Raw genomic sequence first — 71926 nt, 5'->3', positions numbered from 1 at the left:
AGTGAAAGCTTTGTTCACATGATCAGATTTGCTATAGGAGAGACATCGTAGTCACTTATGCCAAAGCCCATCTGAAACCGCTGCTATGTTTGTTGAACTAGAACTAGATACCCAGGGGTGGAGGAGGGGGGGTGCAGTGGAGGCGGGCCACCCTGGGTGTCACCACTGAGGGGGGTGGCAAAATGCCAGGCGGCACTCACCACGGGGCCTGCAGTGTGCCAGAGCCACGCATCTCTCCTGGGAGCGACGCGGTGGTTTGGGTGCCTGCAGGCTCCGTGCTGCCCCAAACAGTCAGTCCACCGCCTCCCCCTCAGCTGTAGGGCGGCTGAGTGGGAGGAGGCAGGCAGACTCCTTGGAGGCCCCACGAAGCATCCTAGGTACAGGTCATGCAATGCCCCAGACGCCCCATCTGCTTGCTCTGCCACCACCCCCTGGGAACACTGGAATGATCCAGGGGGCTGGTAGTAGCCTTGGGTGCAGATGGGGGGGGGCACTGAATAAAAACAAGGGGTAGTGGAAGCATAAAGAAAGAAGAGAAGAAAAATTTGAAAAATCATTCATACATGTTTCATCTGTTGTGTAATGACACTTACTGGTGTAACTTTGCGTTAAAGTTGTAGTGATTGTTTTCCAAATAAGCACACAAAATGCAAGATATAGGACGTAGGTAGAAATATAGATACAGTCATACCTCATGCTATGGCCGCTTCAGGTTACATGTTTTTGGGATGCAGACCGGGGGAAACCCGGAAGTATCGGAACGGGTTACTTCTGGGTTTTGCTGCTCGTGCATGCGCAGAAGTGCCAAATTGTGCTGGTGCCTGCACAGACATCCCACTTCAGGATGCCAAGGCTGCGGGTTGCGGACCTGTCTCTGTCACAGATTATGTCCGCAACCCGAGGTTCCACTGTACATGAAAGAACACAAATTTGCCTCTGCATCTTTCTGCTTGCTTGCTTAAAGAAGGTAGATTTTCAGGGGGTTGCTGAGCTTTTTCTTTTTCCTGAGAAAGGGTGGTAGGCCCAATAAATTTGGGGGCCCCTGGACTAAAGGGTATCTTTAGTTATAGGCGAAGGGGATCGAGATACGGATATGCTCGTACCCCTTCCAATCTGCGCCCCATCCCGAGAGGCGAGGGTAGGGTGAGCAAGGATTACTCACCTCCGTCACTGGTGCTGTGCAATGCCAGGTCTATAGGCAACAAAACCGCTACCCTGCGAGATTTCTTTATCTCACAGGGAGTCGACCTGGCTTGTGTGACGGAGACCTGGGTGCGCGAAGGGGTAACTGTTACCTTACGAGAGATGGCGCCCCCGGGTTTCTCCGTCCTCCACCAGTCACGGACTGTGGGCCGGGGGGGAGGGGTGGCAGTATTAATCCGGGAAGATTGTTCTTTCAGGGCTCTACCATCGCCATCGATCCCCGGCATTGAATGTGTTGGCCTAGTGTGGGGCTCCGAGGAGAGCTTGGCTGTCTGGCTGGTGTACCGGCCACCTAGCGCACCAGCAGCCACCCTGTCAGGCCTGCTGGAGGCGGTGGCCGGCTGGGCCTTGGAGTTCCCTAACCTATTGGTATTGGGAGACTTCAACTTCCATGCTGATGCCACTCCCTCCTCACAGGCTCTGGACCTGGTGTCTTCCATGGCGACACTAGGGCTCTCCCAGTTTGTTTCGGGCCCCACACATCAAGCAGGCCACACGCTGGATTTGATCTTTGGCGCCGGTATAGATGTGATCATGTCTCCTTCAATGAAGGTGCCATGGTCTGATCACTACGCTCTGAAAGCCAGGATTGACTCTCCACCCCCACCCTGCTTAGGTGGCGAGCCGATTTGGGCTCGCCCGCAGAGGCTGATGGACCCGGATAGATTCCGTCAAGCCTTGCGGGACCTTACTCCCCCTGGCGACTCATTGACTGAGCTTGTTGAGGGCTGGAATACCCAGCTCCTGGCAGCCATCGATGAGATCGCACCTAAGCGCCCTCTGCGACCCCGCATAAACCGGGCTCCCTGGTTTACCGAGGAGCTTCGGAAAATGAAGCGGGACCTCAGACGGCTAGAGCGAGTATGGCGGGGTGCCCGTGACGGAGCCTCAAGAACATCTTATAGGGTTTTTATGAAAACCTATGAGATGGCAGTGAAGGCCGCTAAGAAGTCTTACTTCTCGGCCTCCATTGCATCCGCTAGCTCTCGCCCGGCACAATTATTTAGTATAATTCGGTCTTTAACGTCCCTTGAAGGACAGCCAAATTTAAATAACAATTTGACACACAGCTGTGAGGCATTTGCGAGCTTTTTTGCGGAGAAGGTCCTGTTGCTCCGCCATGACCTCCCTGCCAATTTGGATACAATAAAGGAACTGGAGGCCCCTCGACTGTCCTCAGGTCCAGTATTGGACCACTTTGACCGGATATCTCCAGCCGATGTGGACAGATTCCTCCAAGCTGGAAAGCCCACCACCTGTCCTCTTGACCCGTGCCTGTCATGGCTGATTAGAGCGTGTCCAGACGAGGTGCGGGGCCCCCTGGGGGATATCATCAATTTGTCCCTTGGCACCGGGATATTCCCAGGGGAACTGAAGGAGGCGGTGGTGCGTCCGCTCTTAAAGAAAACATCATTAGATCCCTCAGATCTATCCAATTACCGCCCGGTCTCGAATCTTCCATTCCTGGGTAAGGTGATTGAGAGAGCGGTTGCTGAACAGCTTGGTAGGTTTCTGGATGAAACATCTGCTCTGGATCCATTCCAGTCCGGCTTCCGCGCTGGTCATGGGACCGAGACGGCTCTGGTCGCCCTAACAGATGATCTCCGCAGGCAGCTGGATCGAGGCGGGTCGGGGCTGCTGATTCTTCTAGATCTGTCAGCAGCCTTTGACATGGTCGATCACGAACTCCTGGACCACCGCCTTGCCGACGTGGGGATCCAGGGCACAGTCCTTCAATGGCTGCGCTCGTTTCTCTCTGGTCGGGGACAGAGGGTGGCGCTTGGGGGGGAATTGTCATCACGCCACTCCTTGGTGTGTGGAGTGCCTCAGGGTGCAATTCTCTCCCCGATGCTTTTTAACATCTTTATGCGCCCCCTCGCCCAGCTTGTCAGGAGTTTTGGGCTGGGTTGCCATCAGTATGCTGATGACACCCAACTCTATCTGTTGATGGATGGCCATCCTGACTCGGCCCCAGACACACTGACCAGATGTCTGGAAGCTGTGGCTGGATGGTTACGTGGGAGCCGGTTGAAGTTAAATCCTTCGAAGACGGAGGTCCTCTGGCTGGGGCGGGACGATATGGGATCGAGGGGGCAACTCCCATCTCTTGCGGGGGTGCAATTAGTGCCAGCACCGGCCGTTAAGAGTTTGGGTGTAATCTTCGATACCTCCCTCTCTATGGAGGCGCAGATTACAGCTATAACAAAGGCGGCATTTTTTCATCTCCGCCAAGCTAAGCAGTTGGCCCCTTATCTCTCTCGTCCTGACCTAGCCACTGTGATCCATGCGACGGTCACCTCCAGACTGGATTATTGTAACTCGCTCTACGTGGGGCTGCCCTTGAGACTGACCCAGAAACTCCAGCGGGTGCAGAATGCCGCGGCGAGACTCCTTATGGGGTCTTCGCTGCGAGAGCACATTCACCCAGTATTATACCAGCTGCACTGGCTCCCGGTGGAGTACAGGATCAGGTTTAAGGTGCTGGTTTTAACCTTTAAAGCCCTATACGGCCTAGGACCCTCGTACCTACGGGACCGCCTCTCCTGGTATGCCCCACAGAGAAACCTACGGTCAGCAAATAATAACATCCTCAAGGTCCCAGGCCTCAGAGAGGTTAGGCTGGCCTCAACTAGAGCCAGGGCCTTCTCGGCTGCGGCTCCAATCTGGTGGAATGCTCTGTCACAAGAGACTAGGGCCCTGCGGGACCTGACATCTTTCCGCAGGGCCTGCAAGACAGAGTTGTTCCGCCAGGCCTTTGGTCAGGGCGCAGCCTGACTCCCTCCTCTGGCAACCTGCACAGAATTTTGCTTAATTGGTTGCCATCAATTTGATTTAATTAATTTTTATAATGAAATATTTTTAGATTGTGTGATTATTGGACTGATTATTTGATTGTTGTTAGCCGCCCTGAGCCCGGCTTCGGCTGGGGAGGGCGGGATATAAATAAAATTTATTATTATTATTATTATTATTATTATTATTATTATTATTATTATTATTTTCAGAGCTACAGAAGCAGGCTGCTTGTGACAGTCTGCTTGTGATGTGGAGATTGCCATGGGTTCATAGAGGGACGGACTGTAACACCTGTTTTCCATGTAGAAAGTCCCAGTTTCTGTCCCTGGAATCTGAAGAAGGGGGTGTGTGGAATTGGTGCTTCTACCTGAAACACTGGAGAACATCTGCTCAAGAGGGTTGAGGGAACCTAGAACAGATTTAGCAGGTATTTATATCATGATAAAAGTGCCATGAGTGATAGCACATAATGGCTGCTATGGGCAGCAAACGAAAGAGGTGTCATGCCACAACCCCCCCCCCACAATATATAGTGCAGGTGAACTGACCCAACCACAGCAGCTATGTCATGGTCACCACAGACCCTCCAAGTGTCCCTTGGACAGTCCCAGATTTACAGAAGCCATCCCGGTTTCTAATTTGATCCTGGAATGTCACTCTTTTCCTTAGAAGGGTTTCATCACAGAAATGTTGGAGGGTATGGAGTTAGGTGACCACCCCCTCCCCAAGCCAAGGAGATAAGAAACTATACAACCTTTAGAAGACTTCTAAAGGCAGGGCTGTTTTTAAATGTTGAATTTTTTAAATGTTAAATGTTGTATTATATTTTTAAATATGTTGGAAGCTGTTCGGTGTGGCTGGGGCAACCCAGTCAGATGGGTAGGACAGAAGAAGAAGAAGAAGAAGAAGAAGAAGAAGAAGAAGAAGAAGAAGAAGGGAATAGGACATCCCTATTTTCATTGGAGAAATGTTGGTGGGTATGCCACTAGTGTGGAAGGAACATAGTGGGATGTACATACAGGAAAAAGTGATATTCCTGATAGTGTGGAAAACCAACTGCAATGCCACATGTAGCTTATAGAGGAAGAAGTGGAGCCATGGAATATTAGGCGACCCCCAACCAGATTATTCTTCTTTTGCCACATCCAGAGCTGCACTGATTCTCTCATTTTCATTTGCTTATTTATAGGTTCTGGTATACCGTATATTTATTTTTATTTAGCATCTTTACATCTCTTCATAATTCACTCTCAATATATTTGCATTCCTGTTCTTATTTACTGAAGCATCTATTGTAGACCTAGAATTTTTTTACTCTGAATGTATTGCGTCTTCCAACTTCTTGGAATATTAAGTAACCTCCAGCTGAAAATCTTTTCCTTCTGTCTTGCCTGTCAAGTGGAACTGAACCTAAAATGGAAGAGAGTGACAGATTTCTACCCCAGATCCATGATACAATTTCGCAGATGGTGAGATGCGCAACCTGAGCGCATCCCCACAGGCAGTAAGTCAACATGCACCTCCTAATGGTCATATGGACTGACCCTAAAGGGCAATAGAGGAAGAAGCTAGATTGGACAGCAGGGACTGTGAGAGCAGGAAGAGGGGAGATAATTCCCGAGGCCCTCTTCTACATGGGACTGAATTCACATTCCTTGGCGGGGGAGGGGAGCTTTTGCATTCTTTCCCAATCTGTGTGGTTTCTCCAACCCCAAATTCCTCTTTGATTTGAAACTCATCTGTCTCCCACCTTTAAAATGAAACCATATTGCGAGGCAGCTCACAATGAAACCTGGAAAATATATAGGACAGTCAATGAGAACCACAACTAAACCAAACGCGAAGATACTAAACAGAAGCAATCAAATCTAGGTCACTGGTTGCCTACCTGAATAATAATAATAAAACATTTCACTTTTCTTTTGGTTTTCTCAACTGCTCTGGCTGGAAAGACTCTGTCCTGTGCCCAGATGGTTCGTGGATGGAATCTGCAGCAGGGGCCACATGCTGGTTTGTATAAGGGTCCCAGGTTTCCCAGATGTATACATACCATACAACAAAAATGTGTGTGGGCAGAAATCCCACAAAGAGGACACCAATAGCCTTCAGGGCAAGGAAGAGCAGCAAAGCTAGGGGTTTAGAAGAACACAGAGGTCCAGGGAGTGATTTCATCTGTTTGTTTTGCTGGAGAAAACCTGAGAGTCAATATGATCTTAAAAACTCCCCGAGTGATTCATGCCAAAGCAAACAGTCTACCTCGCATCCTTCCTCCATCGTGCTTAAAACCGTGTATGCCACGTTTGCACGTGACTTGTCCAATTTTCTTTTGCAGCCCCAGCACAAAATTGCATACGCTCCAACATTTCTCCAATGAAAATAGGAACGTCCCATTCCATAATCATAATTTTTAATTTTTACCATGTATACCCCACACATCTTTACTGGGTTGCCCCAGCCACCCTGGGTGGCTTCCAACATATATAAAAACATAATAAAACAGTAAACATTTTTTAAAAGACTTCCCTATACAGTCATACCTCGGGTTACAGAAGCTTCAGGTTGTGTGATTTCGGGTTGCACACCACGCTGAACCCAGAAGTACCAGAACGGGTTACTTCTGGGTTTTGGCGCTTGTGCATGCACAGAAGTGCTAAATCGTGCTTTGCGCATGTGCAGAAGCGCCGAAGCGCAACCCACGCATGCGCAGACGCAGTGCTGTGGGTTGTGAATGTGCTTCCTGCATGGATTACATTCGCAACCCTAGCATCCACTGTACAGGATTGCCTTCAGACGGCTCAGGGATCGGATAATTCCATACCCTTCAACATTTGTCCGATGAAAATCGGGACGTCCTAAGGAAAAGTGTGACATTCTGGGATCAAATCAGAAATGGGAATGGCTTCCCCAAATCAGGGACGTCCCTGGAAAATAGGGACACTTGGAGGGACTACAATTAGCTATGCATAAACCCATTTAAATCAATGGACAGAGGCTGTCTTAAATTAGAGTTTCAATGTCTGCAAGAAACTTCCTTCCATGCCTGGTCTGATTCCTCATCCCCACATGAGCCTTATGAAGCAAGTCTCATTTTTACAGATGTGATCAGAGGCTGCCAGACTATGATCTGCCTAAAACCACAAAATGGTTTCTTCATGGAGCTTTAAGTGGAATCTAGGACCCCCCCCCAAGGCCCAAGTCTATCCATAGGACCACTGTGGTGGTGGTCTGTCATAATGTCTGATTCTATATTTTTAGTGTACTAGTTGTATTTTGATTCTAACTTTGGGGAGCTGTCCCCCTTTCCTTCTATTCTTAATCTGTTGTAGGAAGATTACATCTGAAGATGTGTATGAAAAGGCTACCTCTAAATAAAATGCAAATGTGTGCAAAAATTTCCCTACAGCTTAAAATAAAAGTTTTTTAAAAAAACTTTTTAAAAAATCAATGTATTGTTTTATTGCTTTTTTGTAGACTTTCCTAGGCGTTTTGGGGGAAGAAAAGGCAGGATATACATTGAATGGGGAGGAGAGAAAAGAGTGAGACTTGTCAGGAAAGGTTTGGAGTGCATTTCATTTTGTGCACTGTACCCCATTCTGTTATGATGAAGGGCTGGCTGGAAATATCCTAAATGAATAAAACAAGCCCTCTCCACGATTGCTGCTTTCCCCATTCAAATTCTCCATTTACCCAAAGGTGCTTTTCCCTAAGGGCATGTGTGAATGGTGCACAATTTCTTTCATGGGTTATCTACAAATGGTGCAAAACTATGTTTGAAATTTCAAGGTGGTACCTTTGGGGAGGGTCTGGCATTTGCATACATTGTGTGACCAGGGTGGGGTGCGGGGGGACAACACACAAAGCCAGTCCATTCACCCTCCGTCGGTCCCTTGACTTGTGCTGGGAATCAGTCTGATATAGGCAATGGCAGTCAGAGATGACTTGTTATTCCTATGGTTTTCCATTTCAGGGTCTGGAAACTTCTCCACTAAAGAATAATCTCAGAAGCAGCCCAAGTATCAGTGGAGATACTGGAAATGTGAAGTAGTGAAAATTCCTGGGTGGGTTGGTAATTATGAAATGGTGCCTCTCTTCCTTAATCTGTTTGCAGAGCTGTATGCAATACTTCTTTTCAGCAGGAATGCAGTTGTGGCACCTTTTGGGTGGGTACCATTGCAGGCCACACAGCAGGGGGGAGGAGAGGATGGTGAATTCTTGCACCTTTTTCCCCTAGAAAAAATAGCCCTGAGCACATATACCATCATTACCTCTATGCGAGACATGCATTAATATATCCATTTAAAGAGTATGCTGAGTGGGCCACAAGGTTCCTGTCAGAACTGGATACAGTTTGGGAACTGGGGAGGGCAGATCCATTGGGTCAGTGACAGGTATGTTTTGATCTAATAGTTAAAGCTATGGTTTTCCCAGTAGTGATGTATGGAAGTGAGAGCTGGACCATAAAGAAGGCTGATCGCCGAAAAATTGATGCTTTTGAATTATGGTGCTGGAGGAGACTCTTGAGAGTCCCATGGACTGCAAGAAGATCAAACCGATCCATTCTAAAGGAAATCAGTCCTGAGTGCTCACTGGAAGGACAGATCCTGAAGCTAAGGCGCCAATACTTTGGCCACCTCCTGAGAAGAGAAGACTCCCTGGAAAAGACCCTGATGTTGGGAAAGATTGAGGGCACAAGGAGAAGGGGACGACAGAGGACGAGATGGCTGGACAGTGTTCTCGAAGCTACCAGCATGAGTTTGACCAAACTGCGGGAGGCAGTGGAAGACAGGAGTGCCTGGCGTGCTCTGGTCCATGGGGTCACGAAGATTCAGACATGACTAAACGACTAAACAACAACAACAAAAATTCATTGGTCATTTTTATATTAAAAAAGGAGGTAACATTGCTTCAGTTATGGATACGGCAGTTAAACAAGGTCCACTTCATTTAAAGTTTAATAAAACGTATATTTATTGCAAACAATAATATACAAAAAGGTAAGTTGTACAGAGAACCAAAAGGGATTTGCAAACAAAACGACCAAAACGGAAACCCAACCTTACCTAAAACTGATTTTTTTAAAAAGGAAAGATTGTTTTTAAGTTACAGAAATACTTTAGAAATATCTGCTTTTTTAATATAGAAGTAGAAAAGATACCATATTATAAGAGTGCTTTAAGATTTTCTTCTACTGTATTCCCTACAAAACATTAACAAATATAACTTTTTTTAAATAAAAAAGTTGGCTATCTTTTTTTTTAAAAAAGCAATCCTTAACTGTTCAGCCACCGCTTCACCAAAGGTCAGTTCCTTGCCCTAAATATCCTCTCAAATCACACAGTGTGAAGAGGTGGAAGATGAGCTGTACACTTTGGCAGCTACCAGTCCAGAACCGCTGCTCCGCAACTGTCGTTCATTTCCATCGAGCTTTCAAGGGGCAAATATGAGCCCCATGGAAATGTGCAAGCCCCATGGAAAAGAAGAGGGCTTCCAAAGCAGCAGGGATTGGTGGCTGCACCCACTGTTGCTTTGCTTCTCTTGAACAGACCAAGGCCTGCCCTACAACACCCATAGAAGGTGGTGGAATCTGGAGGTAGTAGAGTGGATTGTACCACTTTGGTTTGCAAGTTGGGCGGTATCGTTTCTTGCGAATGCTTCCCCTCACCCCCTGTAAAAGAACTCCCTGCAATTATAAACAACAACAATGGAGGGTTTAAATATAAAAATCCCATGGGGGAAGCATTAAAAATGGCAGCCCCAGCAGTAGCATCAAAGCTTAAGTGGTACAGTCCATTCTACTACCTTAACTCTGCTGGCCTGTGTACTCCCAGGCGCAATATGTAAATCTGGAAGAGCTGAGGCAGAAAATAAGGCAAATGACTCAGTGATACACTACATTTGCAATCTTTTGTGTCTACAATGAAAAATAACAACAACATATTTTTTCCAGTTTATCCTCAAATAGGAGGGAAAAGAAGAAGAAAGGGAGAACAGAAGAGAAGCAGACATACTTGTAAAAACCTAAGACACATTCTGAAGGAATAATAATAATATAAAGTACCAAAAAAATGGGAATGAGAGGGATAAATAAAATAAAGGGGTTATTGATTTAGACCATAATTTAACGATTAGGCACCATATACCAACTCTGGAATTTCTGTTTACATTACAAGAACTTCTAATGCGGAAGGGGGAAATGGAGGAAAATCTCTTGATTAAAAAACTCTCCCCACCCCCGCCACAAAATAAATATATATACTTTTTTAAAAAAGAAAAGAAAAGAAAGAAAAACACACACACCAGTGCTGTCATCCATGACCTTTGTTAAAGTCGATATCCCTGCCCTGCCCTGCAAATTGGGTTCATAATGGATTTTGCAGGGGGGCTGTTTTCTATGGACTGGTCAGCATCTGTTTCGCACATGGGGAGGGGGCAGTGCCAGAAGCTGAAGAAGGCAAGTCATGGTAGGATTTGTGGCATTATAATCTGGTGCTGCTGGTTGCATTAAAAAAGAGAGAGAGAGAGAGCTTCAGACCTTAAAAACTGAACTGTCTTCCTCTGAAGCCTCGTATTTCCCCTTGGCAGTGAGAGAAAGAATTACGCAAGCTCTCTTGGAAGGTATTGCAGGGTTGCTGTTAAGGCTTTTCAATAGTGTTTCTTTAAGGCTTAAGGTGTAGATCTTCTTTTTCTTTCAAACCTCCCTCCCCGCAAAAAACCCTTTTACTTCCCAGCTGGAAAAATAAAGTCTCTTTCCAAATCCACAACATCACATTGAGTAACTGATCACTGGTTTGCTTTTCCTTTATCCACATTTTTTTTTTTGCTGCCTACAAGCAGAAGACCATTAACTATACAAAAATACCTCTGGCTAAGGCATGCCATTTTGCTAAGTGTTGTTTAGCTGTCAAAATAAGGAGCATTAAAAAAAAAAGTTTCTCTAAAAACAAGAAGTACAATTAACATATAAAATCCCCTCAAATTGGTAACGATTCATACACAGTACATACTAAACGAAACGAAACAAAATACTTAGAATAGAGCATATTCCTCACAGAGGAATACTTTTGAGTTTTGTAATAATAAAAAAATTATTCGCTTTTCATTTTTAGTTATTGTTAAAAAATAATCACCAAGTCCATACCTAGGCGAACTAAGCTGGCTGTTTTGGGAATGGAAATCGCCTCCAAAGCAAAGGTTCTAAGTCCACCATGGAATGTTTGTTTATGGAGCAGGATTCTCCAGCTGATTTCGGAAGGATGCTGTAGTACACAAAGCATTCTGGGATTTTCCTTTCTCTTACTTGTTTAGCTTGCTGCTGCTTCTTTCTTTTTTTTTTAAAAAAAGAAACTTTCACCAAAGTCTGAAGACGCTTTTTGCTGTCCGTCAAAAACCTTACGGCCTGGTGAGCTGTGTGTAGACAGGCTGCTCCCAGTGTTGTGGGCTGTGGGTCTGAGGAATGGAAGGCACCCCGGCAGTGTCTGCAATGGGCGTGTACATCGGCCTCTGGGCGGGGTTCATGTACGTGAAGGTAGAGTAGAGGCTGGAGCTCTGGCCGGCAGCGTGGCTGTAGTAAGAGTTGGAGCTCTGGTGGTCTGTGTAGTCGTACTGCGAGCGGGTGATGGTGGGGTAGGAGGAGCTGTAGTGCTGCAGGTTGAAGGAGCTGTAGCTGATCTGCTGGGGCGAGTGCTGCTGCTGCTCGCTGTAATGGCTGGGGCTCAGCTGCTCCGTCTTGATGTGTGTCCTCTGCTGGGCCTGCCCTGGCTCGCTGCTCAGCGTGGTCAAGGTGTGCTGGGGTTGCTGCGGGGCCTGCTGCGGCGCTTGGGACGGCTGTGGCTGAGACGGCGGCTGCGGCTGCTGCGGCTGCTTGGACATCCAGACATGCCCCGTGCCGGCTGGAGTGGCTGCCGTGCTGCTGATTCCGTAGCTGCCGGTATAGGTGACTTGGCCGGGCTGGCCATGGGTGGCCGGGACCCCGGGGTGGCCGTTGGGTGGGAGATACTGGTCAAACTCGTTGACGTCAAAGGTCTCAATGTTGGAGATGACGTCGCTGCTGAGCTCACCAATGTCCACGTCTCGGAAGTCAATGTGGGGCGGCTGCCTTCCTCCTTCCTGCAGGGGGCGCCCTTCCCGTTTCAGGTCCTGCTTACCGGGCTGCACATCTGTTTTAGGGGTAGTGGGAGGGGTCGGTGGCCCTTGAGACTGTCCTGCAGGAAACACAAGAGAAACGGCATCTGTCAGAGTCAGCATGCTACTTTCCCCTCCACCCCTTTGAAGTCAAAACTGGGCCTATCTTCCTACTGATAAGGGGTCCAGACAGAGTGCCATAAAGCGCTGGAAATCTAACAGCAGCCATTTTTTTAATATATATAAGCAGGAGGTGTTGTATTACGATGATAATTCCATTAATGGTTAACTCTGTCTGGAGGTGAGTGAAAGGAGAGGGTGGTGGTACGGTGACCAGTAATAAGGAACTGCCACTGAAGATAGCTGCATGGCTCCTTAGATCAGTTGTTTTGTACAGCCAAAGAAATTTGTACCTGTGAGACTGTGCTCTGCTGAAAAAGAGGACAGTTTATAGAGCTGGTTTGCAAAGGTGCGAACTGGATTGGGACGTTTTGCTGGCAGAAGCAATGGCCTTATGCAAAGAGAAAGCCCTTTTGAATGTGTGCAAATGATGCTGTGTGCTGTTGTCCGTGAGACGTACTTACTGACAGTGGTGGCCAATGACCTGTCACCTAAAGAGGACACACACACCTGCACGTGCTTTGCCCCTATCGCACCTGTTATCCTGTTCTATAGAGGTGCTTCAGGATGCAGAAGGGCAATAGATCGCTAAGTGCGCTCTTTTTCTGCATCCACCTGAATGGGAGCAGCCTAATTCATTAAAAGAATAATAGACAGCTCAGTGTGGTGCTGGTAATGCCAAGGTTTCAGGTTCAATCCCCATATGGGACAACGGCATATTCCTGCCTTGCAGGGGGTTGGACTAGATGACCCCTAACAACTCTACAATTCTATTATTTCTATGAGCAAAACCACAGCACACGGCACACTTACCAGAATGTTCTCCAGGGGAATGCACTTCGCTCATGCTGGATGAAGACTGGGGAGAATCAGCCTGCAGGGCCTTGAAGATGGCATTCGGGGAGATGTGAGTTTGCTCAGATCCTTCCTCTTGCTCAGCCTGCCCATTCTTGACCGACTTTCTCCTTCGCGGCTGGTACTTATAGTCTGGATGGTCTTTTTTATGCTGCACCCTGAGCCTTTCCGCCTCCTCCACAAATGGGCGCTTCTCACTCTCGTTCAATAACCTGGGCGAGACAGAAAGGGCCTTGTGGTTACTTACAATGGTGTCAACTGCAGAGATTTCCAGAATGTAGCACTTAGGTCATATTTCACTTTGCAAAAAATTAAATAAATATCAGCCTGTCTGCAAGAGCACTGTCCCAGGCAGCTGTTGAAGGCTGCAAAGTTGTGCAAAATGGGCTTCTGGTCATACCAAGGTCACGATCCAGATATATGTGAACATAGAATATTATGCCAAAATGTCCTAGCGGCACAGCAAAGCTGGCAAGGAAAGCAGTTTTTAGACATCCTGCTATCTGAGCATTCTCTTTCTCTCTCTCTCTCTCTCTCTCTCTCTCTCTCTCCCCCCCCCCTTTTTAGGAGCAGACTAGAAACTTTCTCTGGGACCTCTGAGCACTGTCAGGAAAAGGACTTGGTTGTCCAGTACTGCTAAGTTTGCCTCTGCCTGTTCCTTTTCTACATCATCTTAGGGTTCCTTTTGAGAACTCTGCTCCTCTTGCAAGAAATTAGCAGAGTGTTTTGGCTACTTTCAAAAAAGACATAACAAAAATTGAGCCACTACAGGGACTCTGCTCTGGCCCCTTACTTGGAATTTGGTTGGAGCCATCACTCAATTCCCACCCACCCCCACCAACTAACCCAGGACACACTCACACAAATACAGATTAGGAGCCAACACTTTGGGTGCCTCCAGGCACCAGCACAAACTGCCCACCATTTTTTTTTATAGCTAAACTCAACAACAACAACAACATAAAACTTTCATTTGCAAATACCATTGATCTCTCTCTCTCTCTTTTTCTTGTGGAAAGTCACAAGCTTATGTTTCAATCAGTTGACTCACTTTCTCTTAACTCCCTGCTTCCTCCCTCTCCCCCTCCCTCCTGTTGCAAGTCATCTTTCCGACTCAACCTCCTATTGGTCCACGCTTGCCAACTTACACCAACAATCATCACATACCCAAACGTGTGCCATTCATGTTTTGTCTTGAGAACAGGGCTTGAGTTGTCAGAGCTCAACCTTGTAATGTGTTTGTTTTTTAATGGGCAGGTGTGTACAAAATAAATTATTTCTGGGCATGTGCAGAGTGCCTTTCAGAGTAACCACAGCATATATATTTTTTAATGGGACAGCTCTCTCCTAGACATAATCTCAAAGCCACTTTAAAAATAAGGGGTTTAACACTGCCTCATCATTTAGTTGCTGTTATAGTGCAATCCTATGCAGGTCTACTTTGCTGTGAGCCCCTTTGAGTTTATTAGGACTTCCTCCTGGGGAAGTATACATTATAGCCTTATTTTCTGGTGTTGGCATCTCATTGAACACAGCAATGCTGCCGAACCAGAGCATGGCCTTCCCTTCCCTAAGCTAAAACAGGACCTCAAATATGGACACATACAGTGGTGCCAACTTGAATAAAATATTGGGGGGGGCAGGTAAGCCCTGCCCTGCATAATTGATCACATGACACGGCACGCACACACTATTTGAATGGCAGTGCCCATTAACTTTTTTGGGGGTCCTGGCCCCCTCTAGGAGTTAGCTCCTATGAACATATATGCCCACAAACCAAGGTACAAACGACATTTTGATCCAGAACTTCTCTTGCAGAACCCGATCGGATTGCACTCAGAAGTAGCTCCCACCCAGTCCAAATGCCCGGTTTGCCACCTGCATGTGAAGTTCAATGGACACACTCTCCAAGAGCTGCGCGTTAGTTGGGCTCTCTTCACGCTACCTCTGCGGAGGAGGAGGAGGAGCTCAGCATGGGATCTCCAAGCCCCAGATTCCCACCAACCACCCCTTTGGAAACGTCTGTCCCTGTTAACATACATTCTCTCCCTCCCTCCCTCCCTCTCTCTCTCTCTCTCTCTCTCGTGCGCGCACCCAACCCACGCGTGCAATTTCTCCCTTCTGGCCCTGCTCCTGCAGAGCAGGGAGGCAAACTTGAATAAAATAGTGTGTGTGTGTGTGTGTGGTTTCCAGATAAGCCCCACCCCACATTATCGATCTCAAGACGTGGCACACAAACACCATTTCAATGGCAATGGCCATTAACTGGGGGGGTGGGGGGGGGTGGGCGCAACTTTGGGACCTCGGCCCCTAGGACTGTCTCCTACGCTGCACAGACAGACCCCGAGTGGCGGAAAGTAGACTTTGCCAAGGCGTTGTGATGCAAAACAAAGCACAGGAGCCAACTTCTAGGGGCTGAGGTTCCTTCGCACCCCTCATAAAATATTTGAGGGGGCCGACCCCCCCAAAAAAAGTTGACGGGCATTGCCATTTAAATTATGTGCGTACACCATGTCTTTTGATCTGTTAAGTTATTTATTGAATATTTTATTCAAGTTGGCACCCCTGAAGCTAAACAATCAAACCATGGAGACCCTCCCCGTCTAACTAACTATGGGCTGCGATCCTCTGCACGCTTCCTCCGGAGCAAGCGTGCCAGCGCCCCTTTGGCAACCCGCTTCCTTCCCCCCCGTTGCGCCCATCCCCAGCGCTTACCTCCAGAGTTTGCCCAGCGTCTTGCTCAGCTCGGCATTGTGCAGGTGCGGATACTGGTCTGCGAGCTTCCTGCGCGCGGCCTGCGCCCACACCATGAAGGCGTTCATGGGGCGCTTGACGTGGGGCTTGTTCTTGCTGGATCCGTTCACGCGCACGGGCATGGGCACGAGCGTCCAGTCGTAGCCCTTCAAGACCTGGCTGACGGCTTCTCGGATGCACACGGGGAACTTGTCCTCGTCGCTCTCTTTCTTCAGGTCCGGGTCGCTTTTGGGGAAGGTGTTCTCTTGGGGACGCGTGTTCTCGGTGTCCGATCCGGAGCCCGACGGGCAAGGGGAGCCGGCCGAATCGTCCGACATGGTGGGGCTGGGGGCGCCGGACAGGCACTTCTCCTGCTCCTCGGTCATCTTCAGGAAAGGGTCGAGGAGATTCATGCGAGAAAGCGACCCGGGGGAGGATATCGGTGGAAATGAAAAAAGCGAGCAAGAGGGGGTGGGAAGAGGGGGTGGGTGGGGGGAGGAAGAGGAGGGTGGGGAGGGGTGAAAAAGCGAAAGTGGCAGGGTCTCTTAAAACTGCATGAAAAGAGGCGAGCCCAGCGGCAACGACAAGGAAAAGTTCGCAAGGGGCACCAAAAATGTCCCGCCTGGGTTGCAGAAACTGGAAAGAAGACCTCGGATCTCGGACGCTTTTGCAAAATCGCTGCTGCTGCTGCTGCTGCTGCAGATATTTGCTCTCAAGCAACGGACATGTGGGCAGCTTTTTCGTGGATAGTCAATGAGGGGCTGTCGGAAGAATATATATTAAAATATATATTCCACCCCTTTCAAAAAAGAAGGAGAAAAAGTTCCTCGGAGTTTGGAAGGTAGAGAAGGAGAAAAAAGAATATATATATATATGTGTATATGTATATATATATATATATATATATATATATATATATATATATATAGGCTCCCAAAATCACCTAGTCGGCTTCAAGCTCAGCTCTACTAACTTTCTCTCTGGGTCTCTTTAATAAATACTCTCCTCTGCTATTTCACCTTAGAAACTTTCAGCCAATGGCAGGCCTGCCCCTGGAGGGCTGGCACACAGCTGATTGGCTGAAAAGTTTTTTCTCTCTCCCCCTCCTTCCTCGCCGCTCTCTGAAGGGAGGGGAGAAATGAGCGCAGATCTCAGAGAGGAAAATTAGGGGGGGGGGAGAGGGAGGGAGGAGGGAGGAGGGAAAGAGAAAGTTTGTCGCGCGCTGCAGTTGAGCCTTTGTACTTCCCAACTCTTGCGCTATATATTCCTCCGAGTAAACTCTTCTCCTTTCTTTTTCTACTTCTTGATCTGGGCAGATTTCTGCTGAAGAAAAGGCACGAAATCTTCCCTAGCAGATACGTCATCGCTCGGGTAAAACTGCAGAACAAATGCTTGCTCGCTCGCTCTCTCACTCGGAAAGAGCTTTAGAGATCCTCTGTATGACTCTCTGTCTGTCTGTCTGTCTATCTGTCTCCCCCCTAGCTTTGAATCCAGTGATTTTTCTGACTCACCTCTCCTATGGGAGGGTTTGTTGTTTTTTTGTTTGCTCATCCTAATGCTTTATCCATACTTAAAAGTTTCAGGAAGAGGCGGCGAGGGTGACTTCCTCAGCGCTGCACTGCAATTCACGGCGTGAGAATCTGACCCAGAGGTTTAGTTTTAAATACCACCACCCGTTCTACGCTATATACTTAGGCTAGGACGACTCCTTTTAAAAATGGTTATCTTTAATATCCCTAACTCTGGTCTTACACTGTGCAAAGTAGAGTTAGTGGTGTGTGTGTGTGTGTGTGTGTGTGTGTGTGTGTGTGAATGACAGTAACACCCTCCTCCAAAATACCACGCTGAGAGTGATCTGCTGCTGTGTAGGAACATAACATGACCAAATTTCTATTTCAAGCAGATAAGACTTTCCACCGTAAAAGTCAACAGGTACAAGCTACTATCCAACCCAGGGACTTAACTAGGGAGTAAGCGCCACGGAAAGCAGCGAGACTTACTTTCAAGTAAACCTGCACATGGGCTACGCATCTTTTTTAGAAAGGGTTGATCTTATGGGAATGATCATCAGCTACACGTCCTGCCGGGAGGGATCTAATATATTTTAAATCCCTATAATTCAGGATTTTCTTCCTCAAGCGTGATCCTTCATCGTAAAGACAGTACTTGGATTTACTTGTTAGGCTCGCTGACATCCTCTCTTCCAAGGCCAGACGCAAAGCAGGCGCAAGGGGATGCATTATGCCTCGAAATTTATCCCCATCGCTCCCCGCCCCGCTGCTCAAACCACGGAGAAAGAGAAAGAAGTTTTCTTCTTCGTTTCATATATATATTCGGATGGATCTCGTTTCAGAGACGTCTGTTGTGAAATGTTTTTGATTTTTTTTTTTAATCAGATGCTATGCCTACTAACCTCAGGTCTTCTCTATATATACACACGCACATACATATAAATACCTATTGGCTTTGCAATGTTTCCACAATATTTCCTTAAAAGTAGGTGACACAGCAGGAGGAAAAAGTTTTCCGACGGATATAAAGAAAGCACAGCACGGGGATGCGCTCTGGCACAGCCGAAAAGCTTGGCTGCGCCAGAGAAACGGCTAAGGAGAGAAAGTGGGCGCAGTTTGCGATTGATTCGCCTTTTGATAATCCATCTGTCGAGACGTCATGTGCGCATCCCACATCCCACTGTCTCGCTTAGCAATTCGACAGCCCGTCAGTTGTGGGCGCTTCCCGCATTGCAAACTCTTTAAATCATTAGCTGTCATGTTGCCTTCCCTAGGACAGACGCCATTCCATTGCCTTTTTGCTTTGCTTTCCGTGCACTTTTTCCACTCTCCTTTCAAACTTCTCTTGGAACTTTTACAGTGACTTACATATATAAACAAATCACCTTTGCTGCAGATCAAGTGTCCTTCTCCTTTCCATCCAGAGGGGGCACCATAGGCTCAGAAAAGTAACCCCGACGTTTTCAAGGCTGCTAGACGCTCCTCCAAGGTGGCACACGCGCGCGCGCGCACACACACACACACAGAGAGAGAGAGAGAGAGAGAGAGAGAGAGAGAGAGAGAGAGAGAGCGCACTGCACCTCCTGAAGAGCACGCGCACACACTCACACAGATTAGTCTCTGGCGATTTGATATATCAGGGCTCGACTCCCCCTTGCCACCCTTACACCATACAATTGTAAATATGTAGCCAGCCTCTCCGGGTGACACGGCTTCGGAGTCAAGGAAACTGATAAAGATATCAAAAGTTTCAGAGACAGTTCATTTTAAAACAAGCAAACTGCTTGGGATAACGGGGGTGGGTGGGCGCAGATCGTCACCTTACACGTCTCTTCTTTATCTCCGCACCCGCAAAATTTCCCCATGACAATCCCTTTATTTGCCTATTGCATTTGTGCCCCCCTTCAAAAAATACCGATTGCTCTCGAAGACCCCTGACTATATCGACTTTTCCTGCCCCCTCCAACCTAGAAAAACTAAGTTATAAAGGGGAGGGGGATTAAAAGATGCAACCCTGTGTACAATTTCCAATTGCGAACGTATGTGTAATAAACCCCTATTGCTCCAAGCACAATAAACTCCATTACGCACAAGCCAACTTCTAAGCCAGCATGTCTAGGATCTACTGCAGCGATTCACACGTACACGACGTGTTCCACTATGGCTGAAACTTATCTCAGTGTGTCTTACCTCCCAGTTTAAGTGGTACCAAGAGAAGGAAAAAGGGAGCCACCCTCCAGTTGCTGCCTCTTCTCCTTGTTGGATTCAAGCGATAACTTAAATATTTTTTCCCACATCCTAGTTTCCCCTCATGTGTTTCCACTCTCAGGGTACATGGATAGGATCGGGCTGCAGGTATGTGTTTTGAGGTCCGGGGTGAAAGGACTCTATGCATCCCCCTCCCCAAGAGAGGACTTGATCGAGGGGCAATTGCATTGTTGCCTCGAGGCAAGGTGGGCGCATGTGTTTGCACATAGTTGCACACGGAGAAGATGGCTGAGCCCCTAGGCAACCTAGGCAGGGCTTCTTTTAAGGGCGGGGGGGGAGTCGCACAGGGGGGTGCCCTAGATGGTCGAAAGGACTGTCGTGGAAAGGATCAGGCGGAGAGTTGCCCGACGTCGCTTGCCAGCCACGGCGCCCCCGCCGTCAGTTTGGGAGGACGCGTCTTTTCCAGATTAAAGAAGGCGCATTGTTATTATTTTTTTTAAGCAAACAAACCCGAAACACACCACGGGTTTCTGCCTCGGCTGCTTTTGGACTTGTGTCCTGCGATCAGGGAAGGGTAAAATCCTGCGAGGACTCGAGGAGTCAATCTAGCTTGGATCCCACTTAAGGGACCCAAATCTTCTTTTCCTTCCACCACCGAGGTAGGCAGCTTCCTGCAGTTGTCACGGGCCTGGTGGCGAGGAAGCCACATGCTGCCCCTTCCTGAATGGCACTTTTTCCTGGTGGAAAACCCTCGTTTCTACCCTTCCCTTCCCTTCCCGCTCCCCCCCCCGGCTCTTGTGCTGCCCAGCTATTCTGCCAGGGCACCCCTGGTCTGCGAGAATCTGCGCCTTTTATCTTGTAAAGTATGCCTTTAATACGGCATTAGGACGATGCAGAAACAGAAGAAAATTAAGGGTATAATTGTGAGATCCATTTCCCTTTTGCTGTCTTCACAATAAAACAGTTATCTCCCCCAAAACTGCGTAGTTAACACTGGAAGAGTTGAAAGATAAATGGGCTTTGAAAACATGGTTTGGGAGGGGGGGGGGGAAACCTTTGACAAAAATAACTCGAAGGGGGAAAGCTCACGTTTTCCAGAGTACAATGTAATCTTCTTATCCCTTGCAACGCTTAGAGTAACTTTTCACTCCCCTGGAGAGAGAAACAAATGATTTCGTTTTGCACAATATGTACCATGAGTTTTTCCTTTCCTTTCCCCCCTTTTAAACCTAGATTCAAATTTTGAGCAGCAACCGGAAAAGGCTTTTAATTTATTTATTTATTACAAAATATATACATGACTTTGCGACAAGGTCTTTTTCTTTCGTCGAGAAGGTGGCTTTGTTGCATTGATTTTCTGTGCTAAAAAGCAGAATATTTCAGCAAAATCGCAGCGAAAGATTACTATTCACCCGGCCCCCCTTGCTCGAAAAGAAAAGAAACATACGGACTCGGTTGAAAACTGAGTAGACATACGGTCGGTCTGGTGATGCTTGATGGGCGATTGGCAGAACTAAACCAAAAGAACAATAGTTTTGTTCGGTTGAAAAAAAATGATCATGAAAACTACAGCCTATTTAAACAAGTTTTCATTCAAGAATAGAAGCTCTTCAATATTCTTCCCTCGATATTTTTTTTTTTCAAGGAAGCGAAATATTCTAAGATAAATACATTAGCATAATAACCATGATACAAATTAATGATAATCCGAGATCCAGAGATCCGTCTTAAACTCGCTGGTCATCGATTCTTCCTATCCATACACAGACAGGAATCTCAACCACCTTCCTCGTTTCACGTTAGACCTCCCCTCTTTTCAAAACCCAAAACCTAAAAACACCCCAGCAGACCTTGAAACGATGTACTAATAAGAGTCGCTTTTAAGAGGCGTTTTATTTTTCAAAAGGAGCGTGCTTTTTCTTCCAAAAGGGGGCCAGACAGCGTTTATAGCGTTAATTTCGAGGGCTTCCCTGTTGTGCTAATTCAGGTCAGTGTGGGATTCTCGTGTGTGTGTGTGTGTGTGTGTGTGTGTGTGTGTGGTGGGGTGCAAACTCTGTTTTTCAACCCACTGAGCGAGGAAATGAATTCCAGAGAGATGGCTGTCTCGCAAAACAACGGCAACCTTCGAGCGGTCCGCTTCCCCCCGGGCGCTCCAGCGGCTCGACTTTTGCGCTCTAGGCGCATCTCTGCGAGGGGCAGAATCTCGCAACCTAAAGGCGCGCGCAAAATATCTCCTCCTCCGCCTCCTCTCCCCCTCCCCTCCTTTCCCCCTGCAAACTTTAGGGATTTCTAAAGCCCCTTTGTAACGGATCCTCCTTTTCCTCCCCTCAGCCCGCTGGAGCATTCAACGCGCTGAAATCTCAGGCACAAGAGCCGCAGTTGGCAAAGTGTGATGTCACCCACAGATGCTGGTGACGGAAGCTTTGAGCAGACGAAAGTGGGTGGCGGCGGCAGCGGCAGCGGCGCCGGGGCGGTGGGGGGGGGGCGGGAGAAAGCCGGGGGGGGGGAGATGCAGACTGTTTTGTATCTGCAGGGTTGAGGGGGAAAGGAAGGGTAGGCAGCCGAGATGATGCTCTCCCGGCCCGAAACTGCCTAAGAATGGACACTTATTTGGAGGAATAAAACGCAGCGGAGTTAGCCACGGTGCGCCAACACACCCCGCTATGTTCTGGAGGCGCACGAGAAGCCTGTTTTTTAAACACATGCACGCACAGAACCAGAGGCTAATGGAAAAAAAGGACCCTGGGTTTTGCTTTATGCAAATTGCTCTTAAACTAATGCATTCCACAAACGCAGAGATCACCGATAAGATTAGATGCCGTTTTATACACCCCGCTCCCCAGTATTTCCTAGGCATGCAAATATCCAAAGTTAAATAAAGTATATTTTAGGGACCTTTCCTTTTTTAAAAAAGTTCCCCTTGAAGCCTTTCTCTTGCTTTTTAAGAAGGGTTACTCATCTCATATCTCCGAATAATATTTTATGTCTTCCTAAACCTCCCCCCCCACCTACGTTCCAGGGTAGGAGCTGGAATAAAATATGCTAGATATATATCCAAGTGGCATTCATTTAGTTTTTAGAATAAAACAAAAATGTTTTCATGGAGGATATAATATTTCTGTTTTGGTTGTTCTAATTCTGATAAACGGATGTGTTGGATGCTGTATATTTCAAGGATACTTAACCTGCTCTCTCACTTAATAAATGAAAAGAGATAGACCATCTCTTAAAAGTGGCTTGCAACCCCTTCTATGAAAGTGAAAAGTAAAGTCAGATTTATTTATTTTTATCTGTAAAGGCTGAAGAACATCAGTGTGGCTGTCCTATAGTAGGAGAGATACTATATATAATATGTATTATACTATATACTTTACTGTACTAAATAAAGCATTATTATAGTGTGGCAGCTTTAGTGACTAAAGGTTGTAGCTGTAGAAGTGTTTCTCTTTATGAAAGACTGGTAATGTCTTGTTAAGGGGAGCAAAGCTTAGCCACTCAATAAGTCTAAATTCTACCAGTCTGGTTGTGGATTTGCTCTGCAAGTGCTTGAAAGTCTCATTATCCCCTTTGTTTTACCACCACCAAGAATACAGCAAGGGGTGTTGATGAGGAGGGTTAATTTACATTTTGGTGCTAATGTGTGGATGAATATGATGCCTTGTTTTTGTTTTTGCTTTGCATATATTAAAGAATTAAAGGATACTATCTCAAAGCTGCCTTGAAAGTTTTCTAAAGATGCAACGTACAATTATAAAATAAGTAAATAACATAACTTAGAACTCTGGTGCAAGAAGGGTCCTCTTAAATCAAGTCATTCTCCAATATATACTATTTGTCAAAAGAAAACTTTAAAAGTCCATTAGTCTAAATTGCCTCCTACATGTAATGACCCAATTCAGCTGAAATGAAGGTCTTTTTAAAATCCTGCTGGTTTCAGTCTGAGATAATTTAGCAAGTGCTTAAACACTTTTTTCCTGCAAGCAATGGGATCTAAAAGTGCTGTAACTCTTGAGGAAGTAGAGGATGGCGAAAACAACAATAACAGCATTCCTGCTTTTATGTTTAAATTAAAGTTCAAATGCTGTAATTGGTTATATATTGTTACATTTAGTAATTTAGTCAAACAATATGCTTTCTCTCCATTCCCAACATCACAATCAGAGTGTCAGGGTTCATTCTTGTATCCAGAAAAGGATCATATTGATACATTTAAAGAAAATAAAACTTCTTTTAAAAAGTCACACTGCTTATTAGAAAGTAGGATAAACTGTTGCATTGAAAGCAACACATCTAGGTAGAGGGCAAGTCTGCAGCCCTGTACTTACCTACCTGGGAGCAAGCCACTTTGAAGTAAACAGGGACTTGTTTCCGAGTAGACATGTGTAGGCTTGCTTGCATTGTGAATCATGCTATTAATTTGTAATTGGGGAGGTCAGTTTGATGCATGCATGCTCTGCAGAATAGTAAAAGGAGAGCAAGCGAGGGATTATTCACTTCCCTACTTCAAAGTAGATCAGAAATCCCACAACACCAAGATGTTAACTCAAAGTCATAACATCAGATTGATTGTATCATGTCACTTGTTTCCACAAGGCGCTCCAAATTCAGAACTTTTGAAGAGCTATTTTGCCTTGCTGTCAAACTCTAGAAGGGGTTTTGGTTATCTGAATGGCTTAGTCAATGTCTAAAGCAGTAAAATAATCAGAAGTTCAGATAAGAGTATGTTTTTCATAGAGTTTTTGTTTTTCCATGTGGCAGAGGCACACACGGAATCAAATAATTTTGAATAATTATGATATAAAGCTTCAGGTTAAATTTCCATAACTCTGGCTATTGGTTTATCTGATTTTCTGCTTCTTTCATGCTTACAAAAACCTGTCAGCCATTTTCAATTTGTGTTTTTTTTTGTGTATAATTTTTATATATAAACAACAATGGCAAAGTGGTTTTGGGTTTTTTTTTGGGGGGGGTGGAAGCTAATGGAAACAGTCCCAGCATGGGCTAGCAGAGCTTGTGCCATAAAACACTTAAATGACTAAATGGAATAAGTGTAATCAGTTCTTTGATCAGAATTGATTTCTGAATCAATAAAATTGCATTGTTTATCATAACAGATTCCTCTCGGATGTAATATTTATTTCTCCCTGTGTATTCACATTCCAAGAGTTGCTCAAAGAAAGCTTAAGTTGAAAAACTGGACTGTTTCCCCAAATGAGAACTTTTGCAGATTTATCCATAAAAGTGCCCATTTTCTCCTTTGAAACCCTGCTGAAATATCAGACCCACTTGATCCTGCTGGTGTGGACAGCTGGATCCTTCTCCTCCTTCAACCCACTGGAGGAGTTCTCGACAAACCCCACTCTGAGACTGCTTTTTGCAGACCATAAAGGGATTTTGAAGAGGCACTGATCTAATAATATCTGCTCATTATCCATCTCACATGATTTCTGTTGTTGGAACAGAGTTTTGCTAGAGAGGAAATAATCTCCCAGAATCACTTACTAAAGAGCACTTACTAGAGAGGCATCAATTGTATCTGTACTTGTATGTTTGTATAATTTAATGTCGACTAGCTTTTGTACTATGCTTTTGATTTGCTTTTAATGGAGTGCCTTTGTTGTTGCTTGCCTTGGGGCTGTCAAGAGAGGCAGGGCTGGGGCATCACCATCGCCATTAAAAATGCAAATGATCAGCTTGGATAGATCAGTTGGTTAGAGCGTGGTGTTGATAACGCCAAGGTGGCAGGTTTGATCCCTGCATGGGACAGCTGCCTATTCCTGCACTGAAGGGGATTGGACTAGATGATTCTCAGGGTCCCTTCCAATTCTACAATTCCATGATCATGCTTTTAATCACACAGCCAATCAAAATAACCCTTTACAATATCTAAATATACACAATACTCAAATAATTCTGATGGCGGTTTCTGGATTCATCGCATCCAAGATGGTAGCTAACAAAATAGGAGACTCTCTTTGACAAACAAACATATGGCTGTTGCTATTGAGAACCAGCCAGCCATTATTAGACACATTTTGTTCCCATGTATTTTAATGAGGTCTGCAGAATATAAAACTGCTCAGATGTGGTTAAGATTGTGCCTACCAATACTACTACTTCTATAGCATTAGAAGTCCTGCCATGTGACAAACTAGTGTTTGTTTGTTTGCTTTTTTGCACATGAGGCTATATGTGCCCATGAAGAGCCCAAATTGTGTCGGAGGGTCCTCATTCACAAGGTGTGCAAACCTGGTTGCTTTACTTCATAAACACAGAATCTTGATTCCATGGGAGCTTCCTACAATTTCTGGAAGATCTGATACACTCTGGTTTGAGAGCACCAAAGACATCGGCGTACTTCCTCTTTTTGGGTGTTTTCCAGGACCCAGTAGATTGCACCCCTGCCTGAATAAAAAGATATAAATCATTGATAGCTAAGCTATCAGTAGGATTGACTCTTCCCAGACATGCAGTCCGCTAAATATTAGCATTTATTTCATTCTGAATGTTTATAGTCTAAGGCTGCACAGTTAGGCTATTTAAATCTTTTTGACCTCGATCCATCCCAAGGAAGTTTAATCATGCCTTAAGTTCTGTTGCAGTCAGTAGGAGCAAGCTAGCTGTAACAACCTTAATGCCACAAATTTCAATGTGCTGTAGGTACTACTAACTTTTGTTGGTTTCGGGTCATTGACTCCAGTGATATTTAATCATTCTAACTGTATGCAGGATTGCAGCCTAAACCATTAATGCTTTCAGCCAATATAAAGTCATTAGTATTTTTTAGTAAATTAGTCACATACAGCAAGGACATAATGGTAACATTGAAGCTATAATTCCTGTTCCCTAATTCTTTAAGTTTTCTGTTGCTTTAACTTTTTTACTAGTTCAATTCACTTTACAGTTTTAGGATAAGCCCCTTTATTGGCTTTTAGCATGTGTTCCTTTGTGAATGTACTGTACAGATCGCAGTATTTTTCAGCGACATTCATGCATGAAAACATACATACAGTGAGTGATCTGAGTCTCTCAATACAATACAATTTTATACAGGACAAGAACTTGCTAGCTTTAAAAATGTTAAATTGTGTCAGAATGTTGTAAACAATTTGATTTTACTTATCTCCATATTCATAATCTATTCTTTTTATTTTCATTATTATTGCTGCTCCTGTTGGATTTTTCTCATTTAAAAATCCATATTTTGGCAAGCGGCTATTTAATTATGACATGTACGTCAAAGCTAACATGCTGTGAAAATTATACACGATGTTTCATACAGATAAATAAATGACAGTAAGTTAAAGCTAGCCGTATTCTATTTAGGAACCAGACTAGTTTTAAATTACTGCCAATGAATAGTTCAAATTACATGGCCAAGCGACGGCTTACGAGAAATCCATCAGAATTGGAGGAGAGAATAGAACAACCATTCTCTCTACCTGTTTGTGTAGCTCCTTGCTAATGCAGGACAAGCCAGATTGTTTATTTGGAGAAGTAAAGTTGTGGAAATATACTTGCAGGGTGTAATGTGGACAGCACGTGTTCCTATGAGCTACCTGAAGTCTGTGTCCTAATAGTTTGCAGATGTCCTTGGGTCATTGATTTCCTATGGGCCAAAGAGCACAGCCCCTCGTTTCCCTCCCCTCCCAGCTCTTCAAATTAAAAAAGAGAGCGAGAGAGGAGAGGGAAGGGGGATCAGGGAAGTATTCACTTCTGGAACTTGTAAAATTGTTTGTTTGAGTTGTTTCCAACACTGCCCCAAATATTGAATCATTTGGAAATTCTAACTGCCAGGCCCATGCTCATTTAAAGCAATGATTTATTTGAAAAATAGAGAAATCTGCTCTGCGATTGCTTGAAGTTTGCTCAAGGTGGGGAGTTTATTTACACTGGGGGAATTTATTTTAAAAATCTCAGTTTTGCTCTACTGCATAATAAACAGGGATTCTCAAACATGTGGCTATATATGTGCATGCACACACAGACGGGGATCTGTGCTTAGGAGTGTGTGTTGCACACGCATTTCGCGCGCACACATTTATTTAGATGTAATAACGCTCTGTATTCCCATTGGTTGACCTCCGCCACTGCACAAAGATTAGGGTACTTTGTGTGCATATGCACAGACATGCACAAAGATGGTTGGGCTTCCTTTAATGAATGAGTGACTTATAGTAGGAATAAAAGAGAACTAGACAAAGTAAAGTTAGTACGCATGTAGTCTTAGACACTGATTCCTGGAGGTGTCAATAAACGAGATGCTTATAGGTCTCTTATCTAAAACAACACCAGCTTCAACATATTGTACTCCAGTCAGCAACAAGTTGGCTCACATGAAAGTGCCCCTTTTTTCCATATATCTCAGCAGTTATTCCTACATTGCCTCTTAATCCCATTCTTCCACCAAGGAGTGCAGGGGAGCATGCTTGGTTTCCCCCCACCCCCACCCACTTTCTTTTTATAACTAGGGATGGACAAACACGACAATTTCAACTTGTTTCAGTTTCTCATTTTCCAATCTTAACTTCAGTTTTCCACATCAGCTTGTGATTTTATTTTGTGAGAAAAAGTTCACCAGCACCTTAGTGCAAATTTCTCCCAATAGATGCAGTTTTGCATGCAGTTTCCCCAAAGGATTAGATTTTTTTTAACAAAGCAGTTTCCCACAATATAATGCCTTTCTGCATGTTATTCTCACCAAAGTATGCATTTATACGCAAGCTTTACCCAGGTATATGCTCTTTTTTTTTTTTTTGGTACACATTACTTGGCTAGACAACTTTATTGCAAAATTCAGAGAAGTGCAAATTTCAAGAGATGGATGTGTCTTGGTTTGGATATTGTTTTGGAAACAGGGAACGTGGTAACTTTGCCTTTAAACACAAACAGAATTGAATTTCTACCCCACCCCTACTTACAGCAAATCTGAGCAGCTGAAGCTGCTGAAGGATGAGAGGATGACGGACCGAGGTTCACCTGCTGAGTGATGATTTGAACTTAGGCCTTGCTGATCGTAGTTTGACACCCTAAATACTGCACCACACTGATAATTCTTGGATCAGGGATGTGGAGTTTCCAGTGACCACCAGAAACTTACCTATACTTGGAAAATACAGGAACTAGCATTTACTTGCTAATGTGAAATGGATGTCTTTATGCGTACTCTGTGACACTCCAGGCTCGATCCAGTCCTGCTATGTGAGCAGAATCCACATATACTGCGGGATTCCCAAAGAACACAATAGTGACTTGTTGTCCCTCATGCTTCTTGTGGCGCATGCAAGTGGTCACTAAGTGTCCTAGGTTGTTGTGGCAATACGGGAAGGGCCCATAGGTCTCCCTCCTCCAGAATGGTTTGGTATGGTAAAGGTAAAGGGACCCTTGACATTTAAGTCCAGTCACGAATGACTCTGGGGTTTGCGGGGCTCATCTCACTTTACAGGCCGAGGGAGCTGGTGTTTGCCCGCTTCCGCAGGCAGTTTATCCGGGTCATGTGGCCAGCATGACTAAGCCGCTTCTGGCGAAGCCAGAGCAGCGCGCGGAAACACTGTTTACCTTCCCGCCAGAGTGGTACCTATTTATCTACTTGCACTGTGTGCTTTCGAACTGCTAGGTTGGCAGGAGCTGGGACCGAACAACGGGAGCTCACCCCGTCACAGGGCCTCAAACTGCCGACCTTCCGATCGGCAAGTCCAAGCGGCACAGTGGTTTAAACCACAGCACCACCCGCGTCCCTGGTTTGGTATGGTACCCACCCATATACAACAAGCTAACTAGGGGAGAAGAAGGACACAGGAACACAAGAAGCTGCTTTATGGATCCTTGGTCCATCTAGGTCAGTATTGTACGTACTAACTGGCAGCGCTCTTCAGGATTGCAGACCAAGGACATTCCCAGCCTACCTGGAGTTACCATGGATTTAACCTGTGAATAGCAGATGCTCTGCCACTAAGCTGTGATCCTTCCTCAAATACGGAACTGCACACTCAGTATTTTAGAAGAAACAAAGGCAAACCCATGCCACTGATCCGAAAACCTGGAAGAAGTATCCACTGGAAATACCATTCTAACCCAAAATCACTTTAAGTCTGAATCATGGTGTTTTCTAACCTTCTCTCCACTTTGGCAGCCTTTACAATTACAGTTGCAGAGACCCATAGAGACGTACTTAGGAGTAGGAGCACAATTGTATCTGTACACGAGTATAATTAGATAATTGCATTTGTACACGAGTGTGTGTGAATGGAAAGTGTACGAGTACATGTTCGTGTCTGCTCACGTCTCCCCCTCCAGCTGTTTTGCATTTTGCTAGGGAGAGGACTTTCTCTCAAAGAAAACATTCGAAACAGCAGCAGCAGCAGCAACTACCAATCCAAACCGTACATCAAAGGATTTCATTGCATCTTGTATTGAAAGGACTTTGCTTTTTACAAATCCTTTGCAGGAGAGAACACAGTTATCCAAATGGCTTGGGAGACATCCAGAATACTAGGATCACTGGGCATTGGCAACATGGGATTATATTAACGTGAGTCTGCATAGTGAAGTTTAAATAAACAGTAATTTGACAAGAATGAAATTGGGATCATGGAGGATTATTACTCATTATTATGTATGTGTATCATGTACACTTACCCTTTTAAAAAAATCACTCCTCACTGCAATATTATTACAATATGAAAACAATATTAACGCAGCCATGGAAGTTGCTACATGCTCCCATACCAGATGAACCACGATGATGGTGATAGTTACATTTATATAGTGCATTACTACAAACATTTACTTGGAAGCAAATAAGTCCAGTGAGGTTTACTTCCAGTTAAATGGGAATAGTATTGCAGCATTAGAACATTCAAAACAGTTTACACACCTTATCTCAGTAATCTGTACAACAACTTTATATGGTAGGCCGCTATTTTTATGTCTCTATTACAGGTGGGTGGTGGAAGAACATAGAATAGCTGTTTGCCCAAGGCCATCTAGTGAACTTGTGGCTCTGAATCAGGTCTTCACAGTTCACAGCGCAATACTTTTATCTATGACGTGACACCAGCCCAAGTTCACTGCACATTTTCTCTAGCTGAAAAGTGCCACGGTAGGACTGTTCCATTTCCCAAACATGTGCTGAAAACCCCTTTTAAACTTCCCCTTAGGTATGGACTAAAGGAAAAGAACCCCCCCACCACCACCACCATAAATAGCATTTCTCTGAAATGATGTATGAAACGAAAGCAGAAAATGTACCTGGGAAAGGTGAAAACATACCTTAATGGAGAAGGGCTTTCGGCTTTTCTCTTGCTATTTGGAAAAGGGTTGCTGCCTTTCCCCCTTTTTGCAAAGGGTTGTTTGACAGGAAGACTGTGGTGGAAGAGTTCTGAAATGCAGTGTTTCAAAACATGCTTCAAAACTAGCTGCGATTATCCCCTCTCAAAGCTGTCCCCAGGTAGTTAACATTCACCAAAATATTGATGGCAGTCACCTTTCCTGCCAGAGCTTATCTGAGAGGGCTTGAGAAGGAGTTTGGCACAGCCTGAAAGGACCTATTGTATTACCTTGATTTTTTAGAAGAGAGAGATGGGTGAGGGGAGGGGAGGAAACCTGGAGCACAGGTTAGCAACAAAGGAAGAATTTGGATACTTTCTCCCTATGACAGGCTTGTGATGACATTCCTTGACAATGGCTTATCCTCGGAGATTGCCTGGCAGTGTCCAATGTTGCTCTGACACGGCCCGAAAACAGCATCTTTGATCATGGCTCCAGCAACTGGTGGTTCTATAGTTAGGAGAAAAAGGCCCAGCCTTACAATTGTGGACTGCTGAGGGGAAAGTTGCCTGGACAGTGGAGAGAGTTCTAGGAGGTGAATTGTGTAACCTGTTGCTGAATCTGTATCAATCCTGTGTCAGAGGTTGGATTCAGGTTTTACAATCCCTCGAACAGAAATACAGCGGTACCTTAGAAGTCAAACAGAATCCGTTCTGGAAGTCCATTCGACTTCCAAAACATTTGGAAACCAGGGCACGCCTTCCGATTGGCTGCAGGAAGCTCCTGCAACCAATCAAAGCTGTGGAACCCACGTCAGACATTCGGGTTCCAAAGAACGTTCACAAACCGGAGCACTCACTTCTGGGGTTGCGGCGTTTGGGAGCCAAACCGTTTGACTCGCAAGGCATTCAGGATCCAAGATATGCATATGCTTCATCAGAAGTAGTTGCATAAATATGCCATGTGCTTGACTGTGTGGGTGTGTGTGAAGGGAAGGGGTTCAAGTTCACATGTGCTTGCTCATGTCTCCACCTCTTGCAAGGGTGCCAATTCCATGGGGTTGATACCTCGACAGTCCCCCAATGTCTGGTGGGGTGGGGCTCAGCCCCCCCATCTTGAGGGGGCTAAGGAGGCCTGGCAGTAAGTTGACTGGCTCAGGGGTCTCATAACTCCGTACCCTCCATCATTTCTCTGATGAAAATAGAAATGTCCTTAGGAAAAGCGGGACATTCCAGGATCAAATCAGAAACCGGGATGGCTTCTGTAAATCCAGGGCTGTCCCTGGAAAATAGGGACACTTGGAGAGTCTGCATTTTAAGAATAGGAGTACAAGAGGGTACAAAAGCACAAAGTCCTGTTTCGCTGAAGAGGAGCTGGCCTTATCTAGTGCCCAACCAGATTCCTCACTGTCATTCCCCAGATGCTGGTTAATTTCAGGCATCTTGTGCCTGACTTAGTGATCTAAGATCATTGACTCAGAAAACAGGAAAGGTCAGGTTGACTAACATCCAGCCCAGAGGCATTAGGCCTCACAGCCAAAATAAACAGACGTTGCAGAGGATGCAGCCTCCCGGAATATGATTCTTATGTCGCAAGAGAGAAAGAGGCAGATTCGGAAGGAGAGAGGGAGAGAGAGAGAGGGAGGGAGAGAGAGAGAGAGAGAGAGAGAGAGAGAGAGAAGACAAGCAAGAGGATATGATGTGATTTGTCAAGCACGTTCCTGCCATCATGAAGGAAAAATGAAGTTATCCATCTTGAGTGACTTCTCTGGGAAACAGATGGTGGTGGTAGCTGGGTGGATCAAATTGGGAGCTGGAAGAAGACAGGGCTGAACAGAAAATTAAGAGGATATGGCACAGGGATTGCTTTTGTTAATTAAGAGAAAAACACACAGTAATCCTTAAGAGATCCAAGACAAATAAAGCATCTTTGTTTGGGGCAAAAGACGTTGGCTTTTAATCCTCGTTGAGCAACCTGGGCCAACACCCTCCTCCTCCTGTGCTTCTAAAGGAATGTTGGCCATCCCAGCAGAGCAGGTGGGAGGCACCCCAGACAGATCTGTAGAGAGGAACAATTCCCAGGGCTTTTAGAGCATGACTATCATGTTCTGTTTGTGCAGACAAAAGGGAATGCAGGTGTTTTCCTAAGTGGAAATGCTGCTTCTGAGTCATTAGCTGCCTAGTAGAGAGAAAAGAGGTGCTGGAGTTCCGGTAGAATCTGGTCATCATCTCGGGCAAAACAATGTGGATCATCATTTTCAGATGCACAATTGTTGCACACACTTGTTGAGTATTTTACAACCCTGATTTCATTTGTCAACATATCTCTTCAGTGAAGTAGTTTATATTTTTTTAGAGATGGAGCACAGAGGCAGAATAATCACGGCTTGCCCCAGGCAACTTGAAGAGTTGGAACAGCAACCCTGGCTTCAGTTTCACAGAACCCACCCTTAATCTTTCTGAAAGCACCTGGGCTGTTTTGTGGGTCCGCCTCTCCCCATATGAACAGATTCAGACCCTGCAATCATCATCGGAGGCCCTTCTTCATGTGCCTCCTTCGTGAAAGGTCCAGAGGACAGCAATGTGAAAGCAGCCCTTTTCTGCTGTCGGTTCCCCACTTATGAAAGGCTCTCCCTCAGGAATGCTCGCCTGGCGACTTCATTACATATCTTTAGGTGCCAAGCAAAAACATTCCTTTCCCCCTAAAGGTAAAGGGACCCCTGACCATTAGGTCCAGTCGTGACCGACTCTGGGGTTGCGGCGCTCATCTCGCTTTATTGGCCGAGGGAGCCGGCGTACAGCTTCCGTGTCATGTGGCCAGCATGACTTAGCCACTTCTGGTGAACCAGAGCAGCACACGGAAACACAGTTTACCTTCCCACTGGAGCGGTACCTATTTATCTACTTGCACTTTGATGTGCTTTCGAACTGCTAGGTTGGCAGAAGCAGGGACAGAGCAACGGGAGCTCACCTCGTCGCAGGGATTCGAACCTTCGACCTTCTGATCAGCAAGTCCTAGGCTCTGTGGTTTAACCCACAGCACCACCCGTGTCCCTTCCTTTTCCCCTAGGTCTAATTTAATTGACTAATTAAATGATCTGTGGCCTTTTAAACTGGGAAGGGGGTGATTTTGTTTTTGTTTCTTACTATGTCACATTGGCACCATCTCTTGGGGCTCCTGGATGCTGAGGCACCCACAACATTTTCACTGGGGTTGCCTGGCCGGGTGATGCAACACGTCACACGTGTGACATCAAACGATGCACTGAGCCAACAAGGCTTGTCACAGCTGCAGAAGGGTTCGACGGGGCTCATCGCACCCTTCAGAAGGTGTGCCAGGCCCCATGGGGCCCTGTTGTGCCTTGTGACATGATGCGTTCACTGCATTGGGAACATTTCTAAGGCTTTGATAGGAACACAAGGCTATGGCCATCCGAGTGCAGTCATCACCTGAAGCATCAGAAATAGCAAGGCAAGAGCCACCGTCAGGGGCGGAGCAAGGTGGGGTGGTGGGAGCAGACCACTCCGGGTGTAATCACTGAGGGGGGGTGACATTCGGTGCACTGCCCGCTCGCGGTTACAGCCCTACCCCGAGCTGTCAGGGGAAGGGGGGAAGTTGACTGCTTTTTGCCGCTTTGTTTTGACAGCCCTGCGCTCATGGGCTAGTGGAGGAGGCATGTAGGCAGGCAGGGAGAGGACGGGAAGAAGAAGAAGAAGAGTAGTTTGGATTTGATATCCCGCTACTTAAAGGAGTCTCAAAGCAGCTAACATTCTCCTTTCCCTTCCTCCCCCACAACAAACACTCTGTGAGATGAGTGGGGCTGAGAGACTTCAGAGAAGTGTGACTGGCCCAAGGTCACCCAGCAGCTGCATGTGGAGGAGCGGAGACGCGAACCCGGTTCACCAGATTACGAGTCTACTGCTCTTAACCACTACACCACACTGGCTCTGGAAGGAGGCAGGCGATCAAACAAGCGGAGGGTGGAGGGAAGGAGAGAAGCAGAAGCTCTCTCAATTCAGGACCCTAACCCTGCAACCCCCCAAAAAACTCAACAACTTTGGTCAATCCTTTCCTAAATCCTTCCCTCAACAACTCCTGGCAATGACAATGGGTAGATCACAGCCAGTCTTTTTATACTGTGAGTAGATCACAGTCTCTTGGGAGTCCAACTAGATTTCAGTGTGTGTGTGTGACAAGAAATTTTCCACACCGGGTACCACCTGACCTTGCTACGCCACTGGCCACAGTAAGGCCCTTGCAGCAGTAGTTTGATGCTCTGGTCCCTCTTAGCATGCAGCCATAGCTCAGCAGTTGATTTGACTTAAGCATTTATTTCCTTTCACAGCAAGGATTGGCCAAAGGTCTCGCTACCAGAGAGCTATGCTCAGGCTCCATCCGACAAATTAATTTATCCGAAATCATTACTCATCTTCAACTATCCTGTGGCAGATTGGAATCGCTTTCCCACACAAATGGGTATCGGAAGGCAATCCATGATGTTGTATCATTCTTTGATCATGAGCACGGATCAGGGTGGGTGTGAGCAGGGCTGCAAGATAACTAATGAACAGCCTGGGTTCTTGATTAACCACCATTAGCAACCTGGATGTCTCTAGGCATTCATAGCTGTGAGGCGATTCTGACATTACCTGTGGGAACTGCTGCAACTGCGGCTGCTTCCCACGTTGCTCTGGCAACAGTCATAAGGAGCAGCCGTGTGGGTCAGGCAGATGATGTGGCTATTTCACTTTGAGTCATCAATGCTTCTCAGCGGCTGGGAAGTTGCAAAGCCCCACACAACTGTTTATTGCAGATTCTGTTGCCAGCAGTGTAAGAAGAAGCAGTTTCAACAATGTAACTCCCTTGAAGATTGGGTTTGACATATGTACAGTTATACCTTGAGTTGAATGCGCTTCGGGTTGAGCGTGTTCGAGTTGCGCTCCGCGGCAACCCGGAAGTAACGGAGCACGTTACTTCTGGGTTTCGCCGCTCGCGCATGCACAGACGCTCAAAATGACGTCACGTGCATGCACGGAAGTGGCGAAACGCGAGCCGCGCACGTGCAGACGCACCGTCGCGTCTTGCGTTCCGTTCAGGATGCGAACGGGGCTCCGGGACGGATCCTGTTCGCATCCCGAGGTACCACTGTATTGACCTCTTTTCCCCCAATCACAAAATTGCTCACTGTACAACCTAGGCAGCCCCTTTTTGAATGCACCCATGGTGAACACATTTTTTAAAAAAATTATGTTTGTCACCAGATTAAAACAACCCTCCCATCAATTAATTATAATTTTTAAATCATTTAATTAGATCATAACTTAAATTATTAAAATATTACAATTCATGGGCAGGATTCACCTAACAAACCTACTCAGTGGAAGCCCTGCACAACAAGGGTTCCCTCCCCCTCTGGAATTGACACAAGGGTGTGTGTGTTGAGAGAACCCCCAGAAGAGCACAAAGCTGGGGAGGAAATCATTCTGTCTGGAAACCTGATATGCTTGCACAGAGAAAATGTTTGTCTTAGTGTGACATTGAATTCTCCCCATGATTATTAATTTTAGTCCATTAACTGATTGATCAATAAATTACTTCTGAAGGGGAAACAAAATCTACACATACCTTGTTTCTAGATGATACACACGTGTGCCACCAACATAGAAGTGGCATTTCCTTATGTTGGTGAGACAAAGGTGACCTGCCTCTTTCAAGGACTAAACTAGATGTTACTTTCATAACATAGCAAGCAGCTATGCTGGTGGCTTTTCATTATTCTGCTGCAAGTGCAGGGGACTCTGATTTCTACCTGGGCCACAGTTTGCAGAGTGTAAGCCAGGATCTCAATGGAAATTGCTCCTCCACGTGGCTAGCATGCTTGGGGAGGGAAACTCCCATTGGTGTCAATGGGAGCCCCTCCCCCCTCTCTCTGTGTGTGTAGCCAAACATGGACAATTTTTGTGGGGATTGCAGCTCTGGTAGGGAGAGCTATACATGCCCTCTCTCCATGCTATGGTCCCAGTAAACCAGAAGTGGTTTAGTCGTGCTGGCCACATAACCTGGAAATCTTTCTGTGGACAAATGCCAGCTCCCCCAGCCTGAAAAATGAGATGAGCGCCACACCCCATAGTCGCCTTCGACAGGACTTAAAACCATCCAGGGGTCCTTTACCTATAGATACTTCTATGTGATGTGTCCCCCATTCTTCTGAGCCTTGCGGATTGTTTTGCAAACAGCTCTAGAAAACCACCCTAAATCTTCTGACACCCCCCCACTTCTATATGCGCAATGGGACCTTTTGATGATAGACCTACAATGATAATGAAATGAATAATCTTTTAATGTGGGAAATCTTGCAACACCCCAGAACCTAAAGGATGGATACAGGACACAGAAACATAGGGAGATGTCTTATATTGAGTCCATCCAGCACAGAATAGTCCGCAATGATTGGCATGGCCTTTCTAGGATTTTAGACATGGCACATTCTCATTCCTACATGGAGATCCCAGGGATTGAACCTTGAACCTTGTGCAAATGCTATACCACTGAGCTATGGCCGTTCCATTCCTGGAGGACCTTCTGAAGCTGGCAGCCCACACACAATGACATACCCTCCAGCATTTCTCCAATGAAAATAGGGATGCCCTATTCCATAATAATAATATTAATAATTTTATTATTTATAGCCCACCCATCTGACTGGGTTGCCCCAGTCGCTCTGGGTGGCGTCCAACATATACAAAAACATAATAAAACATTAAACATTAAAACAAACCTTCCCTATACAGATGTCTTCGAAAGGTTGTATAGTTACTTATCTCCTTGGCTTGGTGGTAGCATAACTCCATACCCTCCAACACTTCTCTGGTGAAAATAGGGCTGTCCTAAGCTAAGGAAAGGGACGCGGGTGGCGCTGTGGGTAAAAGCCTCAGCGCCTAGGACTTGCCGATCGAAAGGTCGGCAGTTCGAATCCCCACGGAGGGGTGCGCTCCCGCTGCTCGGTCCCAGCGCCTGCCAACCTAGCAGTTCGAAAGCACATCAAAGTGCAAGTAGATAAATAGGGACCACTTACTGGCTCCCGCCGCGTTTCCGTGTGCTGCGCTGGCTCGCCAGATGCAGCTTTATCACGCTGGCCACGTGACCCGGAAGTGTCTCCGGACAGCGCTGGCCCCTGGCATCTTAAGTGAGATGGGCGCACAACCCTAGAGTCTGTCAAGAGTGGCCCGTACGGGCAGGGGTACCTTTACCTTTACCTTTAAGCTAAGGAAAAACAGGACATTCTGGGATCAAATCAGAAACCAGGAAAGCTTCTGTAAATCCAGGACTTTCCCTGGAAAATAGGGACACTTGGAGGGTCTGAGCTGGCTGTTCCTTTCCCTTGTTTGGTTTGCCTTCATTGCCAAAGTAATGTGGTTCCAACGGCTAGAACAGCTTCATAGTTCGTGACATGGTGTTTGTCTCAGGCTCTCGCTGGCTTTCTGAAATGCCATTTTGTTTGCCTCTGTTCTTGGCAGTGTCAAGCCAGCTCTCAAGGAAAAGCTTGTCATAGCTTGAGAACGTGGTCTAATGAATAATGAGGAGACCAGCTTGCTGGCATAATTGCTCCATGTTTATATTTGAAATGGGATAGCATGCTTCTACTACAATCCCACCATCCCAGGCCCTTTCTCTACCTCCCCACAGAGATTAGATTTCTAAATAATCTAGGACATTAGAGAGAAATCAGTAGCTGATTAGCCATCCCACTTGGCTGCAATCACACCTTTCAATATTAATTATCCATTCCTTGAGTCTGATGACATTGAACATTGGCGGCAAGGGCCACTCAGTGTTTTGCATCATCAGTCTAAGACAATGATTTAAAGAGACAAAATAACCTGGCAAGCAGGAAATGAGAGCTCATTTGCAAATGTGATTGGAGAATCCAATCAGAATCTCCAGTATGTACATATATAGCCTGTGGTGGGTAACCCAATTCACTAACACCACTTTGTATATGAAACACAGCAGGAGCTATTGCATAGTAGACTTTGTAAATGTTTCTGGACACATCCTGCTTAGACAGACCAAGTCCAGCTAATGTCAGCACCATTTTGCACTATTGGAAAACCCATAGGAGCCTACTCCTAAAGGCAATGGTCCCTTCAGCCACCCTAGTACATTTCTGAGCACAATTCAAAGTGTTGGTGCTGGCCTTTAAAGCCCTAAACAGCAACGGCCCTGTATACCTGAAGGAGCGTCTCCACCCCATCATTCAGCCCAGATGCTGAGGTCCAGCTCCGAGGGCCTTCTGGCGGTTCCCTCACTGCGAGAAGTGAAGTTACAGGGAACCAGGCAGAGGGCCTACTTGGCAGTGGCACCCACCCTGTGGAAGGCCTTCCCATCATATGTCAAAGAAATAAAAAACTATCTGACTTACAGGAGGCATTTGAAAGCAGCCCTGTTTAGGGAAGTTTTTAATGTTTGATGTTTTATCTTGTTTTTAATATTCTGTTGGGAGTCGCCCAGAGTGGCTAGGGAAACCCAGCCAGATGGGTGGGGTATAAATATTAAATAATAATAATAATAATAATAATAATAATAATAATAATAATAATTATTATTGCCCTTCCCCCAAGTTGATTTGCATTGCCATTCAAATAGTTGTGTGCACCACATCATGTGATCAATGATGCAGGGTGGCGCTTACTCCCCCCCCCCATTTTATTCAAGTTGGCACCTCTGGGAGAACCTGATGCTCTTCTCTAATGGTGGGAAAAAAGGAAATCCGCACAAGGGAGCATGACATATATCTACAATACACAATGATGCGATGATGCAAAAGAAGCCAACTTACAACAAGTTTTGCGTGGGTGCATGAGAACTCAATTAAAATATGGCTAGAGACGCTTAAGTGTGACCAAGAGCCAATAGCTGGGTTGAAAGCCATTAAAATCTCAACTTGTTGTGGAACTAAAAACACTGTGCTTTATAGGCTCATTAGGAAAAGGGACTGGCCACTCCAAATCCAGTCTCGGCTATCATGCTGTACCAATTTTCCATGCACTTCCTTATTATATCAAACCCAAGGAGAAATGTTAGGAGGAGAATCTTGGCTTGTTGAGACTTCTTCTCAACCGGCTTTTGCTTTTAATAGTGCAATCCTATGTATGTTTACTCAGAGGTAAGTCCTACTTTGTGGCAATTGGACAGTAGGATTTACCATACTTTAGTAGCAAGAAACAGTTCACAATTATGGATCAGTAGAAATAGTGCTTTTTTTTTTTTTTAGATGCACTCTGCTCAAGTGCTTTTGCTTGGTTGGAATGTGTCCTTGAATTCTGATCATGTTTTTTGCTTATCTGGATGGATGATAGAGGATGCATGAGATTGTGTAGAGACAAATGGATTGAACAAAGGTAAAATGAGCATCTGTGTAGGTTGTCCAGCAGGGAATGCAGCCCTTGGGATGAAAAATGTCTCCCACCTCTGCATTCGTGTGTTTGTGGTTTCAACATCCTTGGCTGAGCGGCTGTTCTCTTGCTTTTTGTTTCCTTTCCTCCTCCTGCTTTTCATTACTGTTGCTTTAGATGCTATTTTCCATGGTGCTATTTCTTTTCCTCATCATTTTAAAATAAATATGGCAGTATTTCTTATATCTCAACCTTAATTGTCTGAACTCATTTTTTAAAAAATGTTTTATTGTATTTTTAAAAATTGTTTTTCATATTGTAAGATTATTGTCAAAAGGCAGTACAAAAATATTTTAAGCTGTGTTGTCTATTAACGTTGCCTCTGTTTTTATTGTATTGTCGTTGCACTACTGTTTTGTAATCTTCACTGGCTGAAGGCCCTCAGGTTGCAGCTGAAGGGCATGGAATAAAATAATTCAGTTAATAATTTTTTAACCTATTACAGTGGTACCTCAGGTTACAGACGCTTCAGGTTACAGACTCCGCCTACCCAGAAATAGTACCCCAGGTTAAGAACTTTGCTTCAGAATGAGAACAGAAATTGCGTGGCGGCAGTAGGAGGTCCCATTTGTTGGGATACTGCCAGGGAGACAAAGTCCATCATGGCCCCAAGCCGTCTGCCGGACGATCCATCGATCTCCCGTAGGCACGCAGTATCAGCAATTAGCGACACAAGTTTCCTGAAATAGCTTGCCACATTCCAGAGCTCATGCACACTCTATCAGCAGATAATTTACAGCAGGAGTTGCACACAGGAGAGCATTATTTACAAGTTTTATTCTGCGTTGATCAGAACAAAGAAAAACATGACTGCCTGCATCAGTGTCTCCAGACACAGAGAGAAAACGAAAGCAACAGGAAACATAAACATCCTGTGAACAGGAAATACGCAGACTCTGTGACTCTCAAAGCCTGCTCCCTTTTAAGGTGGAACGGAAATATCCTAACACCATTATCTAAAGTTGTACCTCAGGTTAAGAACAATTTCAGGTTAAGAATGGACCTCCAGAACGAATTAAGTTCTTAACCCGAGGTACCACTGTATATCTATATTCTGTCCTGTTATGAATGGATATCTCTTGTGCTATATAATCCTCATAACAACCCTGTTGTAAAACTGAGAAAGCGTATGACCAGTGGTGTAGCTAGATGCTCGGGTGCCCGGTGTGGCCTGTGCGTCCTGCAGCCGGGGGTGGGGCACGCTGCGTGGAGCCTATCTGTTGCCTCCCCCTCAGCTGTAGGGCAGCTGAGGGAGAGGCAGTGGGCAGATGCAAGCCCCACACTGCTGTTTCAGGGAGCGCGGAGCCTGCAGGCACCCAAGCCAGCACCCCACTCCCAGGAGAGACGCATGGCTGAGGCGTGCTGCAGGCCCTGTGGTGAATGCCACACAGCATTTTGTCACCCCCCGCACTGCGTGCAGGGCCGGATTTAGGTTTGATGAGGCCCTAAGCTACTGAAGGTAATGGGGCCCTTTATATGTCCAGCTGTCCTTTGTCAACAACAAATTGTCGCTGTTTTTTGTGTTGAATATATGCTATATGGTAATTTATGGACCTAATAGGTATCTAAAGCCATTTGCACATGCAGAATGTAGGCACCCTATATATAGAAATGAGCAAATGATATTTTAGGGAGCAGACTAGCAGGCGGGGCCCATTACTTACATCATAGGAGCCTACACAACACAAAACACTGTTGTTGTATGTAGGTTTTATTTTATTTGTTTTTTATATTATATTTTGGAAATGTGCATCCAGGTTTTTTCCCTTTACATTTTTTGGTGGGCCCCAAGAGAGTGGGGCCCCAAGTCATAGCTTGTTTAGCTTATACATGAATCCGGCACTGACTATGTGTGACTGGCTCAAGGTCATTCATTCAGATTTCTGGCTGAGTGAGGATTTGAACCTGTGTCTTCCAAGCCCTGATCTAACACTCGAATCGCTATGGCACACTGGCTTCTAAATAGTGTATGTATACCTGTGCCAATAATAGTCAGAAAAAGGATTGCCATTGTCTTTTAAATAGGAAGAATTCAGCTTGCTATTATCCTTAAAATGCAAACATGGATTTATTACAATGTGCTTTGAATTGGCACCACAGGTCTATATAGTACTAGCTGTTTATTGAAGTAATGCATTTCATTGTTTGGAATCAAAACAACTTCAATGTCTGGTATTAGAAGGGCTAAAAGCAACTTAAAGCACTGCATGAACTGTCTAGCGTCGATTCTTCCCGGATAGGATATGCGATCAGGAGGTGAATTCCAAACACACAGAAAAATAGCTTGATATGTTCCATGCCGTCACTGTTCACTTGACTTAGGAGGGGCCTATGTTGAAGTGTTGCCACTTGAGGATTTTGCCTGGAAATGTTCAGAACCTTTTATTTCACCCTGTACATTGTTTTTTTCTTGAGGAAGAGTTCAATCTGAGTCTTTGTGACAGCTGCAGTTAGGTTTTTAGAAAAAATGTTGGCCGGGATATTCAGTGATCTGCAGTAAACTGACATCCCACCCCCAACCACGAAGGGGTCTTGGCCTAAAATCTAGAACAGATCCATCCCTTCTGCTCTGTTTGTAATATACACACCTTGGTGAATCGCCGCTGAGTCAGGGCTCGCCCACACTTAACTTTTGCCCCACACTTTCTAGGCACAGATCCATACTGTGCCTGTGTGCGTTCCTTTCTTTTTTATCCTGGTACTTTCCCTGTGACAATTCAAAGCAAAATCAGAATACAGTTGTACCTTGGAAGTTGAACGGAATCCGTTCCAGAAGTCCGTTCGACTCCCAAAATGTTCGGAAACCAAGGCACAGCTTGCAGGAAGCTCCTGCAGCCAATTAAAAGCCGAGGAAGCGACGCTGGACATTCAGGTTCCAAAGAATGTTCGCAAACCAGAACACTCACTTCCAGGTTTGCAGCGTTCGGGAGTCAAACCGTTCAACTCCTAAGGCATTCGGCTTCCAAGATACAACTGTATACAGTGGTACCTCGGGTACATACGCTTCAGGTTACATACGCTTCAGGTTACAGACTCCGCTAACCCAGAAATATTACCTCAGGTTAAGAACTTTGCTTCAGGATGAGAACAGAAATCATGCTCTGGCGGTGCAGCAGCAGCGGGAGGCCCCATTAGCTAAAGTGGTGCTTCAGGTTAAGAACAGTTTCAGGTTAAGAACGGACCTCCAGAACGAATTAAGTACGTAACCAGAGGTACCACTGTACAGGAATTTGAGTTCTCCGTGGATTGCTATTTGCTCCAATTCAGTGGAGCAAAGAGGGGAAAGTGCTGTGGGGGGGGGGGGGAGGAGTGGCTGGAGTTGGACACGGCAAGCGTGAATCTGTGCCTAGAAGCGAGGCACAAAAGGAAGCCTGGATAAGACGTCCGTTACACTAAGCAGCTTTGTCCAGAAATGCAAAGTGATGAGGAAGATCAGGGAGTCAACACACTATCCTATGATACAGTTCCTTGTATCTTAAGGGGAGGTAGATACCAGGGTTGGCATCTGCATGATAGACCTCGACACCTGGAGAAGGGCATGGGAGACTTCTCAACTTGATTTCTAGCTGCGCCGTAAAAAATTGGGACAAACATTGGAGGTAAACTGACAAAACGGTATAACCCCATGCTCTGGAGCCCAGATTCCATTCCCAGCTGCTTGAGCAGGACATCTAGAGACGGGATGATGATAACTTCAATCTGTTTCATTCATCCTTACCTTTGCATATTCTGTGTTGCCAACCATAGAAGGAAGGAGTCATTGTTACTGACAAATGTGCTGTTAAGTGAAGAGGCCTTGCCTCAGCGGTGGCTGCCGGTACAGAGACTGGCTATGTAAGCTAACATTTGCAAAGGAACCTTTTTCCTATAAGGGAGAGAAATAGGTTTATTGGCATTGGAAAAGACCCAATTCTGGTCCCTTCATTCCCTTCCTTTGCTTCCCTCTCTTGGTCCATTTTATAAACAGCATCCTAATAATTTTAAAGGACTCCAATGGAGAAATAAATAAACCGCTTCAACCTTCACTGAAAATAATTCTGCTTGAATGAACTAAGAACCTGCTGATTAGTATTTTAAAGGTTTTAGTAATAAGGGGTGTATTCTCTCCTGCCAAATGTTACTTAGCCATTTCGCTATTCAAGTCACGAAAGCATGCTTTGGAAGGAAATCTGTGGGCAACTACCACCCGATTTACTGACCCTGTTCGCACATAATGCTAAGCCAAAATATGGCTTAGCATGAATGAGAATGTGTGGGGCCCCAGAGCAAATATCACAACTGATGTGTTTGTCCTGCTTCCCCCTTGCACTCCTTCCAAACCTCCATCCATTTTTTGCTGTCTCCTGTTCCCCCTCCATCTCTCCCTCCAGGCCCCCCTAAAAGGTAAAGGTAAAGGTACCCCTGCCCGTACGGGCCAGTCTTGACAGACTCTAGGGTTGTGCGCTCATCTCACTCTAAAGGCCGGGAGCCAGCGCTGTCCACAGACACTTCCGGGTCACGTGGCCAGTGTGACGAAGCTGCTCTGGCGAGCCAGAGCTGCACACAGAAACACCGTTTACCTTCCCGCTAGTAAGCGGTCCCTATTTATCTACTTGTACCCGGGGGTGCTTTCAAACTGCTAGGTTGGCAGGTGCTGGGACCGAGCAACAGGAGCACACCCCGCCGCGGGGATTCGAACCGCCGACCATGCGATCGGCAAGTCCTAGGCGCTGAGGTTTTACCCACAGCGCCACCCGCGTCCCTACCAGGCCCCCCTACACATGTGAAATTAATCTGAGGGCAGGTTTCCACCCCTACTGTAAGATGCTGTGGAACTGCCCTACCCTAGTTTCTCTGTTGTAGGTAGCTAAGGAATCTCACTGGTTTTTCAGAGACAGTGAATCTGAATCAGGACTCACATGGCAAGTGGAGAGTTCTCTGTGCTATCTCAGACTTCCAAAGGTGGAGATGGAGAAACTTCCTTAATACTACGAGTGGTATGGCCAACAAAGGGATACTACGAGTGGTATGGCCAACAAAGGGCACTCACGCATGTGGGAGTTACTGATGACATATTTCATGGGAAATGCTATGTCTCTTATCCGCCCCCCCACCCGGAAGTACAATTGTAAAAAAATAGCATATGGATGATATAAATCTGTATTAGAACTGTATGACCTATGCACCAAGAAATTCCACCAATGTGACACTCTTGGGGTTCTCCTTAAAAATCCCCAGATGTTCTGCTTGAGGGGAGACCCTTGAAGATGGTGTAAATTTTGCTTCAGCCAAAATTCCAGCGACAACTCTCCATCAATGAATAAGGTAAAGGTAAAGGTACCCCTGCCCGAACGGGCCAGTCTTGACAGACTCTGGGGTTTGTGCGCCCATCTCACATCTATTGGCCGGGGGCCAGCGCTGTCCGAAGACACTTCCGGGTCACGTGGCCAGCGTGACAACGCTGCTCTGGCGAGCCAGAGCCGCACACGGAACGCCGTTTACCTTCCCGCTGGTAAGCGGTACCTATTTATCTACTTGCCCCCGGGGGTGCTTTCGAACTGCTAGGTGGGCAGGCGCTGGGACCGAGCAGCGGGAGCGCACCCCGCCGCGGGGATTCGAACCGCCGACCTTTCGATCGGCAAGCCCTAGGCGCTGAGGCTTTAGCCCACAGCGCCACCCGCGTCCCGGTTCCATCAATGAATAGGTTGCTTTTAAAGCGTGGACACCTTCAGATTTTTCTTTCTCTTTTTGGGGAGTGTTTTTTGCAACACATCATTTGCAGCACACCATTGACACAACAACAGTATATTAATGGTGGATTTATACTAGATGGTCCAAATATGCTGATGGGAATAAGATGTAACTTCCTTGCCTGTTTCCACTCCTTGCAGAGAAAAACTCTGCCCAAATTATGTAAGATTTATGTGTTTTCTTTTACATTCCAGCAAGCAAGAAGGTTAAGTATTATCCTTAGGCTGCAGATAAGGAACAGTGAAAGATCTGTCAAGAGATTCAGAACACTCTGTGCAATATTACCACCCCAATTAATTAAGTTCTTAAGTCCTGATATTGTCAGGACTTCCACTCTTCTGAGATGCTGCCGGCCTTGTGCTCCTATATCTGTCAATGGGGAAGCTGTTCAAGCTTGAATTTCCTGCGTAATCAGTTGCAAAATAAAGAAAGTGAAAGGATGTCTTCTTGAAAGACAAGTCATCGCTAGGGACTTGGCGTTCCAGTAGATAATCTGTTGGACTTGGACTTCCAGGGAACAAATTGACCCAAAGCTCATCACAAGAATGTGAATAGAGCCCGGCATTATCAATTCAAAGGCTCTGGTTCAGCGTACTGTTCTCACATCGTCCAATCAGATGTCTATGGGAAGCCTGCAAGTAGCTTCTGGGTCCACATCAGAGATGCAAGGAGTCAGGAATGGCTCCTCTGCCACCCTCCCTCCCTCCCTTGTTGGTTTGAAACACTTGATCTCCTACCCCTTCAGTATCACAACTTCCAGGATGGCTTATGATTAACAGCAGAGCAGGACACACACATACACAGGCTGGGGAGATACCAGGTTTTCAATATTGTGATATCTCACCAGCTAAACATCGCAATATATATATCACCAATGTATCACAATGTCTGCAATAAGGATGGAGCTATGTAGAAGCATTGACTGGTTCACGGTTTCCCTGCATCGTGATTTTTGCTGGCACCTGCTCTTGCGATTCCCTGCTCCCTGCATGAGAAAGGCCAGCAGAGCCAGCAGAGTTAACAGAGGCTGCAGGAATCAAGGGAAGCATCGGCTGGCTTCACGGTTTTTCCCACATTGTGATTTTTGCATGGCACACACACACATACACACATCATGATTCGTGATAATTGCCAGGTCAGAAATTATGAAACTGTTATCATGATATGGACTTCAAACCGGCTTTGGATGATATATTGATATACTGCCCAGCCCTAACACACAGAGAGAGCATTTGATCACCCAGACAGGACTAACTCATGGCACATACAGGTTGGCTGCAGAGATCAGACACACTTATATATACACTGCATTCCAGCCTTAGAAAAAATGCCCCATGTTGGTGTGGTTTCATATGAAGTGACCCCATTCACCTTTAGCATGTTGGTGAAGATAATTCACTTTTAGGAGGATTGGAGGGGTGGCACATTTCTTCAAACTCCTGTTTGCAATGCAGGAGGAAGAGAGTTTTACAAAGCATTTTTTTTTTTGGAAAAACATAGCTTCAGATGAGAAAGGAAAACATCACCTTCATTCTCGGCAAAGAGGATGTAATAGGTCATTTTCTCCTATCAAGATCAGATTCCTCTCTAGTGTGTCAAACCTGGAGATTGTTGTTTGCTTTTCGAAGCTGCTACATTTGGGATTGATGTGGCAAAGGGCATGTTTTCTGAGTAAAGAAGAGTGTAAGCCTCAGCCAACGTTTTCGTGGAAAAGAGGCAACAAAGATCAGAGTTGCACCAAACTCTTGAGGGTCTGGATGATACTGAAGCGAGGCGGTAGCAAAGTGGGCTGTTGCCTAATATTTAGGCATTATGTACCAAAAAAGCCCTGTAAAGTAAGGAGACATTATTATCCACCATATTGCAGATTGGTGTTGGGGTTGAGAGACTGCAAGTTGTCTAGTGAGTTGATGGCAGAAATGAAATTTGAACCAGGGACTTCCTTACTCATAGGTAAAGGGACATGCTGGAAGGTTCCGGGTCATGTGGCCAGCATGACTAAGCTGCTTCTGGCAAACCAGAGCAGCGCACGGAAACACCATTTACCTTCCTGCCGGAGCGGTACCTATTTATCTACTTGCACTTTGACGTGCTAGGTTGGCAGGAGCAGGGACCGAGCAACGGGAGCTCACCCCGTTGCGGGGATTTGAACCGCCGACCTTCTGATCGGCAAGTCCTAGGCTCTGTGGTTTAACCCACAGCGCCATAGCTCTGCCCTTTAGCCTTCAGGCTGCAAGGGTAAGCACCAATCTGGACTGTCACAATGTTAAGAAAAGGATCTTAACAGCAAACAGCAAGTAAGATTTCCCCTGGATTGTCATTTGTTCTGGTCTATCGATAAAGAGTGGGGTTTCCCTGGGAAAGGAGTGGGGCAAAGAGAATACCACTCAGTCTAGAAAGTGAGGGTCAAGCGGAAAACTTCTTGGCCCTGTGCTTTTTTGGTATGGCACAAGTGGAAGTGTGGATGAGCTCATAGACTTGAAAGGTGTTTGAGGGCCTCTTGGATATAAGGCAGGACCAGTCCATGTCAGGACAGGACCAGTGGCCCAGCCATTAGGCAGAGTAAGCCATCTGCCTTAGTTGGCAAATGCTAGGAGGTGATAGTGAGGTGCCTACTAGTTTCTGTACATAAAAAGTAAGTGGGTGGGTGCCCCTTTGTCCTTCTTCCATGACAGTAAAATGTTTGGGGCTGGTCCTGAGATCAGATAATCACCAACTCTCAAACCGATCAACACTGACAATCTTGTGTCCTAATAATGGTTTGGTAGAACATGCTGGAAGGTTCAGGGAGGCAGGAGAGGATATATTATTTATTAATATCCTTCCTAACTTGTGCCAGCAAGTTCCTTTACTTAGCAGAGTTTCACATTCCCCCTTTGAATGCGGGTAGCTGGTTGCAGGCTTGTTTAAGCCTCTCAATATTAGGTTCCTGGTAAGTTCCCTTATATCCCTCTTAAAAGAATAAACACGCCACAATCTTGTGTAAAGTACAGTAGTACCTCAGGTTACATATGCTTCAGGTTACAGACGCTTCAGGTTACAGACTCTGCTAACCCAGAAATAGTACCTCGGGTTAGGAACTTTGCTTCAGGATGAGAACAGAAATCGTGCTCTGGCAGTGTGGTGGCAGAGGGAGGCCTCATAAGCTGAAGTGGTGCTTCAGGTTAAGAACAGTTTCAGGTTAAGAACGGACCTCCAGAACAAATTAAATTCTTAACCCGAGGTACCACTGTATATAAAAGAAGTTTACTCACATCATCAGTTCACAGTTGGATCCCTGAAGGCAGACTTAGTTACAAAGTATATACATGTGGATCTATATGGAGATAGTCCCACTGTCCTCTTTTGGCTCGAAGCCAACAGAGCATCTCTAGCTAAAAGTTGCTGCTCTAAAAATGGAGGAAATCAAAGAGAGGAGGTGTGCTGCTTGACTTGCCCTTCTGTTACCTGGACAGATAAGGTCACACCCACCTCTAGTCACATACAAAAGGAAGTATGTCCCAGCCAGGAGGAAACAGGAAGTTTTCAACTGGCTGGACCAAACATTCCCCTGCATGTCCACTCTAGGAAAACAAGGAATGTTGTACTTGACTGCTACTTATGTATCACATCCCACAAAACATAGTACAACTTTCAGGTTTGGTTTTTTTTTTTTACAATAAAACATTCACGCACCCTGTTTCTCATGCAAACTCATTTTCTCACCTCAGAAATGGCCAATCATTCACTCCAGAGTGTGGCTGATGTCATGCTAATCTTCCTTGCCTTTCAACCTTTCCCCACAACACCGGCTTTAGCATTGCTTTGTATATACAATTTGGAGATGTCAACTCAAAAAAATAATCTCCGCAGCATTTCACTCCTCTGCCTTTTCCAGAGAATGTGCTCACACATTTTTGAGTTATGAGATGAGCTCTATCACCAGGAAACTCCTATGCAACTCCCCCTTCACAGAGATGGCTCATCTCTCAACCCTTACCTCTGACGAGCTGTCTTCTCAGACTGAGCTCACTTCCTTCCTATCCAATCTTACCCCTGATTGCTATTGGTTTTGGCACTACCACTTAGGGGCAGGCAGGCAAGCAGGTTTCTGGAGCAGGTGCATCAGCATTGATTTCCTTGCTTGCCAGGTAGAATAATCTGAAGCAGTTTCAGCAGCTGCCATAGGTATGCAGATCTACAAGGGATATATTAGTACTCCCCACCCCTGTGAGCAGATTTACCACCTTTAAAACTGCTTCTCAGGTGCGGGAGGCTGAACCCTGTGAAAGTGTCAGTGTCAGAGCATATTGGGTCAGAAAGCCACCTTTGGCACCATCCGAAAGTCCTTGACATGTTGGGTTACAACACAGATAAAAACGGATAGCAGAAAGTGTGGGAAAGTCTGCCAGATTGATTAGGCCTGGCCTCTCTCCTCTGCCTCCCTGCTCATGGTCTCCCAGGAATGCTTGCCTCGTTGTTTGCACTGAGTGGTTAAAGTCCTTGTGAAGAATGAGCGGCATTCCTCAGGGACCTCACAGAGGTGATTTATGACTGTGGTGTGTAGGAGCTTTAAGGTGGATGAGGTTTGACAAGATGGCTGCTTTTTCTATTTGATATTTTTCAGCTGTCCCCACTGGCAACTGAGCAAAGGAAATAACTTGAAGAGAGTATCTATGGTCTATGCATAGCTGTCAACTTTCCCCTTTTATTGTGAGGAATCCTATTCGGAATAAGGGAATTTCCCTTAAAAAAGGGGGAAAGTTGACAGCTATGGGTCTATGAGGTGCGCAGCCCTTTCCAATCTTTTGGTACTGAGTCTAATGTTTCCTTTTGTGTTTGTTTTCTTGAATGTTGAAGAGCACCTCCCATTTCGAATGGTTTGGATGCTAAGAATGAAATGTCATCCCCTTGCCCTGTGTTCTTCCCCTGGCCTGGGCTCCAGGGCACCATTTTCCTTCTTTGCTCTTAGCCACATTTGCCCTGACAGAGTGATAGAGTGCTGATGACATCACAACACTACATCTGATCTGATAACATTATGAACATCTGTGAACAATGCCACATGCCATCACAGGCAATCAGATTAAATGGTGCTTCAAACAAGGTCAGGGACATTGCGAAAGGAGAAAGAAAATGGCACTAATAAAAAACAGTGGAAAATGTTTGGTCCACCCTGATTCCTAAAGGCATTATTGCTGTGCCAAGTCTACCTGGGTATGACAGAACTATGTTAATACTTCTAACACACAAAAATGAAAGTCTGAAAGCCTGTATTTCAGTATATAAAGATTTACTGGCTTCTTAAAAACAACAACCCTGCTGTCTGTTCATAAATATTACCTTTGCACTTGAGAGGCAGAACACTATCAGTCTGCTCTGCCATATGTTCTCATTAGAAAGTTCATTGCACAGTTTATCTTGGGATTATTTAGTATTGATTAATAAAAGACACTGTGAACTTCAAATGTGTGTATATTTAATGGGGGGAGGGGGAGATGATTATTATTTTTAAAAATCTGGCAGATGGTGTTTTTCAACCTTTCTTGAGATCATTCCAAATGATCTGGGTTTCTTTGCTGACAGGATTTGTATGTGAACTAATTCTAGGGTGATGGGTTTGGACTCTGGAATTAACGGACAGATGCCTAATGAACACTCAGCTGTTTAAAGCAGACAAAACCCACTTACTGTTTTTTATAGTTGGAAAAAATGGACCTATTTACACATGGGCTCCCAGCCTGAGGTGGGCTGATGGTGCGGTCTAATGCTAGGTGCAAGATTCAGTACGTTGGAAGCTGAATCCTGCCTGTGGCAGTACTGGCTGAGAGCCGCTCAGATCAACATGCCCAGATCAACATGGGCATTCAACTTCTCAAGTGACCAGCAGTGGCTGCCATTGCAGGTTGTAAGATTACACATTGAATTGGCATCAGTCTTAATAGTGGTGTGAAATATAAGTTGTGTTTTTTAAAACAGCAGCAACAACAAAACATTAAAAAGTGCCTATTTGTTTTTCTCTGTCTGGGGAACCCTGGAAATAAATCCCAGCTTTTATGTTTCAGATATTTAGTATGCAGCTGCATTGCACTTAAACGAGAGATGGGATGACCATGCAGCGGATGAGATTCTCCCACTTCACTTGCTGCAGGAACTTTAGGGGACAAATATAAGTGCACTGTATCCACACTCAGGGCCGTCTTTACCCAAGGGTGCAAGGGGTGCGGGGCACCCTGATACTGAATTCCGGGGGTGCCCAGAGCCCGCCACTGAAGCCGCCTAAGCGTATTGTACTGAGCTGCTATGCAGCAGCGGGGTAGCACCTTGACACGACTGATCTTGCGCCGCCTGCTTGCTAATGCCGCTGCAGGGAGAGCTCTCTGGAAAGTCTCGCTCACCAAAGCCGAGAGGAGAGGGAGTGACAGGAAAGAGGGAGAGACAGACAGAAAGAGAATGCACCTATTTAGCGACGGGAGTGCACATAGGCGCCGGAACTCGTATATGCACGCTCACAAGGGCCCTCCCAGCTCCTCTAGAAATAAGGTTGCTCCCACAATGAAAGGCTGCCTGAGATGGCTCTCCCATTTATGCGCACAATGTCCGCCCGTCTCATCTTTCAGACACCTCCCTACGACCATAAGTGCATGCGTGGAGTCTTTACACCGACTCCCAATGTGTTCTTTGTCTTCTTTAGAAAAGCTGGTTTAAAACAAAAAATGCACACACAAAAAACTCCTTTTGGAGCTGCGCAGGCGTGAGCACTATTTATCAAATGATAATAGTGACATAAGGCATAATAAAAGTTAATTTGGGGGCTAAACTGGGTGGATCTTTGCACCCCGGCGGCACGTATGCTAAAGACGGCCCTGTCCACACTACAGCTGAAATATGTTTGATGGGAAACAGTATAGATTAAGCACATAACTTGCAAGCAACGCTTGGGAGGTCAGCCCACTAGAGTGAATGGGGCATTGACCCACCAACCTCGTTCCGCTTTGCCTGCCTTCCTCTTTGCAACCAGCCTAGGTGCGTGGCACTGACTGTCAGCTTCCTCCTTTTTAGGGTTCACCCACACCTGCCTTTTGTCTTTGTGCTTTCCCAGTCGGTGTGCCCTTTTCTTCTTCTTTTGCCCTGCCACATTCTTCAGGAAAACCCTCTCTTCACTGCTGAACCAGAGCAAATGGCAATTTCGGACCCTCCAAGTGTCCCTATCTTCCAGGGACATCCCTGATTTAGAGAAGACATCCCGGTTTCTGATTTGATTCCAGAATGTGCCACTTTTCCTTAGGATGTCCCTATTTTCATTGGAGAAATGTTGGAGGGTATGGAGTTATCCGACCCCTGAGCTGTCTGAAGGCAATTGGAAGCTGCCCAGAGTGGCTGGGACAACCCTGTAAGATTTGTGGGGTATAAACAGTAAAATTATAATTATGGAATGGGACATCCCTATTTTCATCGGAGAAATGTTGGAGGGTATGCAATTTGGGTTTTCTATGAATTGCCATTTGCTTTGATTCAGTGGTAAAGAGAAGGGTTATTTTGTGGGGAAAATGCTGTGGCAATAATAATAATAATAATAATAATAATAATAATAAATAAAATATATAAATAATATAGAGGAGATGATGGAGGCAAAGCTAGAATTTTAGTTGGATCTGCCTGTCACTGGCCCTAGCTCCACCTACTGGTAAGGCAAGGTAAAGGAAAAGGACCCCTGGACAGTTAAGTCCATTCAAAGGCGACCATGGGGTTGCAGTGCTCATCTCGCTTTCAGGCTGTGATGGAAGCTAGAGCACACAGAAACACCGCTTACCTTCCCGCCACAGTGGTACCTGTTTATCTACTTGCACTGGTGTGCTTTCGAACTGCTAGGTTGGCAGGAGCTGGAACAGAGCAACGGGAGCTCACCCGTCGTGGGGATTCGAACCGCCGACCTTCTAATCGGCAAGCCCAAGAGGATCAGTGCTTTAGACCACAGCGCCACCTGCGTCCACCTACTGGTAGCCACCTCACCTTCTGTCCTAGTAGTCTCAACAGGCACAAGCCCAATGCTTCTGTTATGGGGTGGGGGAATGCCGTGGCATAGAATTGGCAAATTTGATAGCATTTTGAAAGATTCCAAATGGCTTATAAGCACTCAAGAAACCACTGAATGGGGATGCTTTAGGTATAAAATACCTGTCTCAGGTAGCTGGAGGTAAATTATTCAAAGGTGCTTGGATAGCATGGGAACTAGAGAGTTAAAGCATTCCCATCTCCTTTGCATCACAGCTTTGATGTCCTCTCTTGATTAGATGTTTGCCTACTCCTGTGCGGAGAGTTTGGGCATGAGCTACTGTTGACACTCGATGTTTAGCTATGGATAAAGTTTAAACAGCACTTATCACAATTGTGACACCTTTGGAAGGCTACACTAGTTTAGCAGAATGTTTCATGCCACCACCTGCTTTGAATTTTGTTCCTGTCCACCTAGCTCTTAAAGAAGCAGGGACAGAACTGGGAACTGCACTGGGGTTCCTATCATTGTAGGGCCAGGACTATTCCCTATCTGTCTTGCTGGCTGATGTCCTTTAAGTTTCCCATTGGAATCAGCTGTATACCATATCAGTTCGCAGACCCTCCAAGTGGCACTATATTCCAGGGACAGTCCTGGATTTACAGAAGCTATCCCGGTTTCTGATTTGATCCCAGAATGCCCCGCTTTTCCCTTGGATGTCCCTATTTTCACTGGAGAAAAGTTGGAACTCTGTATAGTGACACCTCGTGTTACATACCATCCCCCTTACGGATGCTTCAGGTTATGTGCTCTGCTAACCCAGAAGTAGATGCTCCTTGTTGCGAACTTTGCCACGGAATGCAAGCGGAAGTCGCGCTCTGGCGGCGTGGCAGCAGTGGGGGGCACCATTAGCCTCATGTTACAAGTGGTTTCTGGTTACGAATGGACCTCCGTAACAGATTAAGTTTGTAACCGGAGGTACCACTGTATAGGGAAGGTTTGTTTTTTTTTTAAAAAAAAGAATGTTTAAATTTTTATTATGTTTTTTTATATGTTGAAAACCACCCAGAGTGGCTAGGGCAGGGTGTAAATAATAAAATTATTATTATTATTATTATGGAATAAAGGTAAAGAGAACCCTGACCATTAGTCATGGACAACTCTGGGGTTGTGGTGCTCATCTCACTTTATTGGCCGAGGGAGCTGGGGTACAGCTTCCAGGTCATGTGGCCAGCATGACTAAGCCGCTACTGGCAAACCAGTGCACAGAAACACCGTTTACCTTCCCGCCAGAGCGGTACCTATTTATCTACTTTCACTTTGACGTGCTTTCGAACCTTCTGATCGGCAAGCCCTAGGCTCTGTGGTTTAGACCACAGCGCCACCCGCGTCCCATTCCATTATTATGGAATAGGATGTCTCTATTTTCATCAGAGAAACATTGGAGGTTATGGCTTAGTATTGTGGCAGGGGCAGTGGCTCTCCAGGATTAGTCCCCCAAAGGGGCATGGCAGGGGCGTGGTGGTGGGGAGGAGACTCACCCCCCTTGTGCCGGATTTACATATAAGCTAAACAAGCTATAGCTTCAGGCCCCACTCTCTTGGGGCCCCCAATTTTTTTTAAAGGAAAAATAACACCTGGTTGTACATTTCCAAAATATAAGATAAAAAACAAATAAAACAAAACCTACATACAGCAACAGTGTTTTGTATTGTGTAGGCTCCTATTTGCTATGTGCAAATGACTTTAGATACTTGTTAGATCCATAAATTACCATGTAGCATATATTCAACACAAAAAACTGCGACAATTTGTTTTTGACAAAGGACAGCTGGACATATAAAGGGCCCCATTACCTTCAGTAGCTCAGGACCTCATAAAACCAAAATCCAGCCCTGCTTACCCCTGTTCCAAACTCTGTTCAGCTTGATCATGTTCTCTGAAGTTAACTGACAAAACACTGACAAAAAGGAGGGTGTAAGTCAAACTCTATTTTAAAGGCTTGTTTTCCCTCTGCCAGGCTCAGAGTGACTAAGCTGGCAGTAGCCCCTCTCCTGAACCAAGTGTGGAAGAGGGTGTGAATTACCCTGGTATAATTTACTCTGGAGTTATTTACACTGACAACTTATAGTTTTGATTGCTGTGTTAGAGGCTTGCGTGTTAATTTAGTGGATGATATACACGATAGTTGCAGCATCCGTGTATCCCCCCCCCTTTTTAAACTCACATCGAATAGCGTTGAACTAATTGAATTTTATGCACCAGCTAGTAGGAATAACAATTAAAAAGGCAACGGAACATAATTGCATCACCTTGAAAGCTGGTGTTATATTGGGCCAAAAACTGAAATGAGCTTTAGATATGACAGTCCTTTTATCTGTCATCTGATAGCAGAGCTATTCAGGGTATTAAAAGTTTGCCAAAGGAACTCTGCTGAAAATTAATCCACGTTTGTCATCGGAGAGAATAATATCCTGGCTTTATTGCCTGGAATAAACAGAGTACCTGGAGTTTATGCTTTTGGTTTAAATGAGGTTAATCAAGAGTAGAGAGCAATGTATTTGAACAGCAACCCAGAAAAAAAATAATTGCTGAGAAAGAGGTGAGACAGGAATGGAAAGTGGTCAAACTGTAATTGCTTAACAGCATTGGCTTATCTTACTGCATATAATTGTGAAACTACAAAGGCAGCAACTTATTTTTTTTTTTAGATATCACCTTGAAAAGATACCAATGGGCAAAGGGGGTTGGAACAGAATTTTAAAACAACTTCACACTCAACCTTTGCTCTTTTTGTTTTAATTATTGACATTTCTTGCAAGTGAAGCGTTTACTGAAACATTTAAGAATTTAATGAAATGGGTCAAATCCTGTATTGGAGTAAACCCATGCCAGAAGTAGCCCCTTGAGGTGTGGCATCAGTTAGAAGGTTTTTTGGCGAAAAAAATCTTCCAATGGGCAGCTGGGTCACATAGGAATCTAATTGGTCTCTAGTTCATGAATGCTTACAGCATAATAAATTGGTTAGTCTCTAAAGTTCCAATCTTTCCTGTTTTAGCCTTTTAAAAGTTCATTGGAACATACCCCCCAGGTAAGTAGGTACAGACTTGCAATCAAGTACAGTGGTACCTCAGGTTACAGAGGCTTCAGGTTACAGACACTTCAGGTTACAGACTCCGCTAACCTGGAAGTAGTACCTTGGGTTAAGAACTTTGCTTCAGGATGAGAACAGAAACCACGCTGCAGTGGCGTGGTGATAGCGGGAGGCCCCATTAGCTAAAGTGGTACCTCAGGTTAAGAACAGTTTCAGATCGAGAACGAACCTCCAGAACGAATCAAGTTCTTAACCCAAGGTACCACTGTAGAGTATTAATTAATTATTTTTAAAAAAAAACAGTCTAGGTCACGAATTCTTTCATAGGGAGTTTTGTTAACAAATAACGTTCTCGGAGATCAAGATGATCAAGGGTCTGGAAACCAAGCCTTATGAAGAATGGTTGAGGAAGATTGGTATGTTTTGTGTGGTAAAGATGAGACTGAGAGGAGATAGGACTCAAACCAATGGCTTCAAGTTACAAGAAAGGAGATTTCAACGAAACAGCAGGAAGAACAATGGAATGAACTCCCTCGGGAGGCTGTGGACTCTCCTTCCTGGAGGTTTTTAAGCAGCGATTGGATGGCCATCTGTCATGGATGCTTTAGTTGGCTTCGTTGGATTAGATTAGTGTTTCCCCAACCTTTTTCGGACTGTGGCCCCCTTCCAAACTTGTTTCCTTCCTGTGTCCCCCTCCATGGGCATAGCTGCCCACCAGATAAATAAAAATCAATACAAGTCTTCGGATCCCCCCCCAACAAAAATCCTGGCTACGCCCATGCCCCCACCGTCCTACCGGTAGAAAGCTAGCTATTTAAATGTTTTGTTTGTAAATAGAACATGTGTTATTTATAATTTTTATTTATTTATACAAAATACAATTACATAAAATGAAAGGAACATAATGAAATTTTGTTGAAGCAGAAAAACATAGAATCATCTTTCCAGTGCAGCCCCCTGCAATGTAGGAAACTCAGCTAAAGCATCCATGACAGATGGCCACCCGACTTAGAAACCTCCAAGGAAGGAGATTCCAGCACCTCCTGAGGGAGATCCAGCTTCCATGTGTTATAAAAAGGAAACAACACTTATTTGACCCCAAAGGGCGAAACCTACAGATAGTCCAAAAGTTGCAAAGGGAGTTCTGTATATATGGAACAATTCTAAAAAGTAAGTGGTCCTCACTGACCTAGTGCAAAAAGATATTGTCATCTGGAGGAACCCTGACTGCCTAGATAAAACACTATAGCCCCCCACACCCTTACCTGGAGTAAAGCCCACTGAACTCTTCTGAGTAGACACTTAGTTATTTACTAGATGCAAGTCAGCAGCACCACATTACCCCAGAGGTGGATTTCACCCTGCGCCTTGCAGAGCCAGGCTGCCGCTGCCAATGAGCCCTGCCCCCCTCAGCAACATCTGAAGGCCCCGATCCACCAGGTGCTGGGGTGCACCTCGAGGAGTCAGGCCCAGGCTGCCAACGAGCCCAGCATTGGCGGCAGCAACAAGAAGCTCCGGCTTGCCCAGCCCTACCCATTGCTACCCCACCACCGCACTTACATGACCTGGGGGTTCTGGCACGGGCTCTACTGGTCAAAACACTCCCTTCCCCACTGGAAACAAAGCAGGACTCCTCAAGAAAATGCATGTGGCAAAAAGGAGCACCAGGCCCTGGCAGGCTGCCCCCTTACCCACTTGTACTTGGCCAGGCGACTAGCCGGCCAATTAGGATTTTTTAAATAAAAAAAAAGTTCTCTCCCCATCACTTCTCATTTCCTTCTGTGGCCCCCTAGCCATGTGCTGTGGCACCCCCATTTACGCAATTTTCAACTGTGGCCCCCATGGAATATCCCAGGGCTCCCGGCCGGGAACCACTAGATTAGATGACCCCCCCCCCGGGTCCCTTCCAACTGTACAGTTCTATGATCAGGATTCATTTAATTTTTGCTGCCAGAACTTGCTGAAAGTCAGTTCTGGCACCTCTCAGGTGGGCACCATTGCAAATTCTGAGAGAACAAGGGAGGTGTTCATGGTGAGTTCCCACACCTCTTTTTCTATAAAAATAGCACTGTCAATGATTCTCTATACAGTAGTACCTCCGGTTACGTACTTAATTCGTTCCGGAGGTCTGTTTTAACCTGAAACCATTCTTAACCTGAAGCACCACTTTAGCTAATGGGGCCTCCTGCTGCCGCTGCGCCGCCGGAACACAATTTCTGTTCTCATCCTGAGGTAAAGTTCTTAACCCAAGGTACTATTTCTGGGTTAGCGGAGTCTGTAACCTGAAGTGTATGTAACCTGAAGTGTATGTAACCCGAGTTACCACTATATTAGGTTTTATTAAGGCCATTGTTTTTTATATCTGTGACAATACCCACTCACAACTTCTGGCTGAACCACCCTCAGCAGAAGCAGCCGCATCGGAGGCGTTTTGGAACGCCGGTGCAGGATATTTTCCTCATGCCAAAGCATTTTAATAATAAGGTGAATACCAGTGGTACAATTAACCTGTGTGGTTCTCTATCATCACATATTGTCCCCTCAAGAAATGACTTGGAAGGCTTTAATTATGTTATGTGCCTTTCCTTTCAACCCTTAAAAAAAATAAAAAAATCTTTCCCTGAGTTCCCTTCGGGATGGGGGAAGGGTCACAAATTCTCTGAAGGCTCTTTGTTTTCCTCGCTCAGGTATTAAATTGATGGCACAACAATCTTGGACTACGTTCGGTTCACTTTCCTGCTCTATCTAAATGTAGTCCTTGTATTACCTTCCACTCCTCCCGCCTCCCTCCCTGCTCACCGTTCTTCCACCAAGTGTAAATCTTATGCAGGGCACCTAAAGAATGGACTGCGCAGGAATGTGATAGAACAGAGACAAATTGTTCAAACTGTGTGAAGAAGGGGGGGGGAGAAAAAGAAAAGAGGGAGGGGGAAAGAGGATGAAGAGGGCAGCTGGGAAAAGAAGAAAAGCATCCCTTGTCAGTCGAGGTTCTTTGGAGATATTTGCAGAATAGCAAAGTTATTTTTTTTTAATGGGTAAAGGGGAAAAAATAGAAAAAAATAGTGCCTTCCAACAAGAGCATGGTTTCGCCGGCACAGTGGCCTATACAGAAAGGTGACATTTGAGAGAACAATTGCTAGGCTGTTCCTCCATGCCTGCTGCTATGAAAGAGGCTTAAGAAAAGGTGTCCTTGGACTAGAGCTAATAGTCATCTTCATCATTCCTTCCTTCATGTGCTCTCTTAGCAAGCACTGCCTTATGAAATAGGGGCACACAGCTAATAAACAAAGAGCTATAAAAGATCAGATGGTGGTACTCTCCTGCCTCACTTCCCTGCTGCTAGAAGGACGGAGGCAACAGCCGGCTGACCGCAATTGCTGCTGGCATTAACCCCCAACCTGGTTCCATTTGCCCCTTAGGCCTCTCTACCTGTAGGACTAGCACACTCAGGTCTGTTAAGTTCAGCTCTCTCTCTCTTTTTCCTCCAGGTTATAAATCAGCTTATCAATATAGTTCATTAACTTGGTAGGGATTGTGCTAGTTCTCTGTTTGCAATGGGGTTTTGTTTTTATTTTCAGTTCCATCATTTGAGCATCTGCATCCAACCCCTTCCTTTTGGTCAAAGTTGGCAATCTGATGCCTGGGAAATGCGTTATTGATCTACTAGCTGTGGTGAAGGCCTTGCTGGCTTCTGGGAGTATATGCTGGAGACTCCACTATCTGCACTGGGGCCATGACAAAGTTTGGCTGTGAAAGAAGAAGAAGAAGAAGAAACCAGTTGAAATGGCATCTTCCTATCCCAAAGACTGGACAAGACCTGTAAGGGAGTGAGCCCAATACGTCATGTTTCAAGAGACATACAGGAAATGCTGGATGTTCATCCTCAGGACCTTTTCGTTGAAGGACTCTGTATGCTTAAGACAAACCAATGCACTGGCTACTTAACCCGGATATCTGAAACACATTTCTTTTCTTCAGAACTGCATCAGAAAATACGACGAAGTTCATGAAACAGAAGGTAAGGAGAAATAATTAAAAGCTTGACAATGAACAGAAGACGACACTCTTGTCTTCATGTCCAGATTACTTTGCGCTGAAAGCAATATTGTGAGCCCAGCATCTGAAATAGGTCTTCACCTAAGGAAACAATTATTTGAAAACTGAATGAATGAATGTTAGCACTCCTGGCTTATTTCCCTGACTGGTTAGAAACTCACAAATATGCTTCAGGCATTATGGGTATGTTGACAGGTGTGTATTTTGTACACCGAATATATAAAATTGTGTGTGTATGTGTAGAATCATAGAGACCAAAAGAGGCAGGGAGCCCCCCCCCCCCAGTGCAAACCTATCTATTGACTAAGGAATTGTGATTCAATGTCTCTTGGTTTTTTAAAAAACGTAACTAGTTCTGCATTTGTTCCAACAAACGTGTGTTGACACTACGATACCATGAGGTAACCTTTGTATGGTATCTATATTTCCGCCTCTTGCCCCAACGCTGTCCACAGTACCAAACTGAGTTTTCTCTGCTCCTTGGATATATACGAATGGGATTTCACAACAATTGTTGCCCAAATGTGCAGCAACAACTGGTGAACAGTGAGATGATTTGCTATTGTTTTCTCTCCCTAATTTTACCCTAGGTCTATAATCCTATACTTTCCCTATAAACTACATCATCCCTTCCTCATTTAGTTGACATGCTTCAACTGTTGCATAAGGTTCCCTGCATGAGGAAACGTATTCTAGGGCAGTGCCTCTGGTCTCCAGAGATTTACTAGGGACTGCCACCTGTACAGCAGTGTTCCTGGCAGGGGTGGAGCTCAGCCAAAGCCAGCAATATTGGCCGCAAACCATCAATTATTTTTGTCGGCTAGTGGTTTAAATCTCTTTTTATGCCCCATGGGAAGTATCACGTCTTAACAGAAGGGTCTTGCCTTGCTTGTGAGAGACTCTGACATTTCCTGGGTGCCGCTGTTCTTTGCTACACTAGCCTGCAATATTCTTTCCACCTGGTGCAACTTTGCTATGTGTCAAAAGGAGATACTATCAGAGAACAGGGCGTTGCTAAATAATTTTCAATTGCTTTTTAATCACATGCATAAAATTATTTCATAGAGATGAAGAAAATAGTTTTGCTACAAAGTGGTCCCTCTCTCCCTTTTTAATTGCGGAAGGGTGTTTTTGTTTTTCGAAAGGGGAGAAGTATATTATCCCAATCGAGAAAAATAAAATAAAATGGCATTGTAAGCAATGCCCCTCTGTATACCTGAATTATAACTGAATTTAGCAAGCTGCATATTCTGAGGTTCCTAGATTCTCATTGTACTATTTAGGTTCTTCATAAGAGGAAAACATCTCACCCCAGTTGCTTTCCTATGGTAGCATACTGTAGTTTGCAGAAGGAAAGAAAATGCCAAATAAGGAACAATGCACCATTCAACGATTGATGATTGCAACTTGTTTTCTAAAAGCTGGTGTCTGAAGGAATCAAGAATGGGTGAAAACTATTGCAATGACAAAGGCTTCATTAATGGCACAGAGTGGTCTGTGCTCGGCTTATATGCCAGTTGGACTTCCTTAGAGAGTGTGTGAGAGAGTATCTGAATGGTTGTGGTGATATTTGAAAGATTGCTGCCAAAGACTGTTGGTAAGTAATCCCAACAATGTTTTCTATGGCGTGCTTATTCCACCACCCCGTGTGACAATAGGAGGACTGTGCATTTGGGCTTCACTAAAAGACAGTTGAGGAAGGTGTGTCACATGGCTAGTAATGGTAAAGGTAAAGGATCCCTGACTGTTAAGTCTGGTCGTGAACGACTCTGGGATTGCGGCGCTCATCTTGCTTTACTGGCTGAGGGAGCCAACGTTTGTTAGCAGACAGTTTTTCTGGGTCATGTGGCCAGCATGACTAAGCCGCTTCTGGTGAAACCAGAGCAGTTCACGGAAACACCATTTACCTTCCTACCGGAGCGGTATCTATTTATCTACTTGCACTGATGTGCGTTTAAACTGCTAGGTGGGCAGGAGCAGGGACCAAGCAACGGGAGCTCACCCCATTGTGGGGATTCGAACCGCCAACCTTCCGATCGGCAAGCCCTAGGCTCAGTGGTTTAGACTGGGTTTAGTTGGGTTTAATCGACAGATGCCCTAGGCTACAATAAAAAGGACTGAAAGCACAGTATTTGATGCTCTGGCCAAGTTATCGCAAAACATTTTTTAATGTCAACAGCAATTGGAATGGTAGCAAGTCTGGGAGTAAATGAACAATGCACTGTGCTGCTTTCTGGGGATGGAGAGAGCAAGTAAGCTGTTATACAGCAGAGGATCAATGTGATTCAGTAGTTGGAGTGTAGAGACCTGGGTTTAAATACCCGAGCATTTAGGAAGTTCCACCGGTGACCTTCCTCTCCCACAGCTTCGAATACCTCACAGGCTTGGCATGAGGATAGAATGCAAAGTGGGGAACAACTTGTAGACTGGCTTGATTTTGGAGGAAGGGCAAGCCTAGCTGCACACAACAATTGCTCTACGGTTGCAGATATTTGTTTGTGATTAAGCCATAGAATTGAATGGCGCTGTCAATATGGGCTCATCCCCCTTCTCTTGAGCTTTACACTGTTCCAGCTCCTTCAAAAGCCCTGCAAACAGCCAGAGATGGGCTTCTGCAGCTGCACTAATCTGTTCCTCCGAGGAAATAATGAGTTTGTGATGACATCCCACCCTTTCCCCATCTATGTGTGTGAATCTTCTCCCTACATTTTTGAGTGACAACCTAATTAAAGTAACAATAATGTCAAAAGAGGGAGAGGACAAAAAGTGAACTGGCCTGAAGACTGTCTCCCTTGGGTCTCATGGAGCAAAAGATTCTTATCCGAGTGGGGGGCGGAATTGTCAATATTTTGTAATTTATTTGAGCAAAGTGTAGGTGGGAAGAAGGAGCACTGCTTTTAGGTCTCTCATTCACATTCCTCCCTCTTTCACACACCTGAAACAGAACTAAGAATGTGATATGTGAATGTAGATATAGCATTACTGTGAATCAGAGCAGAGTATCCGAAACAGATGATATTAGTTCAGAGGTGGCCAGCCAGGTTTTTACTGTGCACTCTGCAGTAAAAATGCTGTCCTGTCCCACCACACTCTGATGTCATTTCACCTTTATGCTGAAAATGGCAGCCATCAAGGTATCAGCCGAAGGCACATGAGACCACCAACTTGCTGAAGCTAAGCAGGTCTAGGTGTGGTCAGTACCTGAGTGGGAGACTTCCTGGGAGCCAGATGGAAAGTGCCTTGGATTGTGCCCCCCCCAAAGATGCCTAACTTATTTTTGTATGCAACAACAGCAGCCAGAATCTTGTATGTGCAGAACAGGAAAGGAGAGAACACACTAATGAAAGAAGAATGGAAGAATGCAAACCCTTTGGGGGATATCTGAAAACTAATTCATAATCAGATGAAATCATGAGTAGGATTTGAAATATGAGCAGTGCTAGAAGATTGATAATATGTGAAATGGAAGAATATGTCTTAGGTGAAATGTTTATTAGAATGCAGTATGTAAATGGGATGGGATTAAGAACAGCGTAGAGGGAAAGGCAGGGAGTCAAAGTTTAAAGAGAAATGTATAACAAATTTGGAATCTGGAATATATATGTCAAGATTTTAAAATTTAATAGGAAATTTGACTCAAAGAAAGAGGGAAGGAAAACGACTTGGATTGCGGGATTTAGGCATATATAACCATATCATTCCTCACTACAGGAGCCAGTGATTGTGAGAAAAGGCATGCTGTGATAGCATCATGAGATGGGTAAGGGGTGCCTAAGCATTATGGAGAGATGGCTTTTACCTAGGGCTGCTATTTTTAGTGCCAGATGTGATGTCCTGTATGGTAATTCCAAGCAACCTGGAGATCCGACGAGGAATGGAGACAGGCTATATGTCATAGGCCCTGCTGCTTCTGTTTAGGTCTGCCAAATCCTGCAGCCTATACCACTTGAGGTACCAGGGCTGCAAGCTGGCTACCCATTTAGTGAACTGCATTTCATTGCTGTAACTGAGATACTTCAGCACACTGTCAGGCGTAGTCCACTATCAGGGGGCTGTGACTAGCCCAGAGTCACCTGGTGGGCTTAATTCCTGAGTGGGGATTTGAACCCTGATCTCCCAGGTCCTGGTCCAGGGCTCTAACCACTACACCACACTGGCTTCCTAGATTTCTTCTGCTGTGGGGCAGCTATATAAATTAAGTAGGTAAATAAATACAGTACTACCTTGCGAGTCGAACATTTTGGCTCCCGAACGCCGCAAACCCGGAAGTGATTGTTCTGGTCTGCAAATGTTCTTTGGAACCTGAATGTCTTTCGTGGCTTCCACAGCTTCTAATTGGAAGCTTCCTGCAGCCAATTGGAAGCCGCACCTTGGTTCCTGAACGTTATGGAAGTCAAGTGGACTTCCGGAATGGAATGGATTCCGTTGGACTTCCGAGGTATGACTGTCTGGGGAAAGCAAAATACTTGCAGAAGGATCTGGAATATTTTACGTGAAGCTCGAATTTGTTTTATTGTGGATGGTTTTATTTGATGTTTGAATGTGTTGTAAACCACTTTGACATTGTTTTCTTTAAAATATAAAGCAGTATAGATATGAAATTATTATTATTATTATTATTATTATTATTATTATTATTATTATTATTCTCACCTAATACGTTTCCTGAAAACCCAGTCAATGGGATTATGTAAGGATGGCAGTGAATATAAGAATTAACTTATGATTTCATTGATTTTCTCTGTATTTCTGCTGAAAAGTCCTGATCCTGTTGGATAAAGGATACAGTGGTACCTTGGGTTACATATGCTTTAGGTTACATACGCTTCAGGTTACAGACTCCGCTAACCCAGAAATAGTACCTCGAGTTAAGAACTTTGCTTCAGGATGAGAACAGAAATCGTGCTCTGGCAGTGCGGCGGCAGTGGGAGGCCCCATTAGCTAAAGTGGTGCTTCAAGTTAAGAACAGTTTCAGGTGAAGAACGGACCTCCAGAATGAATTAAGTACTTAACCTGAGGTACCACTGTAATGCACTAGGGGGTTCACTGGTATGCCTGACTCAAGAGGGTAGTGCTTATGTTCATAGCAGCATGTGGAATTCGTTGTGAGATGAACTCTTCCCCTATTCCAGTAGAAAGAGAAAGCAGCTCAGCATTTGAGATGGGGCTAGGGTGAAAGCTGGAGAAAGCAGGTAGGCGACAGCTTGAACCAAACCAAAGTTCCCTTTTTCTGTTCTACTTAGATTAGATTTTACTCAGCAGGGTGAAATCTTAATTAGAGCAGCCCAGTCTTGCAGCTGCAGGCCTGTCCTTCGGACTCCTGCTCTGCCTTCTAAAATTTCATAAGGGAAGTTGTCATGCCTTATTTCCTGAGCTCTATTATTGGAGCAGTGAGCGGTGATTTCAATGGGAGGAAAAGACATGAAATTTAATCATCTTTATTAGATTCTGGGTAAGGAAGAGGGCACATTGGGTAGGTCCTGGACTTGTGCTTTGACTTTTCTAGTAGCCTTGAAGGGCACTCGATAGCTTCTTTGATAAGGAAACAGGCTTGGAAACCTAAATGGTATCTCTGTAGAAAATAGGTACCGGTACTTCAATATGATCTTAAGTTTGTAACACTGGCCTGTTCTTTTTTCTCTCGCCTTGGACCAAATGGGACTTCTGAAATGGATACATACATCATGTATTTATTAATACCCAGCTGTGATTTGAATGTTTGCCCCTTTGACGGTGTGACATGCATAATTTCTCAGCAGTCTGCTTGGGGGGCAGATGGCTGCAGAAAGGTGAGATACATAAAAATGGACAAGAACTCCCCTTAGCCTGTTTTTTTAAGTTTCTCAGAGCAGCAGAAGGATGCTCCCAGCTTGGATGGGTAGGGATGGAGGTGGCAAGCAAGAAACATTTCCTGGCGCACTAATGTGCTGATTTCAGGCACAATGTGCTATCATCTTTGAGGCTGGTTAAAAGACGAGACAGCTGAGATACTAAAAAAATGATTTATCCCACGCAGTGAAAAAGAGCTTTATGTTCTCATGGTGAATGTCCCCGACAGCTTATAACCATATTAAAGAAATATGTGTAATTCAGTATGCTGAACTTGCAGTTAAGAAACTATTAAAAAAAAAATTGTATGCCAAAATTGCAATATATATCGGAGACAAATAAAAAATCAGCTAAGCAGTATTCCAGAGACTACAAGCAATGGTCCAGAATGGTGGGAATTCTCAGAGCATTTTCCTGAGATGGCTGAGGTTTGAGGTGGGTCTCCTGTCAGTGAGAGACATATGTCAAAAGATTGGAGTCACCAAGCCTTATGTCCCTAAGACTTAGGGCTCAAGACATGTGGATTCCATATTATTTAGGGTTGCATTAAACTCAGTAAATTGTCCCTTCCCTTGTAAAATGGAACATTTGTCCCCCCTTCCCACACCCCCCCCAAATCTGTTCCCAGAGAATATTTGGGGATGGCAAGCAGGAGTGCCAACTTGAGCCCACGACTCTGGGTGCCATGCAGTGAGCATGGCCCTGGCACCAAAATGTATGGGTGCCTGGCCCCTTCATGGGGAATTTAGTGGGTGCTCGGGCACCCAGAGCCCCAGGGAGTTGGCACCTATGATGGCAAGGGATGCATACCACAGGAGGAGAGTGGGGGAAACCTGGCTGTGCATGTGCTAATCCTCAAGTTAGCACAATTGTTTAGTTGTATGTGGCCTATTGTGTTTGGGCCCTGGAATTAACTAGTTGCAAGTGCATATGTTGTCATCTTTCTCTTTCTGTCCAAGGGCAAGCAATTGCATTCTGTAGGTGTGGAAGTTTCTGAACAACATACCTGGTCATTTTAAATGTAGACAGCATTAGTTCAATGGGTGCTTAAGGTCATCAGATTCTTTGAGGTTATAGGAAAATACAGTCTCTGCTACAGGAGTCAACTCCTAGGGGCTGCTTCCCCCAAGTTAATGGGCATTGCTATTCAAGGAGTGTGCTTGCGCCATGTCTTGTGATCAGTCATGTGGGGCAGGGCTTACCTGAGTCTCCCAATGTTTTATTCAAGTTGGCACCCTTGGTCTCTGTTCACTTCACTTTCCTCTTACTCACCTCCCTTGTTTCCTATTCACTCTGGTTTGCCAGTTTATCATAGTCTGAAGTGTGGTCTGGAAGCAGCGATTCTGCAATTGCAATTTAATCACTGGTCTAGATAATGCGAAAGCTGTTTCCTTTTAAGTGTAGAGCACCAGTGATATGAGCTCATTCGGCTCCTGTCCACAACACACTTATTCCATTTTAATACGTTAATAAACTTGAATACCTGAATAACCATATGAAAGATCTGAGTTTTTAAAAAAACAATCCAAGCCATAATGGTCCCATTTCTAGCACAATACTGGAAAGGTACACCAGTATCACAAAATCTCAGCAACTGTATCTATTGGAGTTCTCCAAGAAAGGTGAAAAGAAAAGAAAAGAGGACTAAATTTAAAGTGCTAAAAATTATGGAGCAGCTGTGTAACTCCAAAGTATGAACTCAGGATTCAGAAGCATCACGGACAGCAGGTCTAGGTTAGCGATACAGAAGATGGAAATTAGAAACAGAAAGTGCTTCCTCATCATGACTTCAGGTACACTAGCTGTTATTTATTAAAGCAATGAGCCTGGGCTCTCTCTGCACGTATCCTCAGTTTCAAACGACACCAGAGAGGAAACATTATCTAGTGGGATCTAGAGAACATTAGCTCTCCCTTTCTCCCTCCTTCCTGAGAATGTAAGAACTGCAGGAGGAGGTAGAAAAGGAAGAGGGGGAATCAGGGAAGGTCACCTTACGGTGCCCTGGGAGGGTAACCAACCCCATTCAAAGGTCCAGGTTGATCTCTCCAGGGTCATTACTGCAAAAGCCTGTGAAAGGTTAGGAAGGAAAAAGCTTTTCGGAAGTCTTTGCCTACTAATTGATTGAGAGGGGCGGAAGGAAGGATGTATCGAGAGAGAGAGAGAGAGAGAGAGAGAGAGAGAGAGAGAGAATGAGCCCCCTGCAATTTTTTCTCCTTCTTCCCCTGAAATGTATGATATTAGAAATCTGTAACTTTACCTGTAACAGGGCAGAAGGGAAATCAAATCCAACAGGAACAGGGCTTTCGTTTCAGTCTATTGACATAGCTGAAAGACGCCTTTCCTTTTACTGTTAAAAATAAATGTGAAATTTGCAGCAACAACAAAAAGAGGTGAAACAAACCCTGGAGCTACAAACTTTAATGAACATTCCTGATAGCATCACCTGGTTAAATATAGCTTGTTTATCTAACAAAACAAGGAAATGGTTGTAATCACAGTGGTGTGTAGCTACTTCCAGCTTTCTGCCCACTTATCTGTAAGTAAAAGTAAAGGTACCCCTGACCGTTAGGTCCAGTCGCAGACGACTCTGGGGATGCGGTGCTTATCTCGCTTTACTGGCTGAGGGAGCCGGCGTTTGTCCACAGACAGCTTCCGGGTCATGTGGCCAGCATGACTAAGCCGCTTCTGGTGAACCAGTAAACGTCGTTTACCTTCCCGCCACAGTGGTACCTATTTATCTACTAGCACTGGGGTGCTTTCAAACTGCTAGGTGGGCAGGAGCTGGGAGCGAACAATGGCAGCTCACCCCATTGCGGGGATTCGAACCACAGTCCTTCTGATCGGTGAGCCCTAGGCTCTGTGGTTTAACTTTAGACCACAGCGCCACCCGCCCCTTGCAGTATCTGTAAGTACTGAGGTAAAATTTAGATACTTCTTTTAGGGAAGATATTTCAGCTTCCCGCTTTTTCTAATAATTGGGGTACCATGGGCTACGTATCTACACTGGGCTGTGATTTAAAGCTCAATTTCCAAGCATACACACACTTTTCTCTCTCTCCAGAGCTTTCCCTGCTCTTTAAAGCTCTATCAGAGCAAACAGCAACCCGCAGAAAACCTGAAATAATGTTTGGTCCAATTCAGCTGTAAAGAGTGGGCTTTTGCAGGAAAAGATTGGGGTAACACCCACCACAAATGCTCAGACATGGAGTGTTAAAGTGTGAAACTCTGGCTGGAAAGAGCAAGGCAAACAGTGAGTAATCCCTAAGTTGCCTCAGAAGGACCCCATGGTCAATAGCATCAAAAGCTGTTGTGAGATCAAGAAAGAATAACAGGAGCATACTTTTCCTGTTCTTCTGATAAAGACTCTCCTCCCTGCAAGAGAGGGGAGTGGTTGTGGCCGGGAGCCGGACTCCGCCTCCCTTTTTTTTTTTAGACTCACCCCTCTCCAAGTGGGTGGAGTCAGCTGACGTAATCCAATGCCTAAGCTAATACCTTTTCACTTGCTGTAATCAATAAAGTTGTGGCCTTTTCTTGCCCATTAACCTTATATCACGTGTCCTTGTGTTTCATTCCACTGTGCGGGGTTTGGGTCCTCAAACCACAAAGCTCATCCACGGTGATGAATTTTATAAGTCCCTAGGGTTACAATGACTTTGTGTTTTTTAAAAAGCATTTTTTTTTTGTCATAGGTGGTTGGAATTTATGGTTTGTAATTTGCTGCTATGGGTTTAGTTTTGTTCTTGAATCTACTGTTTTGAGTAACCAATACAGTAAGTTAGTAAACTGTGTTTTGTTTTTGTTGAACTTTTTATAAAGCAGCTTACAAAACAACTTGCATCTTTAAGCTTTTTATAAGGAAAAGTTGGCTGTAGATACTTTAAATAAAAGTGGGTGCACACCACCCACTGATAAGAACTTGCTCTTTGAAATTCTGATCATCTGGCTTTTGATCTCTCTCCTTCTCTTTTTGCTAGAATGAGAAATTAGCTCAAAGAACAGACAAGCAGCAGATTATTTGTTCTGCAGAGGAATATTCATGTGATCTAGCACTAATTCATTTTTCCATCTGTGGCTGTCAGGTAAATAGGACCTATTCTTCTAAATAGAGAAATAAGAAAAACCAGGTGACTTGCTCAGAGTTTTGCAGAAAGAAATTGAAAACAGCAATGCAACAGAGTGGTTTGATAAATATACCATATTGGTACCAATACATTTCTTAGATGTAATTAAGACTACTGTTGGGGCAAAAATCCAAAACAATGTTGTAATGGGAATTGTAGTTGCTTGTGTGTAAGTCACCGACTTCCCTAAACTGCTTGTTGTTTAAACCTTTCCCTAACTGAAGCGCACTCCTGTGCATCTGCTTCAGTTGCTGGCAGAATCCGTTAGTGGGTGTTTCCTAATTTTTTTCCAACATAAGAATTCCTTGACAGCCAGTCTCCGCCTAGCCTCTCTGCGCGGAAGCCTTCTGCGCAGAGTAGGCGTGCCCAGTGGTGGTCCGGCACTCTCCCCACTGATCTCACTGGAAGGGTCCCTGAGCCTTCCCTCCAAAGTGCTCTCATCCCCTCCTTCCCTTCCCCCTCGGAAACCCTCTCTCTCTCCTTGCTGGTTCCCTCTCCTGCACTATCGGGGCGACTTCTCTCTCTGCTGGTCTCCGATGTCAGTTCCCTGACAAATGTTTTCAAACATTGGGTTGTATTCAAAGTAGTGCTAAGGAGAATGCTCCATCTGTGTGGAACATTCTCCCTCTTCCCCCCCCTCTCCATGTGTGCCCCCAAAATCTGTTCTGGGTTCACCCCAATCCTCTGGAGCAGATTTGGGGATGGTATATGGGAGGAGAGACAAGAAAATCCAATTGAGTTATTGCAAATCTTTGCACTTGTGAAGCTATTAGTTAAATTTCACCCACGGTGCCAGATTCAAACTGAATCCAGAAAGCCTACATTTTGGCACAATAACTCACATTTTTTGA

The 71926-nt window shown here is 45.2% G+C and overlaps 1 protein-coding gene and 1 long non-coding RNA gene across 3 annotated transcripts; both read right to left on the bottom strand.

Moving 5' to 3' along the window:
- Window positions 1–8942: 8942 nt before the first annotated feature.
- Window positions 8943–16734, bottom strand: SOX9 (SRY-box transcription factor 9). Its single transcript, XM_082212601.1, has 3 exons — window positions 15811–16734; window positions 13054–13307; window positions 8943–12200 (listed from the first exon to the last, which is right to left on the bottom strand). The coding sequence occupies exons 1-3, from the start codon at window positions 16239–16241 to the stop codon at window positions 11389–11391; spliced, it is 1497 nt and encodes a 498-aa protein (XP_082068727.1). The 5' UTR covers window positions 16242–16734; the 3' UTR covers window positions 8943–11388.
- Window positions 16735–42319: 25585 nt separating this feature from the next.
- LOC309526690 lies at window positions 42320–61081 on the bottom strand. 2 transcript variants are annotated; one of them, XR_014216843.1, is made up of 4 exons: window positions 60931–61081; window positions 43989–44135; window positions 42859–42977; window positions 42320–42714 (listed from the first exon to the last, which is right to left on the bottom strand). It is a non-coding gene; the product is annotated as an uncharacterized lncRNA (long non-coding RNA). The 2 variants fall into 2 exon arrangements; XR_014216844.1 differs by having other exon boundaries at window positions 42320–42632.
- Window positions 61082–71926: the final 10845 nt, after the last annotated feature.

Source organism: Podarcis vaucheri (genome assembly GCF_965113315.1).
Source record: "Podarcis vaucheri genome assembly, chromosome: 2".
Classification (NCBI taxonomy): Eukaryota; Metazoa; Chordata; class Lepidosauria; order Squamata; family Lacertidae; genus Podarcis; species Podarcis vaucheri.
Note: the sequence above shows the minus strand (reverse complement) of the source record. Positions and strands in the feature narration are given on the sequence as shown.

Excerpts from the sequence above, each read along its gene's own strand:
- SOX9 (XM_082212601.1), bottom strand. The coding sequence starts at position 16,241 with ATGAATCTCCTCGACCCTTTCCTGAAGATGACCGAGGAGCAGGAGAAG. Across the intron at positions 13,308-15,810 it reads ACGCTGGGCAAACTCTGGAG|GTTATTGAACGAGAGTGAGA; the intron begins GTAAGCGCTGGG and ends TGTCTCGCCCAG. Across the intron at positions 12,201-13,053 it reads TTCCCCTGGAGAACATTCTG|GACAGTCTCAAGGGCCACCG; the intron begins GTAAGTGTGCCG and ends TGTTTCCTGCAG.